General features: G+C 39.8%; 1 long non-coding RNA gene across 1 annotated transcript; it reads right to left on the reverse strand.

Annotated features, from left to right (window-relative positions):
* Positions 1 to 1,803: 1,803 nt before the first annotated feature.
* LOC131406053 (uncharacterized) lies at positions 1,804 to 33,056 on the reverse strand. Its single transcript, XR_009220050.1, has 3 exons — positions 32,964 to 33,056; positions 24,365 to 24,644; positions 1,804 to 4,111 (listed from the first exon to the last, which is right to left on the reverse strand). It is a non-coding gene; the product is annotated as an uncharacterized LOC131406053 (long non-coding RNA).
* Positions 33,057 to 72,089: the final 39,033 nt, after the last annotated feature.

Consider the following 72,089-nt stretch of genomic DNA (forward strand, 5'->3'; position numbering starts at 1 on the left):
TGATTAAATTGTATTTAAGTACAATCAATGCATGATGGTTCTCCAAGAAGCAACATAACCAACTACCAGGACAAAATGAGTGATGGGAAAATGATGGGGCTGCAGAGGTTGAACAGGTAAAGAGCAGTGCTGAGCTCTTCTAAGTAGTGTTCAAACCTGCATCAATCTCAGACATGATTCAAATGGCTTTCAACTGAGGCTCCCAATCAGGCCAACAAGGGACATTGACCCAAAATCCAGATAGCAGAGTGCTAGGGAGACAGATAATCATCCTACAAAGCTCTCTCTGGGAAGTAGTATCCCAGCCGCTGGGCTGGGGTCAGGGGTAAAAATTTCCCATCCCACAGAGGAGGAAAGATCATCAAGAGTAGGTCAGAGGGGCTGGCCTGGTGGCATAGCAGTTAAGTTCCTGCACTCTGCTTCGGTGACGCCAGAGTTCACAGATTCAGATCCCGGGCGTGGACCTACGCACCGCTTATCAAAGCCATGCTGTGGTGTGTCCCATATAAAGTAGAGGAAGATGGGCACGGATGTTAGCCCAGGGCCAATCTTCCGTAGCAAAAAAGAGGAGGATTGGCAACAGATGTTAGCTCAGGGCTAATCTTCCTCAAAAAAAAAAAAAGAAAGAAAGAAAAAAAGAGTAGATAAATCCCTGAGTCCAGGGACCTGGAAAAAGCAGGGCTCTAGTCCTAGAAGGGCAGGAGCTGGGCAGGAGGTAAGCTGTATCTTGGAGGGATCTGACTGCTGGCATTGCTCCAGGGGCACCAGTCAGTCTGGATCTGATCAGTGGATAAAGAACAATGTTGAGACCTGCAGGTGTGGCTGGGCCATTGACCCCAGGGCTGTAATGGTGATGTGACTGTAAATCAGTGTGCAAGGCCTGGTGGAGAAAGAAGGTATGGCTGTGGACATACTTTCAGTCTCCCTCAGGATTGGCAAAGAACACAACCAAGAGGGGAGACTACAAGTGGGGGGAAATCAGTGGTCCAGCTGTGAGAAAATGGGAATCCAGAGACAGAGGAAACAAGATGGAGGCAGCACTGCCAGCCCATGTCTACCCGACCTCTAGTCTCCAGTCGGACACCTGTGACTCTGTGAGGCCTGTGTGTTGTGGTCCCCTGGACAAGAATGACCTCTCTATTCTTCTCCACTAAGAACCGCACTTGCTTTGAAGGCCAACCTGAGACTTCACACACATCATGCGCTGACCTTCCTTGCTTCTCCTCCTCTTTGAGGGAGCGCTACTGAGTACCTGGCAGTGACTTAGAAAGGATGCAGGTGAGGGAACAGCTGGTGGCTCCACAGCAGATGCCAAACACTCTTGAGTTTATTGATCATCCTGGAACCTCCCTTTCTTTATTCCGCCATAAAACCCAGAGCAACATCTTCAATAATGTGAGTCAGTCCTCCTCCATCTTCACATTCTTTGCAATCTGTAGGTTGTCTTTATGCTACTTTTTGTACATTTCAAGCTAGAAGTTAATTTTAGCCTAATAGTACCTGTGTAAAAATATTGGGGAGAGGAGGGTGCAATTGGAAGAACACATAATGTCATTTGCCTTGGACTTGAATCTCGGAAACGGCCTTAGCTAGATCTTTGTACATCAGGCACATGGTAGGAACTCCAAAATCCTTGTTATTGAGTAGATGGATAAAAGAATTCTTGTTAATATTCTGAGTTTGTAGTGGGCTGTCTAATGTCTAAGGGCTCTGTTGAACATGAGAAGAATCAGTGTATTGGGATAATACATTTACATAATGAGATTTAAAAAATGCTTAGTACATCTTCAAGCAAAAATCATCTTTTTCTTGGATGCTGTGTCATTGTCCCCATGCTTCAACATAAAGGAAGAAGCAGAAGGGAAAAGATTCAAGGCTCTGACCTGGAATGGAATCAGGAGAATGGGAGCCCTTAGGTGAGGCACATTGGAAGCATCAAAATGTATATTTTTAATTTCCCAAATCCTTAGACAGTTTGCCACATGTATCATGCCAGCTTATATAAAGCTCATGTCCCGTACCACAAAGGGCAGATGATGCTGAGCACATCCGCTAACTTCACAGTGACAAAAATGAAAAGTGACGGCAGCTTCCTGAGAGCTTTGTGAACTGACACATTAAAACCTGTCTATTGGCAACAACTGAAGGGGTGGTGGCGGTAAGCAATCTGAGTGTGATGTTTTGCGAGCAGCAGTTTTAGCAGCCTGCTTCTCAAAAGCAGAATGTGCTAAAAATGCCCATGCCTGAGGTTTACCTCAAAGAGTCAAACCTGAGGTCATGAAGAAAAACTTTCAAAAAAGTTAGATAACTTCTGCAATATCAGCAATTTAACCTTCTAGCCTTAGAACTATCAATGAACACTTGGGGTTCAATAAAGTGATGACATAAAGAAAAACACATCTATTGTTTTTAATGAACTATGGTCAGCCTGGGGTGGATATCTGTCAGTCAACAGGTCAGAAATGATATTGGCTCCTGCTCTCCAAGGGAAAGATTTGAGAATTTTATGAGATACAGAGATGCTGTTTGATGTATAATGAATTCAGATGGGAATTAAACCAGGGTATGAGTTGAAATCTGTTGTTTAAGCCTAGCTGAACTCTCTTTTGCTGATTCTCATAATTATGGTCCTAATGGTTTCTGTTTTCTTTTCACCTCCTAAAGTACAGATTTATTGGCATGTTCCATTACTGTCAGAGGTGAGGGCTTTGAGTTAACCAATATTGTTGCCTTCTACACATGCTGTGAGATTTGGGGAGTTACATAGAAATGAACTAGTCATGATTTCCCCCTAAGTCTTTTTATGTATGTGCTCTAATTTAGTGTGGTTTTCCAGAAATAATAGTTTAGAATCATTTTTGTGTTCCAGAAGGGTAATGATGTACCCTAATGAAAGACTCCAATGTCTCCCATGAAATTACTAAATCATTGACAATGGAGATATTTGTGCCTGAGAATACATAATATGTTAATTAATCTAGTCAATAAATATCTAGTCATTAAGACAGGCATAATGAAATCTCCATGTTTTAAATCCCTAGACACATCTGTGCAAAACCAGAATATATAAACATCATCTTAAATGCTCATCAGCAAACACCAAACACCCACATATGTGAAGGCAAGGTGAATCAAGTTCCATTAGTGAGCAAAGACGTCAACAACAAAAAGTCTACAAAAAGTGTTTGTGGAAGGAGAGTAGTTAAGCCAAAGAATAGCCTAATTTCCCTGATCCAGGCAATTCCAGGTGGATTCATCTTGACCTTCGCTGAGGAAATTCCAGCTAATACCAGCAGTCACATTTTCATCATCTTTTTTTGCAGCAGCCATTGGTCATGCCTATTAATCAATGACATTGGGCTTGGCCAGAGCTGCTGGCGTGGAAATCCCTCTCTTATGTGAGACACAGTAAGCACTCACAAGACTTGCAACATGATTTGAAGAAGATCATTGGTCTTCCACTCTCTTGTTACCCTTCAATCTCACAGCTTCTTGCTTCTCTCTCGAAAATATTCCGAATGAATCAGGATAGTCCTATATGCAAGTGTACACAAAGGCATAGAGCATCACAATCTCCTGGTAGTGTTGTAAAAAAGAAACAGATCCAAGTAAATTTCCAGGCTAATAGTACTTTGACCCTTGTCTTCTGCAAGCAGTCCACATCTGGATCACTTGTAGCTGGACCTGGGCAGCCAGCTGTGAATGGAAGAGGCTTAGAAATTCACTCTAAATCTGCCTTCTTGAGGGGGTGTATTAATGTAATCTCTTATCTTAGCCATGGGATCCTTTCATTGCACAAAACAGAACTCCACTCAAAATAGGTTATGCCAAGCAGGCAATTTCATTGACAGCAGCCTCTCCCAGGGACTGAGAGGTGAAGGTCTAGAACTGAGGCTGCTTGTCTGTCTCTAAATGGATCCCATGGACTTTGACTTCTCCACTCTTCTCTTTGTAGACTGAGAAGCTTCTCTGCTTCTCCAAACCTTCAGCTTGCAGGAGATTTTGCTTGGCCCCAAGTCCACATGATTTCAGTCCATATTTCCTCCATTACATAACTCTGAGCTCCTCTAGTTGTGTCCACACACCAGTCTGTGAAAAGATTTTTACCACTCTGTAAAAGAAGAAGTACAGAAATTGAGAGTAAATGTTTAGAAACTTTCATAGCAATTTGATCTAGCCCCACCATCCAAGTGGGCCGTGATGAGTGGACCTGTCTTTTTGAATAGAATAGAGACCAGTGTGGTTGTTACTAAATTCAGGTGGTGAGTTGCATGAGACACACATCATATACAGCAAGGCTGTGGTACAATATGTGATAGTTTAAGGTTATTTTGTCAACTGTCACCCCAAAATGTATAAAATCCAGAATTTATTTCATTCACCAAAAGAAAATTTAAATTTCTTTGTAACTTTATAGGTTAAAGTTTTGGGAACCAGCTATTGAATCAAATTGATGATAAATTTTGGATATACATTACCACCTACTCCACTTTGGATAAAAGTTAATATCCTGAGCTCGTGGAAATTGCCTTAAAATATCTTCTTCCATTTCCATCAATCTACTTCTGTAAGGTTAGTTTCTCTACTGTAAGTGATTTTAAAAGAAAACACAGAAGCAGTTTAGACACTTGTTATCCTCCTTAAATAGTCATCATCAGTACAACATAGATTAGTCAACAAGCAAGAAGTAAGCTCTTTGCTGCATTAAAAACTTTAAATGTTGATATACATCATGTTCATTCAAAACAGGTATGCACTAGGGAGAATTACTATTACAACCGTAACTTTTTGTTTGGCTATGATTATGGAACAACTAGAAGTTACAAGTGTAATAGTGATTCTGTATATTAATTACCTATACATATACTTCCTTTTTTTTTTTTTTTTGAGGAAGATCAGCCCTGAGCTAACATTCATGGTAATCCTCCTCTTTTTGCTGAGGAAGACCGGCTCTGAGCTAACATCTATTGCCAATCCTCCTCCTTTTTTTCCCGCAAAGCCCCAGTAGATAGTTGTATGTCATAGTTGCACATCCTTCTAGTTGCTGTATGTGGGACGCGGCCTCAGCATGGCCGGACAAGCGGTGTGTCGGTGCGCGCCCGGGATGCGAACCTGGGCCGCCAGTAGCGGAGCGCGTGCACTTAACCGCTAAGCCACGGGGCCGGCCCTACATATACTTCCAATGAACAATGTGCACAGTTTTTATGATTCTTTTCTTTTTTCCCATAGGTCCTGTTATGTTTAAATTTATTGAAAAGTAATTTTGTCTGCTAAATCTAATAATACAGATTTAGATCTTATAGTTTGTATATCCTTTCATCAATTCAATTTTTTGAGAATTCATTTTTTACTGTATTTTACAGCAATATTGGTCCATGGAGCTTTGGAAATTAAGGAAAATGATGTGATCCTTCCCCATAAACGGCCTGAAAGGCACTGCTCTAACTCAGTTTCTCAGGGCACCAATTCAAGATCCTTGGGAGTGGACCTTAATTCACCTTGGACAAAGTGTTCCCCATGAGCTCGAAATGCTGTGGTAAGGAGCGGGAGGCAGTGGCCATCGAGTTGACACAGGGCTACGCTTTCCAGAGGCTGGTGTCAACTTGATGGGCAAGTCCATAGCAATATTCTTGATCTATTTTTATTAACTTCACTCTCTCATTATTCTTATTTAACATGATGAAACAAAATTATCAATAGGCTGATCACCAATTTCAAAACCGTGGTCCCTGTAGCTTGGCTTCCCTTGGCCTGATTACTGGGAAGGATATCTTCAGCTCTACAGAAAAGTGCAAACGCAAGCACGTGTAGAATGGATGGAAGAAATGGTGTAAGTGATCTCTGAAGATGTCTAGAGAGCTTAAAAAGTGTATATACATTATCCCCCCTGCCATACATAGAGAATGTGAGGGTAGGTCTCAATAAGAAGGGACAGTGCTCAAAAAGCAAGTTAATCACTTAGGAAACATGTATTTAATACCTATTATGTACCATGCTTGGTGCTATGTTCTGTGTGTTTTTAAAAAAAAAATGGAAAAAGAAAAAATAATGGTTTTGCTCTCTTGAAGGAGCTCAAAATCTACTTAGAGAGAAAATAACGTGGCATGATGAATGCCTAAGGTAGACACGCAGATGCATCACCTAGTTCCCCTTCAAGCAAAGACTTGTTGCCCGGCTGCAATGGGGTCGGCCTCAGCTGCAAAGACCTGCCTTGCCCAAAGTTACACCCTTCCAGAGGCACCCACATCTGGTGGTTGAGTCCGCCTTATAAAATCCCAGCCATTTGGGCCCAATACTGGACACTCTGATGGGCAATACCCTCTCCAGAGTTCCCCACTGAGTTGGCCAAGGCTTTATCAGATCTGCATCACACAGCTTGATTTCTTCCTCTACCCAATCCAACTTCCTCCATCTTCCAGTCACAAATGTTAACCCTGAATAAATATGTTGTGCCCCAAACTCTGCGTCAGCGTCTGCTTCCCGAGAATCGAACATGCACAGAACCATTTTAGCCTGACACATAGGGTGTGTAACCAAACGCAAACCAGGGCTTCTCAGAAAAGACTCTCCAGGAAGGAATGACATTTCAGTTGAATCTGGGAGAATGAAGACAAAATTGAGGGAGGGAGCAGAGTAAGGTGACCACATTCCTCCAGGTGCAGGAAATGGACTGTACAAAACCAAGGAGACATATTCTCAGCATAGTGGGCTCTTGTCATTTGAGTCTAAGCTCAACCATCACCTCCACCAGAAGACTTCTCTGACCTTCTAATTTAGAGTAGCCATTGTTATCCCTTCTAATTTAGAGAGTCACTTTCACATCCTTTGGAAATGTTAAGTAGTGCATCTGGAATTGTAGACAGGGAGTAGACCAGAAAGGGCTGAGTAAGTCAGGACTTAATTCTGAGGACCACAGGAAAGCCTTTGGGAGATTGGAATTGCACTTCCTGTACCATCTGAGTTGTGCCTTAGAAATGCATTTGGCAGTTGCATGAAGACATAAATAAAGCGACATGAGGATCAGTTCAGACTCTTTTGCAATGATATAGATTTAAAATGTAGAGCCCAAAGGAAGGTGTGACAGACCATGTAAAGCAATGGTTCTCAAATATTAAAGTGCATTTGAATCACCTGGGGATCTTGTTAAAATGCACATTGTGATACAGGAGGTCTGGGGTGGGATTCAAGACTCTACATTTCCAATAAGGCTCCTAATGATGATAACGCTGCTGGTCTACAGGGACGTTAAGAATCTCTTTGGAAGCTATTAGCCAGTAGGTGATGTGTACTGACCTAACATGGAGAGGCCTACAGACGTTCATAATTTTGTAAGGCATAGCCACCCTCTCTGATACCAAGTGACCGGGATAGATACCCATAATTCTTTGATGCATAGGTAGCTGGAGACTTACCAGTCAAAGGGATGGATGTTTTATCGCAAATGACTGTAGACCTCTCCAAGTCTGGTATTCGGGTATGTGGTTCATTTAACTGTGGCTTCATGTTGCCTGCTATTGACCAGGAATTAGATTATTTAACTACAAATAGATTGAGTCAGCTTTTGGCTTCTATTAGAGCCCTAGATTCATCACAATTTCAGCTGTTGTTAGTTCATGCAAAATGTAGTTTTCACAGGAAAAACCACAACTAGCTAAATTCTTCTCTTGGTTACTATTATGCAACATTATTATTAAAGCCAATTATCAAATAGACCTTCAACTGGCAATTTTGGATGAGTGCATCTGAGCACTTAACGATCCCATTGAAGTCAGCTATAAAACGCACTTTTATTACGGTCACACATGAGTACCTGGACACCAGCCTTATGCAGCATTGCCCAATCTTAGACTAGATGGTTGGTGTCTTTTCCTCTCCCCCTCCTTCACCTTGCCTCACCTCCCTCTGCCCCCATATCCATTAGATATTTGTCACACAGCAGAGTACGGAATTCCTGGCACCTAACATTGAACCTCAATTATTTTGAAATTGAGTTTTTTTCTTCTGTGTTTTTAAATCTAGTTAGAGAAAACTTGGAAAAGCTTCAAATTGTTAATAAATTTTAATCTGGTATAATTTCTTCCTGCATATTTATATATTGCTGCCAAATAAAATGGACATTACCTTTCATACTGATCATCTATAAAATTGCATGGTGCGTTAAAAATTCTTCATTCTATACACACATGCGTGTGTTCACATGTACAGATATGGCTACAATAGAATTTTGATTCACACACAGCAAAATATTTTAACTTTAAAAATAAGATTTTTTAAACTGGGGATTTTGGGGGGAGGATCAATATATTTATATGCAATTATGCAGTTATCATTTAGATTTAATTTTTTGATTGTTTCTTTGGAAAAAATGAAAAGTACTGTCTTGCTGTTCTCAGTTCACATATGGTTACACACAATCTGTAAAGAATAAATACTTACAAATACTGTGATGTGCCACTGGGACTGTCAATTTCACACAGGGAGCAGGAAGGACAAGAAATATTAATTATAAGGTTGTGATTCAATTTGGAAGACTCTAAGGGTATTGTCTAAATTTAGAATGAATGTGCCATAGAGGGTTAGTAATCTGCCCCTCACTGCTAGTCATTTCCGCTTGTATCCTGAACTTGGTTTAATTAAGATTGAAACCTGTGAACTGAACAACACGTAACATTGTTAAAAGAGCAAATTGGAAGGATCACAGGGTTTTAGAATGAAATTAGAAATTCTATATAAGGCTGATAGGTATTTCTGAGGCAGAAATAATAGTACAAATGGATAAATGTGTACGAAACTGCCTTGAAAAGTATAAAGTACTATAAATGTAGGGGATTATAACTACTATTATTTAAAAGAATGCTGTGAGAGGGAGAGAGACCTCTTGGTGGGAGAATTATAAATCTCCAGGCTGGGAAAATAAAATAAGTGCATAGCTCTGGCAGAGGAAACAATACAAATGTGGAAGGCAAACAGCAGCCAAGTAAAACTCGCTCGCATATCCGTTGCTGGGGTGTTTTCGTGTACACCAGTTGGATGTTATAGGCCTCTGGAGCTAAGCCATGCTGTGGTTATCACCAGGGGATTTTTCATTCTCACAAAGTATTTCCAGAAGACCCACGAACAAGGGCCCAGAGTGCTCTAATAACATTATTGCAATCAGCTGGGAGTTGCATACTGTAACTAGTGGTGGACTTAGTATGGGGTTAATAAAGCTGAAGTTTCAAGTCTCCTCACTTGCATGGGCCCCCATGAATGCTGGGAGTTGTGGGAGCTATAGAATGTTCTAGGCGGCAAGTGGAAGGCAGGTGGCATTCAGGAACCACTTCTGGGTAAGCATTTCTGGTAAATTGCCTGAAGAGATCACGGAAGAAAGGGTCCTGAACTGCCAGAGCTCCAGGCGTTTGTTGTGATTTCTTTTCTCGCTCTAAACAGATACGTGCATCCATACTTATTTTCATATTTGAAACAAAGATGAGGCATCTGACTTGACTTCTTTCCTTTGATTCATATATTTCCACATAACATGAAATTTAGCAAAAGCTGACCTGTTTCAGCTTTTCAACAGAAACACTAAAATGCCCACAAGTGTAATTTATCAATCAGTCAACAAATCCTTATAGAGTAAATTCAATAGTCAATAGACCATTTAGGATGGTCTAGACGTTTAGCTCACAGACATGGTACAATATCCTAGGCAGCACATCACTCTGATGTCACTGCAGGGCTTGCCTTGTTTGCCACATGCTCAGTGAAGGTGTGCTCATTTCTCTCCATTTCTCTTCACATATTAAACATCTACCTATTTTCAAAGCCATGCTATCAGTGTGTTGTAGATATTATTTTACGACAACCGTAAAAGATAGGTATTAATACCGCCCTCATTTTAGAGAATTCAAAGGAAGCCACACAAGTGGTAAGTGGTTTGGTCTAGATTCAAGACAGGAGGTCTGCCTCCAGAGCCAGAACACTTAACCACTGGTTGCACTGCCTCAGTGAATCAAAACCCTCATCACCTCCTGCTGGCTTCCTTTCTCCAGTGCATCTGCTTCAATCCGTCTGTTAAATCAGTGGTTCTCAACTAGGGGCAATTTTTTACTCCACCAGACATTTAGCAATGTTGGAGACATTTTTGATAGTCACGGTTGGGGTGATGACACTGCATCTAGAGGGTAGAGGCCAGGGATGCTGCTAACCATCCTACAATGCACAAGACAAGCCCCCATGAGGAAGAATTATCCAGCCCCAAATATCAATAGTAGCAGTGCTGAGAAACCCTGTGTTAAATCAATACCAAATAATCCACCTCAAACACATCATCTCTCTTTAGTGACTCATTCCTTTCAAGATCAAATTCATAAGTTCTGGACTTGAATTCTCTGCCTTCCATAAGATGTCTTTTTTTATTTTTCCACTTTTATATTTTTAATTCTACTACCACCATCTCCACCCCAACATAGCCTGTAGTAGTTACACTGAACTGAGAGACCGAAAATGTGGGCTTTGCTCCTGGTTCTATTATGAATCGGCTCTGTAACCACTGGCACATCATATAGCCTCTCTAGGCCTCAGTCTCCTCATCTGTGAAATGACAGGATTGGGCTATCTGATCCCTTGGACCCCTTCCAACAGAGCCGCTTGCTCTGCTTTCCCTCAACAGGAAGAGGCATTCCAAGCAGGAAGGCCCATCTCTGCCTAGTGCCTGATTGATAACTAGGCTTGTTACTAGGGCAACTGGAAACAGAAGTACACCAGAGGCAGAGACTAAGGCTGCAGGCAGGACAGGAGGCAAGGGATCGAGAGCCACAGGGATGAGGAGAATGTGAACTAAAGCAAGACAAAAAATTTCACAGTGTAGGTCATGAGCAAAGAAGGAATGAGTAAAATAGGAACAATGGAGGCTCATTGTCATCAGGTGTTAGACACCTGCACTGCCTGACATGTGTCAGGATGGTAAGTGGACTCCGTGGGGTCTGCGCTGCACCTGGAACTGTCCAAGTTGACAAGGATGGGGGAGCCAGTTCTCAGATGTACTGGGATGTGATGAGTAACAATGACAGGAAGTTGGTTTAGTGATCAAAACACTCACTGACACCTCCATCAGAGGCCGACTCAGTGGACCTACGCAGCTGTAAACCCTGGCCCCACTCACTGTCCAGATCTATGTTGTCTTATCCTGTCAGAGACTCCCTTATGAGCCCCCATGAATGGGAGCCTCCACGTTGGCTTCTGGCCACTTCCCTTCTACTACTCAAGGATGAAGAAATTCTTCTCTTTTCTTCTTTGAGCAACTAGATTGTAATACTCTGAACAACTAGGGTTTTTTTTGTCTGCTTTTCTGTGTGAGTGAAACAATGCCAAATGTATAGAAAGATTGCAAGAACAGTACAAGAACGTTTTTTCTGAACCATTGAAGAGTAACTTGTTAACATGATGCCCCATCACTCCTAAATGCTTTGGTGTATAATTCCTACAAATAAGGACTTTCTCCTGTATAACTCAATACAACCATCAAAACTGGGAAAGTACCATTGATACGGTGTTACCGTCTAATTCTCAGATCCATTCAAGTCTCACCTGCTGTCACAATGATGTCCTTTATAGCAAAATAAACCAGTCTGAAATCACAAGTTGCATTTCATTATCATGTCTCTTTAGTGTGCTTTAATTTGAAAGAACTTTACAGTCTTTCATGACCTAGAAATTTTTTAATTACAGACCAGTTATTTTGTAGACTGTCCCTCAGTTTGGGGTTGTCAGATGATTCTGCATGATTAGGTTCTGATTATGCATCTTTGGCAGAAATGCCACTGAAGTAATGCTGTGTTCTTTTCACTGCATCCTATTACGTGGCACATGAGTTCAATTTGTCCCATCACTGGTGATGTTAACTTTGATCAGTTAAGGTGGTGCCTGCCAGCTTCTCCACTGTAAAATTATCCTTTTTTCCTTTGTAAATGATAGGTGTTTTTTTTGTGTGTGTGAGGAAGATCAGCCCTATGCTAACATCCATGCTAATCCTCCTCATTTTGCTGAGGAAGACCGGCTCTGAGCTAACATCTATTGCCAATCCTGCTCCTTTTTTTTTCCCCCAAAGCCCCAGTAGATAGTTGTATGTCATAGTTGCACATCCTTCTAGCTGCTGCATGTGGGACATGGCCTCAGCATGGCTGGAGAAGCGGTGTGTGGGTGCGTGCCCGGGATCCGAACCTGGGCCGCCAGTAGCAGAGCGCGGGCACTTAACTGCTAAGCCACGGGGCCGGCCCTAATAGGTGTTTTGTAGGGAGGTACTTTGAGACTTGATAAATAGTCCATTCCTTATCAGACTTTCAATCTATTCATTTGCTTATTAACATCAGCATGGACTCATAGGTACCTATTCTATTCAATGGCTTCCAATCCATTACAATCATTATTTATTTTGATGCTCACATTGTCCCAGATTTGGTCATTGGGAGCCCTTCAGACTAGTTTCTGTGACTTTGACATGTCCCATCATGCATTGGGCACGTCATTACTTTCTGGCACAATGCAATGTTCCAGGGTTACTTGTATTTCCTCTGCCCCATCTCTGGGGCTTCTCCAGGGATCCTTCTGAATGGAGAATGGCATTTAGTTACCAAGATCTAGACATGTGATGTGTTTATTGCTATTGGGGTGTCACTGCTCCCAGACTTTCTCCATGGATAGAGCTGGAGAATATATGCATGTCACACAGACATTTACATCCATATTTGTTTATCCGTCTATCTTTTCTCCCTACCTACCTATCAAAAACTATGACTTCACATCAATATCTCCAATTCCAATCTAATGCCATAGAGTTCATTCTAGTTTTCTCCCTTTTCATATTTGTAAATCCCTTCCCTGACAATGAGAAATCTTGCTCCCATTATTTTAAAAAATTTACTTATTTGCTCGATACCCCTGTATGTATCCAATATCCTGTTGCTGCTGGGTTTATTCTCCCCTGCTGCATGGGTACCCTCTTTATCCCATTCAGGGTCTGACACTACACACTAGGCTGCCCACCTTCTCCCTGCACAGACACCTACACTCAGACAGATGTCTTCCTCATCTATCTCAGGCTCCAACAACCCCACATCAGGCCACTGCCATCACCGCTGCCCTGCATGGATGCTCTTCTCACTCTGTTTGGGCTCCAACACCCTGCACTGCCTCCTCCTGTCCCAGCCCCACACACACAGGGACAACGTCCTCACCCGCCTCAGGCTCTGATATCCTCTGCCACACAACTCCCATCTGTATGCCTTCCTCACCACACTGAGGCTCTGATACCCTGGGCAGGCATCTCCCTAGACCGACACACTCTTTATCGTGCTGTGGCTTTGATGGCTTGCACCAGACTAGTGCTGCCGCTACCCTCCCATTAGATGCCCTCTTCATCCCATGGGGCTCTAATGCCACACGAGGGGCCCTCATATCCTGTGGATGCTTATCTTGCTCTGCCCACATAATGGCTTTTGGACTGAATTGTTTGGGAAGGGAAGGGATGTGCAGGGAAAAGGCAGAGAGAAAAAAGGAAGGGAGGCAAAAAGGAAGTGAATCACTGCTCCTTTTATTAGCTATAAAAAGGGTTTCTATATGCACTCCTGGGTCAGTCACTGTTCAGGGTAAAAAGCAAACCACTCCAAGAATTTTCAGCAGTAGGCATTTACTTTAGGTCAGTGGAAGCTTACATGTTCACTGGAGGAAGAAGCAGCAGGTTCTAGGCTGAATCTTTGGGAATGACTTCTGGAAAAATGCAGGACTAAGGCTGCTGGTAGAACCATGCTGGTTGGAGCCCAGAACTGCAGCCCCTTCCACAGCAGCCTCTGGACATCTTAAAACCAAGAAAGGACACCTAAATGTGTTACCCCCGTATCAGGGAGTCCAAGTGAGAGAGCTGCTGCTGCCACTATTGTTTCTCTACGTCCAGGAAGCTGGAGAATAAATTCCAGAAATTGCCGCAGAAAAACTACAATCTTCATAACCAGTGGCAACAACCTGAAGCTGATCCCGTGTTTCTCACTTCTGTTTTCTAAGTCGCACAAGTGCATCTCATTGGAGGAAACTGATTCATCCAGGGCTCTAGCTTCAAAAGGTTCTAGTAGATGTTTTTGGTTCTTGTGGATGTGTTTTGTTTTTTCCTTAGAGTTTGTTTTTTAGAATTCCAGTCTCTGCAGATAGAAGGCGGGTGAAATGGAGATCGAGTGGTCAACTCCAGGAGCTCCCCTCGCCCTGGCCTTCCTTCCTGTGGTTATATCGGGTCATTTATCATGTTAGGGGATCTAGGTTATGCAGTAAACCTAATGAAATATTAGCATTTTAATACACAAATTATTCAAATCTTTTCATGGATGTTCCCAATATACACATTATTTAATTTCTTAAGTCAATATCTATATTTTCTTTTAAAGTCAAACAGAAAATATTACCTGTGAGAAACTCCAAACCCAGACGTGGCCACCATGGTATAGCCTGTGCCCATTCCAGTTCTCCATACCTGGAACTCCTAGGCACCCAGCCTCCTAATACATCTCCTGACCAGTGGCCTTCAGTTCCCACTTCTTTTCTTATCATCAGGTTTTCCTTTTCTTTTTTTCTTTCCACCCTCTTAAACTCTTCTTCCATTGATTTTCTTTTATATTTTCAAAGTACACACCCACAGATATGAATGAGATTTTACTTTATTGCTTCTTCTCCACCTTTTATGACTCACTGTTGTTATGAAAGCATGGGTCCATTTACATTTAACAAGCTGAGATTGACTTTGCTGAAGGCAGTCAAGTGAGTTGTTATCCACAACAACATTTAGTCTCAGCAGGCCTGGGGTGGAAGATGCTGTCAGTGCTCCCCCCTGATATCATCAGATCCCTCTACCATTATGTGCCTTCCAGTGTGTTTTTACTTCCAGTAGCCAACACCTGCATCTTTTTGTCAGACGCCTGCCCTTAGGCTGCAGAAACCCACTTTGCCTGTAGGCGTGGCTGGTGGAGAGTCAGCAGTGCCTGGAAAAGTGCCTGAGCACCTTAAATAATGACTGAGGATGTGGAGGAGTAAATAAGTACTCCAGTTCCCTAGACCCCTGATGGGGTGACTTCAAGGTATGATTCCAGAGCAATCCTGCAAGTCTATGCCATAGTTACCTTCCATTTGACTTTGCTTGATACCTCACACTTGTTTTGTCTCTTTCCCATCCCAGGCCCACTTTCCTGCTGTTCTGGTGTATTTTTTTTTCCTGAGGAAGAATCACCCTGAGCTAACATTCTCTGCCAATCTTCGCCTTTTTTTTTTTTCACTGAGGAAGATTGGCTCTTGGCTAACATCTGTGCCCACCTTCTTCCATTTTATATGGGATGCCGCCACAACACGGTTTGATGAGCAATGTGTAGCTCCACACCCAGGATCTGAACCCATGAACCCCTGGCCACCGAAGCAGAGCACGTGAACCCAACCAGTACACCACCTGGCTGGCCCCCCCAATCTTCCTCTTTTTGTATGTGAGCCACCACCACAGCATGGCCACTGACAGATGAGTGGTGTAGGTCTGTGCCCAGAAACCAAACCCAGGCCTCCAAAGCAGAGCGTACCTAACTTAACCACTAGGCCACCAGGGCTGGCCTTCTGCTGTCTTTTTTTGGAAACACTTCCTAATAAATCACTTCCTCATGAATCCTCAGGGGCTGATTCTGGAGAACCCAACCCAAGACACATGGAGAGATTGAATCCAGTCTTTTGGGTCCCTTCTAAAAAGGGCATAAAGCATAAATACTTCTGCTAATGCCTCTATTCCTATCAGCATAGGCTTATTTAAGTTACTATTTCTATTTGGAGGACCTTTTTATCATCCATTGAAACTATTATCAACACTTGAAAAGTGATAAGAGAGGCTAACAAGATTCTCAATTTGCACATGATTTTCTAAAAGAAAAAAAAATCTTAGTTTCTAACTAGCTGATAAAGATGAAAAACCTTCAGTTTCTCTAGAAATAAAACAAGACAAGCCATTTCTTACTTATCCAATTAGGAAAGATTTTTAAAACTATCTTATTCAGTCCTGGCAAAAGTGAGGTAAGATATATTCATATGCTGCTGGTGGGTGTGTAAATTGGTACCACCCTCTGGAAAAGCAATTTGTCAAAATATGTCAAGAGTCTTACAAATGTTCCAGCCCTTTGGCTCAGTTCACACACCCTCAGGAATCCATCCTAAGGAAAATAATTCGAAATTTTAGATAAAGATTTATGCACAAAGATGCTTATCATCCTGTGGTGGAAATAAGTTAAGTGTTCCAGAAAGTGCCGTGATTGAATAAAGGAATGAATAGTTATTTGATGGAAGAATTCTATGCAGCTGTTAAAAGTTATGAGGAACTTTTAATAATATGATAGATTTTAACAATACCACCGCCCCCAGGGAGCGGCTCTAGCTCGGTCCCAGAGGGGAGGTCTCACCCACCAAATACAATGGCTGGTGCAACCTAGGAGCAGATGGTGGCTGAGCTCCAAGTCTGGGCAAACCAAATGAGCTCCCAGCTGCTGTGAATGCCCATAGTACTGCTGCAGCCACAAAGGGGGGAGCACAACTCTGAGGGACTGTGGGAGCAGGCAGCAGCAGCCCTGAGCCCCCCATGTGACTGCTTCCCCATTTGATGGGAGACCCCACAGGGCCACTGCGATCCCAAGGAGTGGCCCAGGCTTGGACAGACACAGCTGACAGGGATCGCAGCAGCAGGCTCAGAATATACAGCTCCTGCCTCACCTCCCCCCAAGTGGTGGCAGGTGGAACCTGTGTCCAGATACTGTCACTATGCACTGGCACAAATCCACTCCATCAAATGGTATAAAGAAATATATTAATACTCCAGACCAGAAAGAAAATGACAAATGCCCAGAAATCAATCCTGAAGGCATGGAAATCTACAACCTAAATGACAGAGAATTCAAGACAGCCATCATATGAAAACTCAACAAGTTACAAGAGAATTCTGAAGATAGTTCAATGAAATCAGGAACCAAATTACTGAATAGAGGGAATTCTTCACAAAAGAGATAGAAACTATAAAGAAGAACCAATCAGAACTGTTGGAGATGAAAAACACAATGGATGAGATAAAGAAAAATCTAGAGTCTTTAAATAACAGAGCTGACAATATGGAGGATAGAATTAGCAATCTAGAGGGTAGGAATACAGAATTGCTTCAGATGGAAGAGAGAGAACTTAAACTAAAAAGAAATGAAGAAATTCTACTAGAAATATCTGACTCAATTAGAAAATGCAAAATAAGGATTATAGATATTCCAGAGGGAGAACAGAGGGAAAAAGGAGCAGAGAACTTGTTCAAAGAAATAATAACAGAACTTCTGAAACATAGAGAAGGAGCTGGAATTACATGTAAAAGAAGCCAACATCAATGTAAAAACGCTTTCTCCAAGGCATATATTAGTAAAGCTGGCAAAAGTCAATGACAAAGAAAAAATATCAAGGGCAGCAAGACACAAGAAAATAACCTACAAAGAAACTGCAATCAGGCTTTCAGTGGATTTCTCAGCAGAAAGCTTACAGGCTAGGAGAGAGTGAAATGATATATTCAAAACTTTTAAAGACAAAAACTTTCAGCCAAGAATAACATATCCAGTGAAAATATCCTTCAGATATGATAGAGAAATAAAAACTTTCCAAGATAAATAAAAGCTGAAGGAGTTCATTGCCACAAGACCCCCTCCTACGAGATTTGATCAAGAAGGCCCTCATACCTGGAAAAAAAGAAGAAAGCATTTACAAAGCCTTGAGCAAGGAGATAAACAGGCAGACAAAATCAGAAAATTGCAACTCTCTATCAGAACAGATTAGCAAACACTTAATTATAATTCTAAATATAAAGGGAAGGAAAACATTGAAAATAAATATCATCACTTCATTTTGACCACAAATTCACAACACATAACAGAATAAGCTGTGATAACAACGTCTTAGAAGGGGAAGAGGAAAGAGATGAAACCTGCTTAGACTAGGAGAACAAGAGGCTATCAAGGAGTGGACTATCTCATTTATGAGATCTTTTATACATACCTCACGGTAACCACTAAACAAAAGATCAAAACAAAGACACAAATGATAAATAAAGAGACAACTGATAAAACCATCATAGAGAGCCACCAAACTGAATTGGCAGTCCAAAATATATGGGACAAGAAACAAGAGAAATAAATAACAACGGAAAAACAAGTGAAAAAATGGCAGCATTAAGCCCTCATATATCAATAATCACTCTAAATGTAAATGGATTGAATTGTCCAATCAAAAGACACAGAGTGGCTGGATGGATTAAAAAACAAGACCCAACAATTTGCTGCCTCTAGGAAATACATCTCAACTTTAAAGACAAACACAGGCTTGGAGTGAAGGGATGGAAGATGATACTCCAAGTTAATGGCAAACAAAAGAAAGCAAGTGTTGTCATACTTATGTCAGACAAAGTATACTTCAAGTTAAAAAATCAATGAGAGACATAGAGGGGCAGTATATAATGATAAAAGGGACACTCCACCAAGAGGACATAACACTTATAAATATATATGCACCTAACACAAGAGCACCAAAGTACATAAAGCAACTATTAATTGACCTAAAAGGAGACATTAACAGCAACACAATAATAGTAGGAGACCTTAACACCCCACTGTCATCAATAGATAGATCAACCAGACAGAAAGTCAACAAGGAAATAGTGGAACTAAGTGAAAAACTAGACCAAATGGACTTAATAGATATATGTAGAACCACTCCATCCAAAATCAACAGAATACACATTCTTCTCAAGTGCACGTGGAACATTCTCAAAGATAGACCATATGTTGGGAAACAAGGCAAGCCTCAATAAATTTAAGAAGACTGAAATCATAACAAACATCTTTTCTGAACATAATGCTATGAAACTAGAAATCAACTACAAGAAAAAAGCTGGGAAAGTGACAAACACTTGGAAACTAAACAACATGCTACTGAACAACCAATGGATCATTGAAGAAATTAAAGGAGAAATCAAAGAATATCTGGAGACAAATGAAAACGAAAATACACCATACCATCTCATATAGGATGCAGCAAAAGAGGTCCTAAGAGGGCAATTCATAGCAATACAGGCTGACAAATGTTAACAAACAAGAAAAATCTCAAATAAGCAATCTTAAACTACACTTAACAGAACTAGAAAAAGAAGAACAAACAAAGCCCAAAGTCCACAGAATGAGGGAAATAATAAAAATTAGAGCAGAAATAAATGAAATTGAAATCAAACAGTAGAAAAGATCAATGAAACTAAGAGTTGGTTCTTTGAGAAGATAAAAAAACCTGACAAACCCTTAGCCAGACTCACTAAGAAAAAAAGAGAGAAGGCTCAAATAAAATTAGAAATGAAAGAGAAGAAATTACAATGGATACCATAGAAATACAAAAGATTATAAGAGAATGCTATGAAATACTATTTGCCAACAAATTGGACAATCCAGAAGAAATGGATAAATTCTTAGACTCATACAACCTCTCAAAACTGAACCAAGAAGAAAGAGATTCTGAATAGACCAATCACAAGTAAAGAGATTGAAACAGTAATCAAAAACCTTCCCCAAAATGAAAGTTCAGGACCAGATGGCTTCTCTGGAGAATTCTACCAAACATTCAAAGATTTAGTACCTACCCTCCTCAAACTATTCAGAAAAATTGAAGAAGACGGAACACTTCTTAACACATTTTACAAGGCCAACATCACCCTGATCCCAAAACCAGACAAGGACAACACAAAGTAGGAAAACTACAGGTCAATATCACTGATGAACATAGATGCAAAAATCCTCAACAAAATATTGGCAAACCAAATACAGCAATACATCAAAAGGATCATATACCACGATCAAGTGGGATTTATATCAGGGACACAGGGACGGTTCAACATCCACAAATCAATCAACATGATACACCACATTAACAAAATGAAGAATAAAAACCACGTAATCATCTCAATAGATGCTGAGAAAGCATTTGACAAGATCCAGCATCCATTTATGATAAAAACTCTCAATAAAATGGGTATAGAAGGAAAGTATCTCAACACAATAAAGGCCATATATGACAAACCCACAGCCAACATCATACTCAACAGGGAAAAACTAAAAGCAATCCCTCTGAGAACAGGAACAAGACAAGGGCGCCCACTTTCACCACTCTTATTCAACATAGTACTGGAGGTTTGGGCCAGAGAAATTAGGAAAGAAAAAGAAATAAAAGGTATCCAAATAGGCAAGGAAGAAGTGAAATTCTCACTGTTTGCAGATGATATGATTTTATGTATAACAAACCCTAAAGAATCCATTTGAAAACTATTAGAAATAGTCAATAGTTACAGCAAAGTTGCAGGGTACAAAATCAACTTACAAAAATCAATTGCATTTCTATACTCGAACAATGAACTAAAAGAAAGAGAACTCAAGAATACAGTTCCATTTACAATCGCAACAAAAAGAATAAAATATCTAGGAATAAATTTAACCAAGGAGGTGAAAGACCTATTCAATGAAAACTATAAGAAATTATTGAAAGAAATTGATGATGACATAAAGAAATGGAAAGATATTCCATGCACATGGATTGGAAGAATAAACATACTTAAAGCGTCCATACTACCTAGAGCAATCTACAGATTCAATGCAATCCCAATCAGACTCTCAGTGACATTCTCCACAAAAATAGAACAAGGAATCCTAAAATTCATACGGGGCAACAAAAGACCCTGAATAGCTAAAGCAATCTTGAGAAAAAAGAACAAAGCTGGAGGCATCACAATCCCTGACTTCAAAATATACTACAAAGCTATAGTAATCATAACAGATGGTACTGGCACAAAAACAGACACACCGATCAATGGAATAGAATTGAAAGCCCAGAAATAAAACCATACATCTACAGACAGCTAATCTTCAACAAAGGAGCCACAAACATACAATGGAGAAAGGAAATTCTCTTCAATAAATGGTGTTGGGAAAACTGGACAGCCACAAGCAAAAGATTGAAAGTAGACCATTATCTTTCACCATACACAAAAATTAACTCAAAATGGATCAAAGACTTGAAGGTAAGATGTGAAACCATAAAACTCCTAGAAGAAAATATAGGTAGTACACTCTTTGACATCAGTCTTAGAAGGATTTTTTCGAATGCCGTATCCACTTGGGCAAGGGAAACAAAAGAAAAACTAAACAAATGGGACTTAATTAGACTAGAGAGCTTCTGCAAGGCAAAAAAAACTATGAACAAAATGAAAAGACAACCCACCAACTGGGAGAAAATACTTGAAAATCATATATCCTACAAGGGGTTAATCTCCAAAATATGTAAAGAACTCATACAACTCAACAAAAAAACAAATGACCCAATCAAAAAATGGGCAGAGATATGAACAGACATTTTTTCAATGAAGATATACAGATGGACAACAGGCACATGAAAAGGTGTTCAACATCACTAATCATCAGGGAAATGCAAACCAAAACTACAATGAGATATCACCTTACACCTATTAAAATGGCTCTAATTACCAGGACAAAAAACAACAAATGTTGGAGAGGATGTGGAGAAAAAGGAACCCTCATACACTGCTGGTGGGAATGCAAACTAGTGCAGCCACTATGGAAAAGAATATGGAGATTTCTCAAAAAACTAAAAGTCAAAATACCATATGACCCCGCTTTCCACTACTGGGTATTTATCCAAAGAACTTGAAATCAACAATTCAAAGAGACTTACACACCCCTATGTTCATTGCAGCATTATTGACATTGGAAGCAACCCAAGTGCCCATCGACTGATAAATGGATAAAGAAGTTGTGGTATATATATACGATGGAATACTACTCAGCCATAAAAAAAGACAAAATCACCCCATTCATAACAACATGGACGGAACTTGAGGGTATTATGTTAAGTGAGATAAGCCAGTCAGAGAAAGACAAATGCCGTATGATTTCATTCATATGTGGAAGATTAAAAAATACATGGACAAAGAGAACAGATTAGTGGTTACCAGAGGAGTAGCGGGTTGGGGGGTGGCCATAAGGGGTAAAGGGGCACATATATACAGTGACTGACAAATAATAGTGTACAACTGAAATTTCACAATGTTATAAACTATTACGACACCAATAAAAATAAATAAATAAAAAGTTAAAAGAAAAGAAAAAATAATACAATAAGTTTTAAAAAACAGGTTAATAAGTTACATATACCATCTAGAAACAGTACTTCAACTATGCAAAAATTCACCCTTAGGAAGGAGATATAGCAAAATCCAAAATGAAAACAGCACATATTTCTGTCTGCTTCTAGGGAAGTGCAGATTCTGGATGATTATTTTATTTCTTTTTTCTGTAGTCTTAACATTTTCTGCAATAGGCATATATGTGTTTTCTAATGAAAAAGATTTAAATTATCACAAGTTTTTCACCCTCCAGATGTCTCCAGGACACATACTTTTGAACCATGCTTGGTTTCATATTTTTTTCTTCATCCTCAAAAGACCACTTTTAAGGTCTACTTTAAGAGGAAGCTTTCTTGTAAACAATTCATTGAAAGGCAGGTGATATTCTATATTAAGCTGTAAAGAAATAACTTAGATGTGACTCTGGGTACACAGCCCTCTTTGTATATGAGTCTCTCTTGCTCTTCCTTCATTGTACATTTATGTGGAAAAAAAGTTTGCGGAATTTTAAAAGTATTCCTTCATTCTTAGTGCCTATCCTGTCACAAAAACCATAGGAGATATTATATAAGTCACGCAATCCACTGATTATGGCCTCTCAACCTTCATATCTGCCAGGAAGGAAATTAGGGGGGCAAGACAATGAACCAAAAAACACAAACCTTAAGTGAAAAACAAAGTAATGAAACAATAAATATGGACAATATAATATATGCAAAATAAAATCAGAATCCTATTCCATTATGGAGTCCATCAAATTTTCTTGTGGAGTATGAACACTGTAAGGAAATCTGTGGTTTGTTCCCATTTAACGTTACTAATCATCAATTAAATTGTATCTGTCTATAAGGGAAAACAGACTTTTTTGTATTATAATTTCAAGGCTTCTAATCTAAATAAGTCCCCTGTTCTCACGCCCACCCAAGCCACCTCAGAAAAGAAGCAAATAGTACAATACAGACCGAAAAAACAGAAAAAGATTATAATGAAAATTGTCATCTTCTCTAATTCTTTATTCGTTGGAAATATACTCTGGTTCTCTTGGTAGACAGAAACAGTTGACTTTAAAGGCTTTAGACATGATAATAGATGTAATGTGTCATCAGTGATTGAGGCAAGAGGACAATGAGCGAGGAAACAGCAACCGGATCCACTGGGGTAATGAGTCCCTGAAGGGGGAGAGATGCCTAAAAGAAAGAGGATCGGGAAAAGAATGAGATAAACGCAGGAAAACGAGCTGCAGTGGGTGGCCAGGAAGTCAGCAGCTGGCGTTTAAGAGTGGCCAAGAGAGCAAAGAGAAGAGAAAGGACTGAAGAGAGACGTGAGAGGCTGAGGGGGCCTAGCAAGAGAAGTGTGTTCAAAAGGCTCTGGGAAGTAATCCAAGGAACAAAACTCCAGCTTCACAAGGCCCAGTGGTTGCTAAGAGCACGGATTTGGCCCGGAGTTGAGGGTTGGGCTTGGAACCCTATAGAAAAGAACGAGTATTCCCAATAAAGGCCAGTGTAAGACTCAGTTGTCTGACCCAAAGGAGAGAGAGAAAAGAACGCGTGAGAGAGGGATGGTTCCTTGTGAGTCTAATGTGAATCAGGCTGGGTCCATGTGGTTTGCCTTTTCTCTAGGTGCCTTTGATGGTCAATATTTCTTTGTCCTCCTTTGGTTTGGGGGAATCTTCGAACAATAGGTGATGCACGAGGAGAAGTAGAAGTGATTGTGAAGTTTTCTGGAACTCTGAAGCCCAACATGAGAGAGAGTGATGGGCTTTCTTGTGCAACATCCTGGGAAGGTGGCCAGCAGCTGTATAAATTACCGCTTTCAGCCTGCGGTGTTAGGAGGCAGGAAGGGGCCTTGAGGAACCGCGTGTGTGATGATGCTCAGTGCTGCCTCAGCTGCCTTTCCCAGGCCACTCAAGGGGCCTTGTCTATAAGCTGGAAACAATTTTATCCTGATGGGAACATCGAAGCCAAGACTTTTTATTCTTCTGGATATAATGAGAAAAGAAGAAAATGCTCTATGCCCTTGAGTAATTCCTGTTTGAGAGTGCCTTACCTTTCACAGAGTCCTACACCCCAGGAGGAGGGAAGCAGAACTTAGAGCTGTGAGCAGAGATGGACCCACCTTCAGCTCGAACCTGGCTTCATTGTCAGCATACTTAGATGAGAATTGATAGCTGGTCCTCTATCTCCTTGATCAGATCACTCAATAGTCTTCCTGCTCTTTCCATCAATCAAAGGGAATTAAGAACGTTTGCCCTAGGGACAGGGCATGGGCAGAAATTCATTCCAGCCTTTGCAACTAAAGTGTGACTCCATGGAGCTTGATGCTGGTACCTAGCCGTGGTGTGCCAAATGGAGGTGTCAGGCTGTGCAGAGATGAAAAGATATAGGCCCTGGGAGAACTGTGAAGAGAGTGAGAAAACACTGAAGTTGAGATTCTTCTATTTTTACCTGGTAGTCAGGCGAGGCATCCTGGGGCAAGCTCCTAGGCAGGCAGAGGCTGAGGCAGCTCCTCAGGAATCCGGTTTGCAGCTTCCTAGTATCATTATCTATTTGCAGATGGTGAGGGTGCCTTGCTGAAAGGCCGGCTCCGGGATGAACTTTGTATGGGAGTCAAGAAAGGGAGAGGGCTGCATTGACATCTTCTCTCTGAATCTAGGCCTAGCTTCTTCCACAAATTTCAAGGCTAAATTGTGTAGTAAAGCAAATTTGCCATCGGAATTTTCCTATTTCTCCTTTTTGTCTCCTTATCCTGCACCGTCCACATCGCCCAGAACTCCCAAGCTGGCTCGGCTGCCCAGGAATTCTTTCTGCACCTAATATAACCCAAGCATTTTGGCCAATCACTAGTTATATGGAGCTGAATAAGAAGCAACCCATGCCATTTGGGAACTCAGAGTCTTGTACAGAGATAAACGTAGAGATAAATAAGTGTGCTGAGCTATACATCCTAGAATAAAAGTATAGACACATTATGGGACCACGAGGAAGGGGAGCCAAAGTTTGCATGCCTGAGAGACGAGGAGTAAAGAGTCCAGGTGAGTCTTTTCAAAGGAGATGACATTTCCGTCAGGGAAGGAACAGAGCCAGGGAACAGCATGAGCAAAGGTCTAGAGTGAGGACCGTGTACAGGGTGCTCTGGGAAGACAGAGGCAGCCAGGGAGGGGAAAGGTCAGGGATAAATGAGGCTGGGAGAAGGGGCAGAGTCGCCAGGAGGAAGCCTAACTGGGAGGTTTGAGTGTTTTGAAGGCCATATTAAGTTTGAGCTTTCTAGACAGTGGTGGGTCCCTGAATACTTTAAAGCAAGAGAATGGTATTTTCTTAGAAAGAGCATTGTGATAGCAGGATGGAAGATGAATAGTAGGAGGAGAAATCTGGTTAGAAGACTAAGTAGATAGATGACATGGAGCGATGAGAATATTAAATGGGGAAGTGGCAGTGAAGAGAAGAGAGAAGAGGGGCTGTTTGCAGAGAGAGTTCGGAAAGAATTAACAAGATTGGTTCATCATGAAATATGAGTATTGAAAGAGATTGGAATGCAAGATAACTGAAGTTTCTGACTTGGGCAGCGGCTACAGTGGTATGTCCATGGACTGAGACTGGGGTTTGATGGAAATGCACACAGGAACTGATGAGCTCAGACGGGACCTGCTGAGTTGCAGGTGCCTATAAGATGGCCAGATGAGTTGAGGTCTAAGCTCAAGGGAGGGCCAGGGCTGTAGACATCAGTTAGAGAATCATGAATCCATGGTTGAGGTACATGAAAGGAATAGAGAAAATCAACCAGGGAGGGCCTTTTAGTCTTACTTTTGGCAGTGTCTTATGTTTCAAAATTACTTATATCTTCCGTGAATTAAAACTTTCAATCCTTCCGTGCAAATCTCAAAACACTCGCAAGAGAAAAGTGGATGTCTATGTTATTTCTATCTAAAGGGTAAATGATTGATTGCTAGCTTGTTGAGGAGAACTTGGCTTTGAGGTCAGATCTAAAATCCCATGTATAAGGGTAAAGAGAGGTGCAGAAAGAAGAATAATATAATGTGCGTACTACTTGAACTGATAGCACCACCATGTAATTCTATAAAACTCATGAGACTCAGCTGGAACTGATATTATTAGTTTTATTACATAGATGAGCAATCTAAGGTTTAGAGTAATTTTATGACAATCTAAGTTTAGAATAATTTAATGCCTTGTCTGAGTTTACATACGACAGAGGTGAGATTTGGACTCTGTTTTCCTGAATCCTAGTCCAGTGGTTTCTCCCTTACACTAGTCTGCTTTCCAAAAACAATAGGGAGAAAAGTCAGTCTTCTTGAATGCTGTTGGGAATTCAGAAGCACTTTTCTTCCTTATCATGAAGGGGAAGAGGGAGGTCGGTGGAAAGTTTATAGTGGCAAAAATGCCCAGGAAGCCACGCTTTGGGAGTATTTCTCCAGATTTGCTTTCTCATAGGATTTCAAAGGTAGATGCGTGCTTGCCCAAATGCATGCATTTCTACTGTTGGGTTGTGACAATGATGGGGCTCCTCAGGTCACAACACCCAGGTGCCCACTCTGTAGCTTTCCCTCTAAGATCTGCCCTTTCAATTCTCAAATGAGCTACAATATATTTATGCATATTTTCAACCAAAATCACCCAAATATCAATGCTAAAATGAAAGACTAGCACTTTTAGAGATATGTGTGTTATCAAGATTCCTTAGTTTTCAATCCCAGAATAAGGAGCATAATCTTAATAGTTTTTCATTTTAATGCCCTCTTGTTTACCCAACCTGATTGGAAAAAGAAAGAGAAAGACTGTGACCTTTGCCGTTTTTTTTAAGTGTACTTTATAGTCTGCATAATAAGGCAGTGGTTGTTTCAGCTATATTTTGTTCTGTAATCGATATTAGAGATGGCTTGACCAAAGACTCGCAATGGAATTTTTATTTGATTTACATTTTTTACATTTATAATAAAATTTTCTCTGGCATGTTATTTTTCTTGTAAGTTGCACTAAAACATGATGTAAATAAGTAGATTACATTGCTAAATAAAGAACATAAAAAATATTAAAAATAAACTAGAATCAAAGAATTAAATTTTTTTAAAGACTGAGTCAGTATACACATTTGATTATGTTTAGAAACTGGAAAAGTTAAAAAGATATAAAATACTAATAATTCTGAAATGGCTTTATAAACTGGTAAGACATAACAGTGGAAAATGTAATTTGAGGATGTACATCAGTTTCACCATAACTTCATTGGCCTTTGTGAATTCAACACATACTTATTAAAAATTTTGTAAGTTACAATCACATGACTGGGTGCTCAAGATAAAGTAGTCAATCACACAGAAACAGTTTTATCCCTCATGGACCTTTTATAACCTAGCAGAAGAGACAGAGAGTGAGAGCCTGTGTATGTAAATACGAACATATATACATGTATATACATAGTTACACATGTATTCTACTAACAGACTAATTTATCGGGGAGATTACATCATTGCAATTTTAGCTGACATTTGATTTCTAGTGAGTTTGAATATTCTTTCATGATTTTTGCTAGTTATATTTCTTCCAAAAAATTGGCTATTCATATCTGTTACTTACTTTTGGCTTAGTGATTTTCTTATCAATTTGAATGATATATAATCAGGCCGTATTTGCTGAAAATGTTTCCCAGCTTCATATGCATATCTATGAAATTTCAGTCTATATGAACATAGAGAAGTTATTATATAATCAATCCTATCAATCTTTTCCTTTCTGATCTGTGTTCTTATTTTCAAACTTAGAAAGTCTCATCCATAATCCCTACTTTCCCTCTTTCCACCAACTTGAGTCCAATAAAGGAGAAGGGAAAGAAACGTTTTGAGACTCTGCCTTTACATAAACTGACTTATATGTATGTGCTACTTGCCATGTATTATTTCATAGACAATAAAAATGGGATCATAATATATCTACTATCTTGTAACCTGGGATTTTTACCTTTCTTAAAATAATAGACATTTTCACACATCAATAACTACATAGCTAATCATGTTTGTTGACTATATATATATAATTTATATACCCTCCAATTAATGAATATTTAGATTTGTTTCAAATTAAAATTAAGGTTGAGATGGATATCTTTGCATATTTTTTTTCAGATTCTTTCCTTAAAACATATTTTTATAAATAGAACTTCGGGGTCAAAAATTTTTTAAAATTTCTTTATTTATGTTGACAAAATGCTATCCAAAAAGGTTATGCAACTGGTAAGAGATAAGAATCTATAGAAACTGGGAGACTGTGAGGTCAAGGACTCTAAGGTGGAGCAAGTTGGCAGGTGGTGGCTGAAGCTGAGTCAGGTGACAGATATTGGAGTTCAAGAGACCCAGGCAAAGCAGGGAATGGGCCAGCTAGATATATGTAGAATTCACTGAGGAGGATTCAATCATTCACTTATTTATTTGTTTGTTCAATAAATATAAGAGGGCTTACCATGAGCTAGGCACTGTTTTAAAGAAACAAAACAGACAAAAATTACTGTCTTCATGGTGCTTATTTATATTCTAATGGAGGAAACAGAAAATAAGCAAATATATAAGATAAAATATGTACCGTGTCAGATGGAAGTAGAGCTTTGAAAAAAATAAAACATGGAAAAGATATAAGGAATGCTAAGTTGGAAGGCTTATAATTTAAAAAAGGATGTCAGGGAAGACCACATTGAGAAGATGGAAGTTAAATGAGAGCCATATGGAAATCTGGAGGGAGAGTGATTCAGGAAGAAGGACTAGCATAAGCAAAGGCCCTGAGGCAGTTTGCCTGGTGCCTTGGAAAAGTGGCAAGAAGATCAGTCACCAGTGAAGGAAGGTGAGAGACCTGGAGGATGATAGAGAATAATAATGAGAGTGGTGAGGCCAGAAGGAGTGAGTTTCAAAGGAGAAGGATATTTTATATATGAATGGGAAAGCCATAGTTTGAAAGCAACAATGACAAAGTGAAAGAATGCTAGTTATTCCCTCTCTATCATGAAGTACACAGAATGTGAAAAAGAGCTAGAATAGAGTGGTATCTTCAGAGGAAAGCCAGATTTCAGCTAGCAGTGAAAGAAAAAGGAACCTTGTGTGACATTGAGAATGAAGAGAAGATTCTAAAACATAAAAAAAAGACAAAGGTCATTAGTGAAGCCACAGAGTATCTATGTAGCTTGCTTGCTGATGGTGGAAAAAATGGGGTGGTGGAGGGTTAAGAACTATAAAGGAATAGTAGTTTGAAAGTTATTATGTGATGGTGGGAGAGGGAAAATGAAGAATGAAAAGGACTGGCCAGTGAGCTAGCCAGTTAAGTAGGATAAACACTTACCTCAGTGGTTTCCAAGAAGCAAAGTTTGGTTTCAGGAAGCCATGAGAGCGAAAAAAAGCATTTTAAGAAGCACGGAGTAATCAACTGTGGCAAATGAGGTTGAGAGGTTGAGTAATTCAAGTGCTGAGAACTGACCATTGGATTTGGCAAGATGTAAGCTGCTAGTGGTCTTGACACGATAGTTTTAGTGGTATGTTGGGACTGAAAATCTGAACAGGTAAGAGGAGATAAGGATGAATTGACATGGAGTTAGAGCAAATTTCTTGAGGCGTTTGGCTTTAACGGAGGGCATTTCTAACTATAGGGTGAGAGATGGAGAATGACAAATTCTAGGGAATATTTTTTGAGATAGGAGATTTTGGGGTTTCAGAGAACCCAAGAAAAAATATCCCCTTTATATCTGTCCAAATTTAAATCTACTGAGAGATAGGAAACAAGCAGTTGAAGGCCAAAATATTACTTTCATTACTGACAAAACTGTTAGGGTAGGTGGATTTAAGTCAATTAGCCAAATGCAATTGATAATATTTTGCAGAGAATTAGGCTGACTTGCCTGCCCAGTTCATGGAAGCATTGAATAATTGTAGACCTTCTTTATTGGGATCTGCCCTTGTGAAACTTATAATTTTAAGAAAAAGAATAGAATATGAGCTTTATTCAGGTGGAGCCCAGAGAGGAAAAAGAGAGGAAGAAGGAGTTGAGCCGAGCTCCTCTATTCACCAATTAGGTAATTTACTCCTCCTTCCCTGGAGGATGAATGAGGAGTTCTCCCCTAACAAGAGATAGCCCACCATGTCTGTTTGTTAATGGAAATGACCCAGTAGAAAGGGGGAAACATGATTCAGGAGAGAAGGGGAAGACCAGAGTCCTTGAGTAGGCTACAGAAGATGAGATCTAGCATTTGAAATGAACTAGGAAAGTTTATCCCATTTACCAGGAGAGAAGGCAGGAGAGAGGGGGACATAGCTAGATTGACAAATTTGGTGTTGGAAGATACATTTTTCTTTTCTGATTGTTCTTATTTCTCAGAGAAATAGGAAGTGAGATCATCAGTTATGAGTGAGAAGGGGAGGACAGGTTCAAAGGGACAGAAGGTGTGAAATAATATTCTCGAAGAGTGGGAAAGGAAATTGACTGGATAGATGAAGAAGGTTGGCTGAGCAGTGCTGAGGGTCCACTCAGGCTTTGTGGTTGTAAATTTAGAGTGAGTCCATGCAGCATGGTAATAGATGTCACTCTCCTGGCCATATGCTGCTCAGATGCAGGAAAAGAGGAGGCAGAGATTTTCATTTAACCAGGGTTGTGGTTTTACCAGGTGACCCTTATAGAGAGAGAAAGGGGACAGGATATTTAGTTTGTATGCAAGGAAGCGATAGAGCATGGAACTTAGTTTAGTTAAAGAGGATAGAAATGAGAAGAGAGGTATGATATAAAGGAAAAAGAATCATGGGCAAGGAACTGAAGTTCCCAATGGGGTCAGAGAGACGTTGTGGTTACAGTACTGGGATAAAGATGTCGGAAAGTGAAGAGTGATTGTCAAAGAATGAAATGCTTGACATAGAGATTTGGAGTTGTTAAAGGTAATGATGAGGTCTAAAGTTTAACTGAGAGTAAGTGACTGGGATGGATTGGTTGAAGACACCATCGTAAATAAAGGGGTCAAGGCTCTGAGAGGACAAATTGATGAATGGATGGACCACCTACATAATTGTTGAAGTCACTAAGAATGATGACAGGAAGAGTGACAGAGATAGACCGTGAGCCAAGTGCTAGAAGCTTCAGTGAGTTATAAGACTGAGGGATCAGGAAATGATTGCAAGAAGGAAGAGTGGAGAGTAGTTTTGCCTAAAGGCATGTGCTTCAAAACAGTTGGAGTTTTTGAGAGAAGATTAAAGAGAAAATATCTGGGAAAACAATGAGAAATAAAGAGGGCACCAATCATCATCTCTTAGGTCCACCATATGGGCACTGTGTGAGAAAAAGCAGATACCACTGGAGAGGGTTTCCAACTACTTTCCTTGACCTTTTTAGATAAATCATAAGATGAAAAGGAGAATCGGGTTTCAGACAGATCATAAGATAAATGGATGAATGTCAGAGGAGAGACTGGGGATGTGGAAGATTATGCCAAAGAGAGAACATAAGTGAACAGGGAGCAGAGTGAAAAGATTTCAATCACTAGGGAATGCAGGCCCCTATATATGGAGATATTTCTGTGTGTTCTTTGATGACTCGGGTTCTTGGATTGCTGGAAGAGATTGAGGTATATTTGGCACAATGGCATTAGCCCTGATGGTGTCTTAGGGGAAGGTGGGTCATCGATTCCATTTACAGCCTGCTTGGTTATAATAAAGAAGGGGGCAGTGTGTGATGGTGAGAGTGGTGGTCTCACCACGGACCTATAGAAATCTGGAAAGTTCCTTAAATCCAGCTGATGATAGTATTACAGTATATTGAACTATCCACTTTACTCATTTCTTTCCATAGTTTTCCTTAATATGTTCATCTGTTTATTCTATTGTATGTAATGTAATATTATGTTGCAAATTTCCCCCCTAAAAATTCCCTCTGGACTTTTGATGTTGATTAATTCTTAAGAGTGATTTGGAGCTTAGTAGAAAAATATCAGAATCCTCCTCTTCCTTCTACTCAAAAATAAATTCTCTCCCTTCTCTGAATTTCCCATAACCCTTCACCTGAATCTTGTAACATTTTATCATAATTATTTTTGTGCATGTTTTATGTATATGATTTATACAACTTTCTATTACACTACAGTGCCCAACACTGTACATTACACATAGTGGGTCTTAAATAAATATATGTGGAATGTATAAATAAAAAAAGCACTGAGAATGAAAGGCTGAGGGGAGAAGTCAAGATGGCGGCATAGGCAGACTCTGAACTCACCTCCTCCTGCGGACACAGCCAATTTACAACTACTCGTGGAAAAATTACCCCTGAGACAGAACTGAAAACTGGATAAGAGGAACTCCTGCAACAAAGGACAATCCTAATTGAGGTGTGAGGCAGAAACTGCCTTCTGGAGAGAAAAAACGCCGCCTTCAAAGCCGCAGCGCCTCACGGCCAGCGGGGAGCAGCCCAAAGGTCCATAGCCCTCCCTGGAGGTGTGGGGCCCTGAGCTGGGGAGGGCCCCCGCTGTGGGCATTTTGTGGACCTAGCACAATCGAGACGAGTGGCATAATATCTGACTTTGCCTGCTACTAAAACATTGGGGAGTACCCCCAGAAAAGCTAGTTCACAAAGAAATTAAAACCGGCTCTTAAAGGGCCCACGCACAAACTCACCTGTTTCAGAAAGCAACCTAAAATCACCAGAAAGAAAGGTACACAGTGCTTTGGTGAAAAGAGACTCACCTGATAGGCTCTGAGTGCATCTCGGTGAGGGGTGAGACCTCTCCAGGGACTGAGACATTGGCGGCGGCCATTGTTGTGGCCTGGTGTGGGTGTGCTGACACAGACGCCATTGGAGTTCTCCCTGGGGCCTGTTAGCCCAGGTCTGCCCCACCGACTAGAGCACCCAGTTAATCCAGCTCAGCCTGGGCAGGCAGCCCACCCTAGAGACTGGCCCCACCCAACAACAAGCCCTCGGGCACCTTGTGGCCCTGCATAGATTGGTGACTGGATTCTTGGCAGCCTGGCAACTGAGCCCACATCAGTGGGGCAGGGCGTGCACAAGGAGTGGGTGGAGAGTGTGGGGTGGTGGTGGAGTGTGTGTGGCTCCCGCCGTGGGGAGACTGGGTCCACTTCAGGAGGTCAGAGCACACACACGGGGCAGGACTGTGTTGACTGTGTGTGGACCTGTGGGTGGTGGGGCTTGTTAGCTGCAGAAGACTTGTGCTTCTCAAAGACCCACATAGGGGGTTTGCCCCACCTTCCAAAGCCTGAAACAATTGGGTGATCCCGTGCCTGAGGCCAGCCCCATCCAGCTGCAATCCTCAGAGAGCTGACAAGAGACCTAAAGGCTGGAGGCTTATAGCAATTGTAAGCTCCTGAGCCTAACAACCTGCCATGCTGGGGGCCTACTCACTTAAAAGAAATAATGCAACACAAATGTGGTATTAGAACTTGCAGCCAACAGTGTTGGGGCTCCCCACGCCTGATAAAGAGACTGAAGGGCCCACAACAACTTCAAGCAGCTGATCATTACAAGAGCTGGCCAGGAGAATAACTCGGCTTCCCTGGGCACCTACAGGGAGAGAAAATAGGCCACAACAGAAGGACACACGTAGCCCACATAGGGGTCACCCCTGGAACACTGAGAACTGAGGGAAGCACACTGCAGACCTCCTAAGGCATCACTCATATAAGGTCACCTATCCAAGAGCAGGAGACGTAGCTGACCTACCTAATACGTAGACACAAGCACAGGGAAAGAGGCAAAATGAGGAGGCAAAGAATACATTCCAAGTAAGAGAACAGGACAAAACCCCAGAAAAGGAACTAAGTGAAAGAGAAATGAGCAACCTACCTGACAGAGAGTTCAAACAAAGAGTGTTAAGGATGTTCACTGATCTGGGGAGAAGAATGGATGAACTCAGTGAGAATGTCAACAAAGAAATGGAAGATATAAAAAAGAACGAATCAGAAATGAAGAATACAATACTGGAAATGAAAAATTCACTAGAGGGACTCAAAAGCAGAGAAGAGGATACAGAAGAATGAATCTGTGAGCTGGACGAAAGACTAGAAGAAATTACCCAAGCTGAACAGGTAAAAGATAAAAGAATTAAAAAGAGTGAGGACAGTCTAAGGGACCTCTGGGACAACACCAAGCGCACTAACATCCATGTTATAGGTGTCCCAGAAGGACAAGAGTGAAACAAAGGGGCAGAGAATCTATTTCAAGAAATAATAGATGAAAACTTCCCTAACCTAAGGAAGGAAACAGACATCCAGGTACAGTAAGCACAGAGAGCCCCAAACAAGATAAACCCAAAGAGGCCCACACCAAGACACATCGTAATCAAAATGTCCAGAATTAAAGATAAAGAGAGACTCCTAAAAGCCTCAAGAGAAAGACAAGTTGCATACAAAGGAAACCCCATAAGGCTATCAGCTGACTTCTCAGCAGAAACCTTACAGGCTAGAAGAGAGTGGCACGATATATTTAAAGTGCTAAAAGGAAAAAACTTACAGCCAAGAATACTCTACCCAGCAAGGTTATCATTCAAAATGGAAGGAGAGATCAAACATTTCCCAGACAAGCAAAAATTAAAGGAGTTTGTCACCAAGAAACCAGTGCTACAAGAAATGTTAAAGGGACTGATTTAAGGGGAAAAGAGAAGACCACAAATAGGAAAAATTATCTATTTCCATGATAAGAGGGTAATGGATATTAATGCACAAAAAAGAGGTTAGATATGATATCAAAAACATAAAATGAGGGAGGAGGGGAGTTAAAGAGTAGAGATTTCAGCAGAGGTCAAACTAAAGAGACCATCAATTCTGTATAGAAGGAGAAAGGAACAGAGAAGGACTACTAAAACACTGAGAAAAAGAAAAGTTAAAAAATGACAGTAGTACATACTTATCAATAGCTACTTTAAACGTCAATGGACTAAATGCTCCAATTAAAAGGCATAGGGTGGTTGATTGGATAAAACAACAAGACCCATATATATGCTGCATACAAGAGACACACTTCAGACCTAAAGACACTCACAAACTGAAATTGAAGGGATGGAAAAAGATACTCCATGCAAATGGCAATGAAAAGAAAGCTGGGGTAGCAGTACTCATATTAGACAAAATAGACTTTAAAACAAAAACTGTAAAAAGAGACAAAGAAGGGCATTACATAATGATCAAGGGAACAATCCAACAAGAGGATATAACACTTGTAAATATCTACACACCCAATGTAGGTGCACCTAAATATATAAAGCAATTATTAACAGACGTAAAAAGAGAAATAGACGGTAACACAATAACAGTGGGGGACTTTAACACTCCGCTTACATCAACAGGTAGATAATCCACACAGAAGATCAATAAGGAAATATTGGCCTTAAATGACACACTAGAACAGATGGACCTAGTAGATATATACAGAGCATTCCATCCAAAAGCCGAAGAATACACGTTCTTTTCAAATGCACATGGAACATACTCCAGGATTGATCACATATTAGGCCACAAAACAAGTCTCCATAGATTTAAGAAGATTGAAATAATACCAAGCATCTTTTCTGACCACAACCATATGAAACTAGAAATCAACTATAGGAAGAAAATCAGAAAAGCCACAAATACGTGGAGATTAAACAAAATGCTACTGAACTATGACTGGGTCAATGAAGAAATCAAAGAAGAAATCAAAAAACACTTGGAGACAAACGAAAATGAAAATACGACATGCCAGAATTTATGGGATACAGCAAAAGTGGTTCTAAAAGGGAAATTTATAGCAATACAGACCTATCACAACAAACAAGAAAAATCTCAAATAAACAATCTAACAATGCACCTAAAGGAACTGGAAAAACAAGAACAAACAAAGCCCAAAATCAGTAAAAGAAGGGAAATAATAAAAATCAGAGCAGAAATAAATGAAATAGAGACTAAAGAAAAACAGAAAAAATTAATAAAACCAAGAGCTGGTTGTTTGAAAAGATAAGCAAAATTGACAAACCTTTAGCTAGACTCACCAAGAAAAGAAGAGAGAAGGCACAAATAAGTAAAATCAGAAATGAAAGAGGAGAAATTACAACAGACACCTCAGAAATACAAAAGATTATAAGAGAATACTATGAAAAGCTATATGCCAACCAATTCGACAATCTGGAAGAAATGGATAATTTCTTAGAATCATACAACCTTCCAAAACTAGATCAAGAAGAAGTAGAGAATTTGAATAGACCAATCGCCAGTAAGGAGATCGAAACAGTAATCAAAAACCTCCCCCAAAATAAAAGTCCAGAACCAGACAGCTTTCCTGGTGAATTCTACCAAACATTCAAAGAAGACTTAATACCTATCCTTCTCAAACTCTTCCAAAAAATTGAGGAAGGGGGGAAGCCCCCTAACTCATTCTACAAAGCCGACATTACCCTGATACCAAAACCAGACAAGGACAACACACAAAAAAAGAAAATTACAGGCCAATATCACTGAAGAACATCGATGCAAAAATCCTCAACAAAATACTAGCAAATCTCATACAACAATATATTACAAAGATTATACACCACGATCAAGTGGGATTTATTCCAGGTATGCAGGGATGGTTCAACATTCGCAAATCAATCAATGTAATACACCACATTAACAAAATGAAGAATAAAAATCACATGATCATCTCAATAGATGCAGAGAAATAATTTCACAAGATACAGCATCTATTTATGATAAAAACTCTGAATAAAATGGGGATAGAAGGAAAGTACCTCAACATAACAAAGGCCATATATGACAAACCCACAGCTAATATCATCCTCAATGGTGAAAGACTGAAAGCTATCCCTCCAAGAACAGGAACCAGACAAGGATGCCCACTGTCACCACTCCTATTTAACATAGTACTGGAAGTCCTAGCCAGAGCAATCAGGCAAGAAAAAGAAATAAAAGGGATCCAAATTGGAAAGGAAGAAGTGAAACTCTCACTATTTGCAGATGACATGATTTTATATACAGAAATCCCTAAAGAAATCACCAGAAAACTTTTAGAAGTAATAAACGAATATGGTAAAGTTGCAGGATGCAAAATCAACATACAAAAATCAGTTGCATTTCTATACACTAACAACGAAGTAGCAGAAATAGAAATTAAGAGTACAATCCCATTTACAATTGCAACAAAAAGAATAAAATACCTAGGAATAAACTTAACCAAAGAGGTGAAAGATCTGTACACGGAAAACTATAAAACATTGCTGAAAGAAATCAAAGAAGACACAAAGAAATGGAAAGATAGTCCATGCTCTTGGATTGGAAGAATTAACATAGTTAAGATGTTCATACTTCCTAAAGCCATCTATAGATTCAATGCAATCCTTATCAAAGTTCCAACAACATTTTTCACAGAAATAGAACAAAGAATCCTAAAATTTATATGGAACAGCAAAAGACCCTGAATAGCTAAAGGAATCCTGAGAAAAAAGAACAAAGCTGGAGGTGTCACACTCCCTGATTTCAAAATATACTACAAAACTATAGTAACCAAAACAGCATGGTACTGGCACAAAAACAGACACACAGATCAATGGAATAGAATCGAAAGCCCAGAAATAAACCCACACATCTATGGACAGCTAATCTTTGACATTGAAGCCAAGAACATACAATGGAGAAAAGAAAGTCTCTTCAACAAATGGTGTTGGGAAAACTGGATAGCCACATGCAAAAAAATGAAAGTAGACCCTTACCTTACACCATACACAAAAATTAACTCAAAATGGATTAAAGACTTGAATGTAAGACCTGAAACTATGAAACTTCTAGAAGAAAACATAGGCAATACACTCTTCGACATCGGTCTTAGCAACATATTTTCAAGCACCATGTCTGACGGGACAAGAGAAACAATAGAAAAAATAAACAAATGGGACTACATCAAACTAAAAAGCTTCTGCACAGCAAAGGAAACCACCAACAAAACAAAAAGACAACCTAACAACTAGGAGAAGATATTTGCAAACCATACATCTGATAAGGGCTTAATCTCCAAAATATATAAAGAACACATGCATCTCAACAACAAAAAAACTAACAACCCAATTAAAAAATGGGCAAAAGACCTGAACAGACATTTCTCCAAAGAAGATATACTAATGGCCAACAGACACATGAAAAGATGTTCAAAATCGTTAACTATCAGGGAAACGCAAATCAAAACTACAAAGAGATATCACCTCACGCCCGTCAGAATGGCTATAATTAACAAGACAGGAAACAACATGTGTTGGAGAGGATGTGGAGAGAAGGGAACTCTCATACACTGCTGGTGGGAGTGCAAACTGGTGCAGCCACTATGGAAAACAGTATGGAGATTCCTCAAAAAATCAAGGATAGAACTACCATATGATCCAGCTATTCCACTGCTGAGTGTTTATCCAAAGAACTTGAAAATACCAATGCGTAAAGGTGAATGCACCCGTGTTCATTGCAGCGTTATTCACAATAGCCAAGACTTGGAAGCAACCTAAGTGCCCATCAAGGGACGAATGAATAAAGAAGATGTGGTATATATACACAATGGAATACTACTCAGCCATAAGAAACGATGAAATCCAGCCATTTGTGACAACATGGATGGACATTGAGGGTATTATGCAAAGTGAAATAAGTCAGAGGGAGAAGGTCAAATACCGTATGATCTCCCTCATTAAGTAGTAGATAATAACAACAATAAACAAACACATAGAGACAGAGATTGGATTTGTGGTTACCAGAGGGAAGAGGGGAGGGAGGAGGGTGAAAGGGATAATTCGGCACATGTGTGTGGTGATGGGTTGTTATTAGTATTTGGGTGGTGAACATGATGTAATCTATGCAGAAATAGAACTATAATGATGTACACCTGAAATTTATACAATGTTACTGCAATAAACAAAAAATTAAAAAAAAAAAAGCGCTGAACAAGCTGGGAGTCAGAAAATCTGCGGTAGAGAATCATTCTGCCTCTCACTATGTACGTAACCTTGAGCAGGTTATTTAACTTCTCATGTTTGCATCTCTAGGGTGGGAATAATAATGGTCCTGTCTACCTGACAGGTCGCTGAAGCTATAAGAAGTGTGAAAACTAGACACAGCGTTTGAAAATACTTTGAAAATTGATTCCAAGCAAGCTTTTTCAAAGCTGACATTCAAAAAAATATTATCATTTATTACAAGACAATTCGATACTTTGTAGAAAGAAATCCATTATATGTTTGACAATTAGTTTTGGCTCAAACATATCTGGAAATAAAAAGCCTGGATAGGACTCAGATGATAATTAGACTCTCATTCTGCCATCTTTAGCAGAGAAGTACTGCTGAGGCTAGCAGCCATGAACTGACGGTAGCTTTCAACTCCAAAGTCAACAAAAATTTTTTATGGCTTCATACTATACCTGAAATCCCAACATTACTAATTTATTCCCTGGAGTTAAACATTGTCTTTATTATTTGAGTTCTATTTCAAAGAAAATAGAGTAATAGCACGGTACATGTGGCTTGGATTTGAATTCCAGTTTTGCGATTTAGTGGCTCTATGACTTTCACAGATTTTCCTAATTTGTAAAACAGATGTAACGATAGTATCTTCTTCCTAAAGTTATCATGAGGACAAAATAAGATAATGTATAAGATATGTATGTAAGCATTTCAGTATGGTACCCGGCCAATGCCAATCTCTCAATAAATGTTAGATATTTTTTAAGTCATTATAAAATCCCTAATAACATAGTGAGGAGGATAGATGAAATAGAAAACAAAGATATAATACAGAGAATCAACAATTCCAAAAGACTGTTCTTGGAAAAAGATTAATAAAATAACCAAACCTATGGGGAAATCAATCAAGAAAAAATAGAGGAAGAACACACAAGAAATGCTAGAAATAAAAGAGGGATATAACAGCAGATACAGCATAGATTAAAATTTAATAAGAAAATATTATTAATACTTAATGCCAATAAGTTTGAAAACTTAGAAAAAATAGATACATATCCAGAGAAAAGTTATAAGTTGCCAATCCTGGGAGGAAGAAGAAAGTTAGACTATTCCTATAATCATTAAAAAAAACTGAATCAGTAATTTCAAATCTTCTCATAACAGGTTCAGATAATTTTATAAATGAGTTATACCAAAGTTTCAGGGAACACATAATACCCATCCTTTTCGACCTAGAGAATAGAGAAAGAGGTAATACTCCCCCAACACATTTTGATATCAGAACCAGCAAGAGGAATATGAGAAAATAAAATTGCAGGTTAAGCTCACTAATAAACATAGATTAACTAATCCTTCCTAAACCAAAATTTGGAAAACCAAGTCCATCAAAATAAAAACATACAATATATAGGAATATGTATAAAATATATGTTTATCCAAGAAATAAAAGGTTGAAACATTTTCAATCTATTGATGTAATTTAATAAATTAAAGAAGACAAATCAGACGGTCATCTCAAAAGATGCAGATAAAGCAGTTGATAAAATTTGACAACTTTAGCAAAATAGGAATTGAAGATATTTTCCTTAACTTGATAAAGCATGTCTACTAAAAATCATGGTAATGGTGAAAAATTAGAAGCATTCCATTTAACTTCAGGAATAAAGTGAGGATATCTACTGTTACTACTTTTACTCAACAATGTACGAGTGATCTTAGCTGGAAGAGTAAGGCAAGATAAAAGAAGATGGAAATATACGGAAGGAAGTGTATTAGTCTGCTCGGGCTGCTATAACAAAATATCATAAACTGGGTGGTATAAACAACAGACATTTATTTCTCACAGTTCTGGAGGCTGAGAAGTCCAAGATCAAGGTGCTAGCCAATTCGGTTCCTGGTGAGGACTCGTTTCCTGGACTGCAAATGGCCATCTGTGTCCTCCCACGGTAGAAAGAGAGAGAGCAAGCTCTCTAGTCTCTTCTCATAAGAGTACTAATCCCATATGAGGACCCCCCTTAATAACCTCATCTAAACCAAATTGCCTCCCAAAGACCCCATCCCCAAATACCATCACATTGGGAGTTAGAGCTTCAACATACATGTTTGGAGGGGGAGGGGGACACAGCACAGTCGATAGCAAGAAGATATCAAAACATCTGCAAATGGTAGATTTTCTACATAGAAAACCAAAATGGATCTACAGACAAATACTGTTGACAACTGTGATTAGCAAAATGGCAGGTACATTTTATTCCACCAGAAACAAAATGACAATAAATATTTTGAAATATGGAATTTGCAATAGCAAAATAGAATAAATCTTAGAAAGTATGTGTAAGAATTCATAAATAAAATTAGAAAACTTTATTAAATAACATTAAGGAAGGTCTACATAAATAGAGAAAAGACAAATGGACCAACTGCACAGAATAGGGAGCCCAGAAACAGACCCACGTGTATAAGAGAACATTACATATATGACAAAGTGGCATCATAAATCAATGGGGAGAGAATATATTACTTAGTAGATGGTGCTGGGAAAACTAATTTAGTGTAGGAAAGAAAATAAATGTGGATCCCTATATAACACTACTTACTATAGATGGATTAGAACTATAGGTAAACTATAGATGGATTAAAAATCTAACTGTGAAAGTTACACTATAAAATTCTTAAAAAGAAACACAGAAAAATGAATTTGTGACTTAGTAGTTTAGTTTTCTATTGATGCTGTAACAAATTTAGTGGCTTACACAACACAAATTTATAGTCAGAAGTCTTAAAAAAGGTGCCGGCAGGGCTGTGTTCCTTCTGGAGCCTCAATGAAAGGGTAGAATCCCTTTCCTTGCCTTTTCCAGCTTCTAGAGGCCACCTGCATTCCTTGGCTTGTGGTGCCTTCTTCCAACATCAAAGACAACAGCATAGCATCCTTCAAATCTCGCTCTCTCTCAGCTCTGCTTCTGTCATTACATCTCCTTCCTTGACTCTCACTCTCCTGCTTCCTTCTTTCCTTATAAAGACCCTTGTGATTACATTGTGCTAAGCCAGATAATTGAGGATAATCTCCCCATCTCAAGATCCTTAACTTAATCACATCTGAAAAGTTGTTTGCCATGTGAGGTAACATATTCATATGTTCTGGGAATTAGGATATAGACATCTTTGGGGACCATTATTCTATCTACCACACTTAGGAACAGGAAAGGGCTTCCTAGACCATATTTCAAAAGTCAAATCATAAGGAAAAAAGAGGATTGATTTGATTACATCAAAATAAAGAACTTCTGAAAGAAGTTGAAGAAGACACAAATAAATGGAAAGATATTCCATGATCATGGATTGGAAGAATTAACATTGTTAAAATGTCCACCCTACTCAAAACAATCTACAGATTCAATGCAATCTCTATCAAAATTCCAATCACATTTTTCAAAGAAATAGAGAAAACAATCCCAAACTTTGTATAGAACCACAAAAGACCCTGAAGAGCCAGAGCAATCTTGAGAAAGAAGAATAAAGCTGGAGACATCATACTTCCTGATTTCAAACTGTGTTACAAAGCTCTAGTAATCAAAACAGTATGGTATTGGCATAAAAACAGACACATAGACCAATAGAATAGAATAGAGAGCCCAGAAATAAGCCCATGTATATATGGTCAATTAATTAATAACAAAGGAGCCAAGAATATACAATAGGAAAATGATAGTCTCTTCAGCAAATTGTGTTGGGAACACTGGACAGCCACATGCAAAAGAATTAAACTAGACCCCTATCTTACACCATACACTAAAAACAACTCAAAACAGATTAAAGACTTGAATGTAAGATCAGAAACCATAAAACTCCTACAAGAAAACGTAGGGGGTAATCTTCTTGACATAGTCTTGGCGATGATTTTTTGGATTTGACCACAAAAGCAAAAATAAACAAGCAGGACTACATCAAACTATAAAGCTCTGCACAGCAAAGGAAACCATCGACGAAATTACAAGGCAACCTACTGAATAGGAGAAAATATTTGCAAGTCAAATATCTGATAAGGGGTTAATATCCAATATATACAAGGAACCCATAGAACTCACTTAAAAAAACAATTTGATTAAAAAATAGGCAAAGGAACTGAATAGACAATTTCCAATGAAGACATGCAAATGGCTAACAGGTACATGAGAACATGCTCAACATCACTAATCCCCAGGGAAATGCAAATCAAAATCATGATGAGGTATCACCAGACACCTGATAGAATGGCTACCATCAAAAAGCCAAGAGATAACTGTTGGCAAGGATGTGGAGAAAAAGGAAACCTTGTGCACTGTTGGTGGACATGTAAATTGGTACAACCACTATGGAACAGTATAGAGGTTCCTCAAAAAATTCAAAATAGAACTACGATATGATCCAGCAATTCCACTTCTGGGTATATATCTGAAGGAAACAAAATCACTCTCTCGAAGAGATATTTGCACCCCCATGTTCATTACAGCATTATTTACAATAACCAAGACATGGAAACAACTTAAGTGTCCACTTACAGATGAATGGACAAATAAAATGTGGTGGATATATACAATGGAATATTATTCAGTCATAAAAAAGAGCAAAATCCTGCCATTTGCAACATGGATGACTCTTTAGGGCATGATACTAAATACAATAAGTCAGATAGGGAAAGACAAATACTGTATGATCTCACTTATATATGGAATCAAAAAAACTGAACTCATAGAAACAGAAAACAGATTGGTGCTTGCCAGAGCTGGGGGGTGATGGTTGGGGGAAATGAGTGAAGAGGGTTAAAAGGTACAAACTTCTAGTTATAAGATAAATAAGTTCTAAAGATGTAATGTACAGCATGGTGACTATAGTTATAATACTGTATTGTATATTTGAAAGTTGCTAAGAGAGAAGATCTTACTTCTCATCACAAGAAAAAATATTGTAACTATGTGAGGTGATGGATTTTAACTAAACTTACTGTGGTGAGCATTTCACAATATGTACATATATCAAAAGGATTATGTTGTACACCTAAAACTAATACAAAGTTATATGTCAATTATATCTCAATAAGACTGGAAAGTAAATAAAGAACTTTTGTTCAGCAAAGGACACTGTGGAGAAAGTTGGTAGACATAAGATAGAAAAGAAGACATTTGGAGTGTTTAAAACTGACAAGGGATTAATATCTAGAATATATAAGAATGTCTTATAAATCAATAAGAAAAAAACAGCACCCTAAGGGGAAAATGTTTACCACATTGGAGCAGGAAATTGACACAAAAGAAAACCCAAAAGGCAAATAAGTATGTCTAGAGACTCGTAAAGCATTAGTGATCAGGAAAAGCATATTAAATAAAGTAATATCCTCTTATACCTATAGGATTGGAAAGTTAGTTAATGCAACAGAATGATACGGATTGGAAACTCATGCACTGCAGCCATTCTGGAGAAAAATCTGTCAGAATGCAGTCATGTTAAGCATATGCATATTCTATGACATGGCATTTCTGCCGCTGAGTGAATGGCCCCCAAAGAAATTCACCTACACACACTTGTACGAGATTGTTTATGGAACCATTGTTTGTGTGTGTGTAAGGGAGGTGGAGTGAGTTGAAGGTAATCTGGGTACTCATAACTAGAGGAGTGAATAGGTAAAATAAGGTGGCTTCACATGTTGGAGTTCTATGCAGCAGTTAGCAAGAACTGACTAGAGGGGACGGCCCAGTGGTGCAAGCGGTTAAGTGCGTGCACTCTGCTGCAGCAGCCCAGGGTTCGAAGGTTTGGATCCCGGGCACGCACTGTTGCACTGCTTGGCCATGCTGTGGCGGCATCCCATATAAAGCAGAGGAAGATGGGCATAGATGTTAGCCCAGGGCCAGTCTTCCTCAGCAAAAAAAAGAGGCGGATTGGCAGATGTTAGCACAGGGCTGATCTTCCTCACACACACACAAAAAGAACTGACTAGACATGTATATAAGCACTTAAAAGTATCTGAAAAACAGGACTGAGAAGAAAAGAGTATGAAATGATATTATACAATAACATTTACAAAAATTACAATACATGCAAAGTATATGTTACAAAAACACATATGGACCAAAAGATTCACATCAACCAAATTAGAATGTTTGTCTATGAGGGGGGAATGAGGGAGGAGGGGAGGGAAGAAGGGACGAGGGAAGGAAAGAATAAAGGAAAGAAGGAGGGAAGGAAGGAAGGAAGGAAGGAAGGAAGGAAGGAAGGAAGGAAGGAAGGAAGGAAGGAAAAGAGAGAGAGGGAGAGGGATAGAGGAATGAAGGAAGCATGTTCAAGGATCCAAACACTCAATATTGTAAATACGTCCATTCTCTCCAAATTGATTTACGGAGTCGATAAAATTCTAATAGAAATTCTTATAGGGTTCTTAGTGACTCGACAAATTGATCCTAAAATTTATGTAGAAGAACAAAAGGTTAAGAATAGTCACTATACTCCTAGGAAGAATAACAAGGCAAGGAGACTACAAAAGTCATGACTTATTGCAAAGCTTTAATAGTTCAGAACGTCATCTTGGCACGTGTAGCAAACAGACCCATGGAATATAATGTAGAACCCAGAGTGGAATATAACATATCACGCCACATATATGGAAACCTGATATACGACGGGAGTGTGGGGCAGTCTACGCAATAGACAGTAAAGAAGGAAGGCACTTGATTATCCATTTGAAAAAAATATGGATTCCTTCCTGTGCCACATATAAAAACCAATTATAGGTGTATTAAAGACTTAAGTGTGAAAACAAAACTTGAAAAATTTTATGAGACAAAATAGAATATTTTGATGATCTTGATGTTGGGCATGATTCCTTAAATAAGATGAAAAAGGTAACTATAATAAAAAAAATTGGTAATTTTGATTGCATTAAAATTTAAAACTTCTGTTTATCAAAGGGCTTCATAAAGAAAATAAAAAGACATTTATCACAGGTAAAAACAACAAAGTGTTAGTATCCAGAATATAGTTTAAAGGAAAAAAAAAGATCTTATATCAATGAGTAGAAGACAAAAATTCCAGAGGAAGACTAGCCAAAAGGCGTGAATTCAAAAAAGGAAATATGAATGGCCAATAAACATATGAAAAGGTGTTCAGGCTCATTAGTACCCAGAGAAGCACAAATTAAAATCCTAACGATGTACTATTTCATGCACATCAGATTGGCACACGTTCTAAAGTCTGGCAACACCAAATGTTGGCGAGCATGTAGGACAGCCTGATCTTTCATATATTTGTGATGGGAATGTACATTCGTACAACCACCTTGGAAAGCAATTTGGCATTAGGCAGTAAAATCGATGGTGGGCTTACCCCATGACCCTACCCTTTCACACATATTTTGTGCCCTAGAGAAATTTTTGCATGTGTACGCCAAGAGTCAGGTAGGAGAAATGCTCTCAGAACCACAGCTCATGCTAGCAGAGAAACCAGAAAGGGTTCAGTGTCCGTAAACAGTAGAATGGGTAATAAGCTGGGACGCAGCCATTGCACAAAAGGCTCTACAGTCACACTACGTTCAAATGCATTCATAATGTATACTACATAGATTAGCACGGAAGAATCTTAAAATCATATTGAGTGGAAAAAGCAAGATGCAGACAATCACAGTACTATTTTATTTACGTAAATTGTAAAAACATAGATGTAACAATGTTTGTTCAGAGATACTTACATATGTAACAAAGTGTACAACAAAATAAAAGACAATTAGACACATCAGAAAGAAGGGAGAATAATTCAACTGGGGATGTGGAAAAGATATGGAGAGCCTTCTATTTTTTTTTCTATTTTATTTCTTAAGCTGCATGCTATGTAGATGGATGTGCATTTATTTTTCTTTATGCTGTATATAATAAACATATATACACATATACACACACATAAGAATGCATATATAAATATATGTTATGTTCATTCACATATTATATTCATTACATTCATTCTTTTGTATATATGTAATATTTCATAGTAAAACTAAAAGAAAGAAAAAAGGGAAGCTTCCAGTTACCACATGAAAGGTTTCCAATATGAGCTATGACAGTTGATGCTCCAACCCTTTATTTCTTCCCCAAGACTAGAATTCACCCTATTCTGTGGCTTTATGCAAAAATAATTCCAAAAGGGCTGTGGTTGGGAATACACACATTTACACAGTTTCACAAAGACACACACAAACACAAACACACACAGCTTGCAACCACAGTGGTCACCCTACTTTCCCTTTCTCTATCTCCACTGCTGAGACTTGCAAATGAGCAGGCCTCCATCATTGATGGAGTGGGGACCGTGGGGAACAAAGCCAGCCAAAATGCTAAGCCATTTCAATCTCCTTCTAGTCTTGGAGGAGGAGAGGGCTCAGGCACTGCCAGGGGAAACTTGGCAGAGCTTGTGGGGTTTTCATGCAGGAAGGAGCTGTTTGAAGATCCCTAGGGAATGCTGGTCTGTGGAGAAGGCATGTGTGGAGCTGACCTTCTGAGAGTGGTATCAGGCATGTCAAATGCACTCACTGTTCTGAGATTCCTTCTTCCCTCTGACGTTGCTAAAAATGGAATCAGCTGAAAACAGTACGTGATCCTGTACGGTAATTTGCATAAAGCTTGTCAAGTGTAACATTTAGCCAGAAACATGGTATGGGCTGGGATCAAAATATTATTTTTAAGATGAAATGGAGGAGCATTTTGGCAAGCCAGTACAACCTCAGAAGACTATCTAACCCTTTTAAAACTTTGCTTTCTGCCAAGATACCTCTCCAAGCCCTCGCAGTGGCTCAGCAGATCTTTCCAGTAGCTTACCTGCTGGAGGTGAAAACTCATCACTCACTCAGCTGCAGGCAGTCTCTGGGGACCACCTCCTACTAACAGGACCCTGTCAGTCCTGAAGCAGAGTCCAGTGAAATCCAGGAGTGCCGGGGAGATTTGTAGAGTGATTCCAGCTTATGAAATCACCATGTTCTTTCTACAATCTCTTTTCTTATGAATTGAGACCTCATGGCAATAGAACAAGTTACATTTAGGCCTCTTACTAAAATATAATTTTTGACATGATTTTTCTGCCTTTGGTTCACAGTTAAGTCTACCTCTGCTAACAAATACACTTAACTTTAGATGTTTTGAATTACAGGAACTGGAAAACCTAGGAGTCCCACCCATCAGCTATAATAAATTTGTATTAATTCTAGCAACTGGGAAGCTTTTAAGGAAAGAAGAGTTCTTGGGTTTTCACCTAGTCATACATGTGTGTCACCAGATGTGATAAAATTATACCTCATTGTGTTTTATCTTCTCACCATAAATGCTAACCTTGAGGAACATGCCATGACATGCCTAAGTAATGGAATTAGTTTGAGTAGAGTCTGTGTTTAATGCAAACCTGGTAAGTGGTTATCATGGCTACATCTCAGGCTAGCTTGATGTCCATTCTGTTTGGGCTGCTATAACAAAATACCATAGACTGCGTAGCTTATAAATAGTATAAATTTATTTCTTACAATTTTGAAGACTGGAAGTCCAAGATCAGGGTGCTGACATGGTCGGGTGAGGGCCCTCTTCTGGGTCGCAAACCTCTCATTCGTTGTCTTCTCACATGGTAGAAGAGGGATGAGCCAGCTCTCTGAGGCCTCTTTTATGAGATGAGAACACTAATCCCATTCTTATAACCTAAACCTACTCTTGTGACCTAATCACCTCCCAAGAGGCCCCACCTCCTAATACCATCACGTTGGGCATTAGCTTTTCAACATATGAATTTGGGGGTGACACAAACACTCACCATAGCCCTCAGATTACTCCCCCAACCTCTTAATTGGTCCCCCTAGATGCAGAGCACATATTTGGGAATATTGCAAAAGTAAGGAAAAGGAGAAATTAAAAATGGAACATAAAAAGGAAGGAAAGAGCAAGAAGAGAAGGAAGAAAGATGGAGAGAAAAGAGGAGGAAGATGAAATGAAGAATGGTAAGTATGAAAGAGGAAAAAAGGAGATGAGAGAAGCAGGAGAGGCAAAAACAGGTGAAACACTCATTTAACACCCTGAACTGAGCAAGTTCCCACGAGTCACAAGGAGGCTCCCGGTGACACGGCCTCCTCCCTTTGGTAGAAGCATCGAGTCAAGGGTTTCACTGCAGATTATTTTTACTTTCCTTTTCCCTAAGAGAAAGTACTCTGTTAGATTAACAAGTAATTCGAGCTTGGGCCTGCCTGGACTGGTCTAATTACGACTTACTTCCCAACTAGGTGAAGGGTGCTGTGTATCCTGAGCCCCTGTGCTCCTGCTTGACCCTGTGACTGTCGAGCACCGCTCAGGATGGAACAAAACAGACAGCTCACAACTGAGGTCTGCAGAAACAGAATTCATCTGGAAGGTGTATGATTTTTTTTTTGCCCACTGAGTTTCATTTGTTTAACTTAAACATTGCACATGCACATGTGGGCACACATGCACAGACACACACACACGAAGTGCTTGAATTTAAGGCTTTTCAAGTAATTAGGCAGAGGCATGTTGGAGACCGTTGTGTCTTTCTGAGGCACAGTGACATACCCGTTTTCAGACCAGTGGTGACATCCCCTCAATGGCTCCTGTAACAGCACCATCCCTCCACATAATCACTGGCTGGTTGACTTTGGTGCCCCATCTTTGCTTCGTGTCAGCAGCCCTGAATGACAATGTCACTCTTTCTTATGGTTCTGAGGACACTCAGATGGGGAGCTTGTTCTTTACTTGCTTAACAAAAAGCAGAGCTCATTTCAAAAGCACACAGTGAAGGGGAGTTGGGCCTTACCAACTAAATCCTACTTTTGTATTTGATGAGGTTTCTGGAGGGTTTGTATACTTGGTGAGGAAAACAGACACTCAGTCTGTTCCATGTTGTTATTTCACATCCTATCACTGCCTGTCTTTTGTCCTGTTGTAATACTTGGAATGTTCCTCCAAATTTTTAAAGTTTTGTCATTCCCATAGGGGAACAATATTAGCAATGTCACCAGAATGAAAGTGTGAGAGACAGATGATGTCCTTTGCAAATGACATTAGAAAGGAGAAAAAAAAATCCATGCTTCCATAGCTAAGAATCTAACATTTAATTACTATTAGATTATTTAGCATTGGCTTATGAGAACATTAATAGAGTATTATTTCAGGGAGATAACAAAGGTTACACACAGCGTACAGCACTATGTCTCCCATAATCATATTGTCCATCACTGTACTCCACATCTCTGCACAGGATCTCTTTCAGTCTTCACCACAAACCCGAGAGGCAACTATCATTACACCCATTTCATAGATGAATAACCTGAAGCTTAAAGAAGTGAAGTGACTTACGAAGGTCATTGGCTATGCGGAAGAGCAGGGATTCACACCCTGGCTGAGGAACTCTAAAACAATGACCCTTATCTTTGGCTACCCGAAGTCCTGAGTTAGACTATCTGGGTTCTAATCCCAGCTCAGCTCTGCTGTATGTATGTACTACTGATGTATGACCATGAGCTGGTCACTAAACCTCATTGCACTCGGTTGCTTATCATAAAATGCAAATAGTGATAGGAGCCTCCATCAGAGAGTTATTGAGAGAATTAAATGAAATGATACAAGTTAAGTGCTTAGAACAGTGCACTTAACCATGTGCACAATAAGCTCCCATAAATGTAGCTGTTGTTAAAAATATTTGTAATTAACAGATATAATTGCCTTCCATTGTATGACACTTGTTCCTTTATTCTGGTTCTAACAGACCTATTGTACCTGTGTCTTTTATTGAAAGCCTACTCAAATGTGTTTTGAAAGCAAAAATGAGTATAAGTAACAAATGCTTGAATTAGTTTCATATTTTGCTCCACTGAAATTGCAGAAATGTTTCCCCTGTCCCCTTTGACTGGACCTGAGCAAGAACTGTCCATCTACATGAGGACACCATCTGGTGACATGGAAATAGTGCCCTCACTGCATCTCACCACCAGGGAGACAGGCAACAGATGATTGGTGAAAATAAAATTTTAGCTGGAAACTATTTGCGAATGGTTCTACTTTCACATATGGATGCAGCCCGACTGAAACTGGGGAGATCTTCCGTTTTTGGTTTCTTTTCAAGGTCTTGAGAGGAGATCTAAAAAACATCTCAGGCCATCTGGCCTATTTTTTCATAATTGTGACTCCTAAAAGTAAACGTGGTCAGAGAAGATATTTGGAACAAAAGAAATTAATAAAATTCTTATAATTTCCTGGGGTTGGCCTGAGTCTCAGTCACCTATTTATTCATTTTTTTCTTTTATTCTCCCAATCATCAGTTCTGAAGCATCTATTATGTACAAAGAAGTATGCTGGTGTGGGAAATTCAAAGATGAATATCTTATTAGTGACTGTTTATTGAATCTCTGTTTGTTTAGCACACTACGAGGAACAGAAAACCCTACTCAAACTAATTTAAGCAAAATAAGATATTCATTGGAACATGTAAATAAAACATGCAGGGCTAGACCCAGCCTTAAGCAGGGCTTGATCCAGGGCCTCAAGTGATATCAGCAGTATCGATCTCTCTCTCTGCCTCTCAGCTCTGTTTCCCTCCGTGATGGCTCTGGACTGGGATGGCCTCCGGTTTGCTCGCTCATAGTTTCAAGGCTGTGGTAGAGAGGGTACTCCTCTTGGCCAATTACTTCAGCCAAGTCTCAGGATTCCTTCTAATTTGGTGTGTTTGGCCTAAGATCATACACCCGTCTCTGACTGGCTGGACCTGGAACATTTGTCCTCCCCTGGAGTCTGGAATAAGGTTCACCTGAAGCTCATGGAGTGTAAGATGGACAAGGTTGGCGCCCAGAGGAAGAACAAGGTATTGTAACTGGAAAAAGGGAGATGCAGGAAAAAACAATAGATGTTCATTATGATTGAATGGCAGAGAAAGCTCCCCGAATCCACTCTCCTCTGATTTTTAGTTGGGCTCAAGGCCACATAAAATAAAGAAACAAGCTCCAACTTGCCTTGAAACTGGGTCGGCCATAGGACTAAGTTTTGGTATGTGAGCAGAAGGGTAGGTGGGAGTTTCCAGGCATCTTCCTTGAAAGACAGCAGGTGCTTGCCCTTTGCACCTTTCCTCTTCATCCCTCCTCCTTTATTGTCTGGCTGTGTTCTGAACAAGAGGCAGATGGCCGTACCCTAGGGCCAATTAAAAGAAGCCAAAAAATGCCAAGGCCAGAATTCAAGCAGAGATCGGTTTGACTCTCTAAGTCCAATGTTCTTTTCACGGAGTCATATTATCAAGGACTTGTACACAAAAGTTTACTCGGTAAAAGACATAAGACAAGTGTGCCAAGAGACGTCAGAGTGAAGTCTGAGCAAGGTCACAGCTCAGTATGGACTTCGTGGACTTTGGAGTGAGAAGCCCCCCTACTTACTAAGTGCAATCATGCGCAAGTACATAAACCTTTCTAAGCCTCAATTTCCACATCTGTAAGGTGAATAAAGATATTGCAAAGATTGAATGAAATAATCAACGTAAAGTGCCCACCACAGTCCCTGGTACAAAAATTGTAGCCATCCACCCCCGTCTCTTCCTTCTCCAAGTAAGAACGTGATAAGTACCAGAAGAAAAGCACTAAATGTTTTAAATAGAGAAGTTAGTGTGAGCTGAGTCCTAAGAATAATGGCATTTCGGTTTTTTAGGTAATCGAGTCTCATCCTTAGAAATTCTAGGGCTAGGGCTAGAAATATGCATTTTTTTCTTTTTTGTAAGGAAGATCAGCCCTGAGCTAACATCCATGCCAATCCTCCTCTTTTTGCTGAGGAAGACTGGCCCTGAGCTAACATCTGTGCCCATCTTCCTCCACTTTATGTGGGACGCCGCCACAGCATGGCCTGACAAGGAGTGCGTCCGTGCACCCCTGGGATCCAAACCCGGGCCGCCAGCAGCGGAGTGTGCGCAATTAACCGCTAAGCCACGGGTCAGCCCCAGAAATCTGCATTCGAAATAGTATCTTCATTGATTCTTCTTCAGATGAACCATGCACCACACTTTGAGAAATACTCACTTAGGAGATAACATTGGAGAAACAAGTGGAAGGAAGGACAAAGAAAGAGGAAAAAAATACAGGCTGAAGGTGAATATTGGAAAACTCTAAATACTGAGCTACAAAATTTGAACTCCATAGTTAATGGAGCCATTTCATGTTTTTGAATAGAGTTTTTAATCCAACTTTTAATTTAGAAAAATGATTTTGGTGATCATATGTTGGAAGATTTGAAGGAAGATAACGGAATTAGGCACCTCGTGTATGTGTTGTTGTAAGGCTAGGTAACAGAAAGAACTAATAGAAATTTGAAAGTTTCAAAAAATGTTGTTTGCATGGTAAGCAAACTCATAGTTATGGAGAACAGATTGGTGGTTACCAGAGGGGAGGGGAGAGGGTAAAAGGAGGTAAAGGGGGACCTCTGTACAGTGACAGACGGAAACTAGACTTTTGGGGGTGAACAAAATCTAGTGTATACAGAAGTTGAAATATAATGATGTACACCCAAAATTTATATAATGTTATAAATCAATGTTACCTCAATTAAAAAAATGCTATTTGGGAGGGTAATGATGGTGAAATTGGACTTGAATGTGTTTTATTTAAGATGCCATCAGGATACATAGCAGCCAGCTAAAAGGCAGATCTATAGTTGTTAAAGGAGAGGTCAATAAAATCTGTGTCATTCTCCACGTTTGGAAACATTTTCTTTTAAAAATAATAATAATAATAACAATAACAGCAGTAATGGCAACTATAATAATTTGGGCAAAAAGTGACTATGATTATTTCCACTTAGCTCATTCAACTTCGTTGGGGTCATACGGTTGGTTTGAACTGTCATCACTATCAGTTAGCAAGTAACTGAGCTGCCTTCAAGCAGTTAAAGAGCAGAGCAAAGTGGAATGTATGTAACCCAATCCCACCAGTGGAGCCAACCCACAGAGCGCATACAGTTGCCTATAGCTGAGGACACATGCCCAAGCCTGTAACTCAATAATCTTGTCAAAGTAATTGGCCACAGGTGGTCCACACAGCTGGGTGAACAGCTGAGCCTGTTCACTATTTTTGAGGCTGTCTTAACAAGTTGCTTGAAGTTGGGTGTGTATGATCTCTCTGCTCCAGTGGTTCTCACCCAGGAGTGATTCTGCCCCTGAGAGAACATTTGGCAATATCTGAAGATATTTTTTATTGCCATGACTGGGGGAGGCGTTGCTGCTGGCATCTATATGGTAGAGGCTGGGGTTGCTGCTAAACAACCTATAATGCTCAGGACAGCTCCCATATAACAAATAATTACTCAGCCCAAAATGTCCTTAGAGCCAAAGTGGAGAAACCATGCTCTATTAAGACACAGACATGGGCTCTGTGTCTTCCTCTAATAATTTATTTTGCTTAGAAGAATGCAATGGCTGTGTGATGATCAGGAATCAAAATGAAGAAGACTTATCTCAGGCCTGAACTTGGAAAAGGTATTAACAGGTTCTGAACTTGACAATGGAAAAATGTGTTGAACCTCATCTGTGTGTGTGTGTGTCTGTGTGCATCTGTGTGTATGGGGTAGGAGTTGGAGAGAAGAGAAGGAGTCATAGTGAAAAATAATTTGTGAGCAGAGACAGCAATCCAAATCTGAACAAATAAAATCATTTAATGCTAAGCCCCGACAGCGCATGCATAGCAATGCCAGGATAGTGAATGAGTGGGATGAATCTGACCCAATAACCTCCAATAAAATGCACACGAATTGTGTGCAAAAGGCAGAATCCTCCCTCCTCCCCAACAATGAACAACAAAAAGTAAGTTATGCAAATTCAGTCCTCCACAAAAATTCATTCTGTAATTTGCTGCAGATTGGCAGTGATCACAGGAGTAGCATAACAAGAATATTGAACAGGCAGAGGAGAAATGGCTTTCCCGAAACAATCAGCATTGGCAGCACTTGGCCTCCAAGATGGGCACTGGGAATTTCCTGATGGGTTGTATATTATCTGCTCAGTGGGTGGTCCTGCAGTAGCCAAGTAGGGAGGGCTCAGCAGGACACAAAATGATAATAGGAGCAGTAGTCTGTAGCACAATTCCTGTTCCAGTCTAACCCCCAGGAAATTTGTAGTTATGAAAGCTTTGGAACCATGGTTTGGAAAAAGCAGAAAGATAAGCAAGTTTGGAGGCAACGTGATTGGATTACGTAGGAAAAAAGCATCCTTTTCCACTTTATATTGTTCCCACCCCACCAAACTTACCCCTTAACGCAGTGTCAAGAAAATGACCCTAGCCTCCTTCAAAATTGGTTAGACTATTCCTGAGAAAAGACTGTACAAGGAATCAGCTGTACAATCTGTCACCTTGGGATTGGTGACTCGAGTGAGGAACATGTTCTTAAGAAATTCAGATGGAAGTTGCCAGTGAACTTTCCTTTTCAAAAGAAACCTGGGCTTCTCCTAGGACATTTTCTGCTCTTCTCATTGCTGTGATTTTGGGGTACCTTCCTGTCCCCCTGCCTTGGCATCTGCCGGAACAAATTACGACAAACTTAGTGGCTTGAAATGACACAAATTCATTATCTTACAGTTCTAGAGGTCATAAGTCCAGCATGGGTCTCACTGAGCTAAGATCAAGGTGTCAGCAGGACTACTTTCCTCCCAGAGGATCTATGGGAGAATCCATTTCTTGGCCGTTTCCGGGTTCTAGAGGTCACTTGTATTCTTTGGCTAGTGCCCTCTTCCTTCTTAAGAGCCAGCAAGGCCAGCTGAGTCTTTCTCACACGACATCACTCCCGCACTGACTCTTCCACCTCCCTCTTCCATCCTTTCAGTACACTTGTGATTACATGGAGCCCACGCAGATTATCCATGATGATATTCCTATTTTAAGGTCAGCTGATCAGCAATCTAAATCCCATCTGAAGACCTTAATCTCCCCCTTGCCTTGAAACATAACATATACAGTTTCTGGGGATTAAGACGCAGACGTCTTTGGAGGGGCCATTATTCTATCTACCACAGCTTCCCTGTTTGATCTCCCCTCCACAGTTTCTGGTTAGCAGCTCCCTGAGGGCACAAGTAGAGCCAATAAGTGTTTATAAATAAATATTTGCTGAATGAATGAATGAGTGGGTGAGGCAGTGAAGTGTTAATATCCAGCTTCCTGACTCAATTTTATAAACCCTGAAAATAAGTGTAATTACTAGAGCCTCTGAACTTTCACCCAGACAACTGATAAAAACCCTTCAGAAACCATGTGCTCCATCCTGTGGACAACTTAGCCGTGTTTCCAACTTCGCTTCTGACTCTGGTGACTCTGCCTCTTGGCCTTTTCAGGATTTAGTAGTACAAGACCGGAATGGGCAAGAGCTCCGTCCCATCTTCCCCGCATAATCCAGACACTCAATTATGCAAACCTTGTCCTCTCACAGCTCTACCCTTTATCCGTTTGTGTTGTTTTAATCACCTCCATTCAAGATGTTTCTTTAAAAAAAAAAATCCCATGAATTTATTCCAACTAATTAACCTCTTGCCCATTCACTCTAGGGTTTGGCTCAGGAGTAGTGACCTGAATAAGGTTAGTCAGTCACTGTAGAGTTTTTATTTACTGGACTTCTCTGGAAAGCATTGAGCTATTCTGGACTCAGATTTATTTTCCTATTAGGTTGTGTGAAATTCTGACAGCTGCAAAAATAATGATGATGCTAAAATAGAACATAAATACATGCGTAGAGCAAAATCATTTTATCCTTCTTCAATTAAAAGGAATGATTTGCCCTTTCATACTAGAGGCTATTAAAGACACATTTAACTCTCTGTGTTCTGCAGGAGACAATTTAATCAATGGAGGTTTTGCTAGAAGCGTGCACTCCCATGCTAAATTCCCTCAACCAGCCACCTTTGTCCAAAAACTACCTCATTTAGATAACTGGTTTATGGATGTTAATTTTTAATATTAGCCTAGTCAAAATAGACTCCCAAAATATTATACTTATTTGCCTAATTCTATCATTCAACTCCTTTCCTCTGATATGTTTGTTCTAAAACAGAAGGAATTATGTCAACATCTGGCTACCAGCTGTGACAGTCACTAATCTTAATAAGTTTTGCACCCCCATTCATTAAGGAACAGCATTTGACCCAAAGTTACCCAACAATCAGTGACAAAGTTAATTGGAAGTTACATCTTCTCACAAAGCCCCTTCCTTAGATTGCGACAAATGTGTTTATCAGCATCACCCTACTTCCGGCAGTGACACTGACTGTGGGTGGTAAAGGGTCCCACTGACTGAACGGAGATCAAGCCCTCTGCGAGACCTTGAATATATTTTCACTTAATTCCCTACAATCATAGGAGTTATGTACTATCGTTCCCATTTCATAGATAAGGAGACTAGAGTTTAGACACATTAAGCAATTTGCCCCGTCATACCACTAAAAAGTAGCAGAGCTAGAAACTTAATTTTTTAGAGCTAAATGACCCTAAAACCCTGATTCTTAACCTTTTATCTGACTCTTAAAGACATGTTTACTATGCTAAAATGAAAAGAAGGAAGTGAATAAAAATTATAGTAGGGATTTTTTTCATAGTGGAATGGGAAAATATATCTTTGGGATAAAATTTTTAAACATTATTTTAAAATATCCTTTGTATAATTCCTTGCTTTGTGTTGTCTATAGTCTTTTTGCTGTTAGAACGGCTAGTTAGGACATGCCCCATGCGATTGGCCTTCATCTTGGACTTCCCAACTCGATGCCCTCACATCACAATGTTCTTCTGTGCTGATTAAACCCACACTTTCATTACTGGGGGATGGGGCTCCCCATACATTTTTAGCGGTCCCCATCTATCACTGTGGCAGCGGTCAGTTCTGGCTCTCTGCTCTCTGGCCTGCCCCACACGTACTTCCTGGGTATTCTCTGCTTCTTGCTGACCTGTACCCTCTCTCCAGCCCCCTCTGCTACTCCATTCTCTCTTACATTTCCCTTCCATTCGTCTCCTTGCATCCCATCTTTTGTGGCCAAGTCCCAGCCAGCTGTTACTCTCTACTCTCTTTTGTCTGAATTCAGCATCCATTAAGGGCCTGTTAAGTCTGCAACTCTATGTTCCAGTCTCTCTTCTTGTTCTCCTTTTCTCACTTTTCTGTCACCGCATCATTCTTTTTCTATCACACTCCAATAAATAGCAAGTAGGGGTGACGAGCCAGGTCCATGAGTGTATGTATGTGTGTGTGGAGGGGCGAGCAGGAACTGTGGTTCAGGACTGCCTGGGCATTCACATGGCTTGTGGGTCACTCAAGGGCCCTCTCTATCACTCTGTTCTTTCTCCCTCAAGTCCATAGTATATCTTTCAGAATAAGGTTCTGGATTATTGCCAACAACACTTATCTCCACCCAGGACACCAGCCCACAGTAATGTTCTCACAGACAACATCATCATCATCACTTAGAATCAAAGATGTTAATATGGGCGGGAAATCTAAAGATAATGTAAGGAGTAGGTTTTCTTCTTTCAAACAAAAAAATCCGTAGTATCTCATAAGGTAGAACAAATTTTATATAACTCCACTCAGACCTTTCTTTCACAAATTTCAATAGTACCTCTTCATAACTTGTTCAGGGATTGCGTTATTTTGTAGAAGAATTGAATTTTTTTAAAAAAAAATATTACTCTTTCATAAAAATATGAGAGTTCTAAATGAGATGCTCTATCTATTCATCTATCCAACAGATATTTATTACACCTCTTTTATGTACAAGACAAGGTGTTAGGTGTTACAGATAATACAGGGAATATAGACTACCCTGTCCCTGCCCTAAAAGACTTTACAACAGGGGGGATAGGGAAAGAAATACACAAAACAAAAATATATGTCGCAACCTAGGCATTCTGATGCAAACAAGATCTTGGGTGGGGTCTCCCCACAATGTAGGATTTTTTTAAACTGAGTTCTCTGCAAAAGGCCACAGTCATTTTTAGGGTTCGTCAAAGGGTATGATCAAGTAGAGGTATGTAGGTTGGGTTTTTTGGTCACTTCAGGCCTCACATCAATGTGACATTCGACAAGGCCTTGCCCCTATGGCTATGAACAGCAGTAAACAGAGTTTGGGCACAAGGGCCTTCAGGTCCTTGCTCGTGGCTCTGTAGGAGGTCTTTTCTGCTTCCACCCTACTCGGGTTCATTCTATTATCCAAGTGCTGGGAGCAGTGGCATCCTCTGCTAAGAGCCTAGATGCTGAGGAGGGTATTAAAAAGGAGAAACAAATGTTCCCGGCAGGGCTGCCCAAGTTAGCATGACCAAGAAAGCCATATATTGAGAGGAGGAACACTCTACGTTCTCCTTGTACTTCTGTCAGGGGCAGTAGTTAATTGGGACTTCTTTCTCAGGGGCCCAGAGCTGCCCCTGGCCATTTTGTTGCTCAGACTTGTGGCCAGGCTGATGTTACTGAAGAAAGGAGCCTCATCCTCCCCTTCCCTTTGTAAAATGTTGATTTCTATTAAAATGCAAGTATCCCATGAAGTTAACTCTTGAAGTTGTAATGATAATTTACCAATACATGTGAATCTTTTATGAAAAAATTCTTCTGTGACAGAGACACAAAGCCAAGGGGTGCTTAATTTGTGGGTGGAAGGAAGCCATTTAGTGGCGGGAAAGCCCAGGAATGAAACTCCAGAAACACATGCCACCTATTTCTCTATTTTGCTTCGAAGCAGCTCTGCTTGTAAAACCCACTAAAAGGTAGGTAATCTAAGTGTCTGCCCAATATTACTGTAGATACTCCATTTCTTTCCTGGCTAGTCCTTTCTTCTTCACATTTACCCTTTGGTTCAGAGTAATCTAAGTGGGCAGCTAATACTGGAGGGTGACTCTACTCCCATAAAGTGACTTTCTCCCTAGAGTAGATTCTGGTTTAGGAGAGAGGGGATAGTAATACCTGTTCCTTTTCTTAGGGCCCCAAATTACGGCTCTGTTATTTTTTCCAAGGGTAGTGACTAATACAAAGCTTTCCTGGCTCCTAACAAAACTGGCCCATAAAAGAAATGAGAGATGACTGAGCTTGACTGGGCCCTTGAGGGTGTTCTCCAAGGTAAAAGCAGGCACCATTTCAGAAAAGTCAAAAAGGTGCTAACAATGCAGGAAGAAGACTAAATGAAGGTAGAATAGTATGGAATACAGGTACTCCACAAATCATTTGAAAGCGTTCTTTCTCTGCTGAGTGGCCCACTCAGGGAACACTTGAGCTTATAACAACCACAGAAGGGAAACTACTGACTCCAAGTCGCAGGCGCAGGGCTTCTCTGCTCCCGTGGGCCGAGACTTCTAGGAAAAGATAGGAAGCCCTTCTCCTCAAACCTTCAGCTTCTTCAGTGGCAACCACCATTGCTACAGCAATTCTGAAAGCCAGAAACAGCTCCCTTCTCACCTCAGCTCGAGCACAGCCCCCTGTTCTGACCTCTCCATTCTGCAGCGATCTTTCTTTATCTTGAAACGCTTCAGCACTCGTAACCCACCACTCACTAATAAACAATTAAAAATGGCCTTACTTATCATCTCAAATCCTTTTTGGGAATAAGTCAGGATATTATCTAATGTTTCGTATTGTCCGTTGTTTCACATGTGATAATCTTGTTTCTCCAGATCAGTAACTCTTTGAAGGCAGGACAAATATAAATCTCAAAAGCTGATGGGGATCTTATTTCCCAAACTAAAACTCAGCTCATACAAGTCTACAAGTACAAGACCATGTATGAGAATAATAGGGCAAGATATTCTAAACTCGAAATGTCTCTGAACATCGATATGGTCACTATGCTCATGTTTCCCAGGGTCCTATTCTCACACTAGAGCCAGCACACTGCTGGGGCCTACAATGGCCTGTTGGGAGATGCAAAGCATCTAAAAAAAATCTTCCAAGGAACTTGTGGTTTCACATGTAAGGGGCTTAGAAGTCACCAGTCCATCCTAACAACAAATAACAAACTGAACAAAGTGAAAAATTAACAACCTCTCTTGAATCTGTAAGAGAGAGGAGGACACAGAGCAACCACTGCTCCCAAGATTGGAGTGACAGACAGGTGAATACAGGGAGTCACGGTTTATCAAAGCAGAGACATGAGCGGAAACCCCGCAGGAGCCAGTGCTGGGGTAGGAAAACCTGAACTATAATTGATGAATTGCAGGAGGCTTAGTATGAACAACTCAGAGTTAAAAACTCCAAAGGGACCCAGTCTTTTGTGAGTTTTATCTCCAGAAGCCCAACCAGGTTCTCACAATAAATATTGGAGAAAACCCTCTCCTCTTTCGGAAAGGGTGAGGGGAATATGCCTCACTCTTTTAAATATGCCAGAGCACTCTGTTCTTCTTAACAAGGCCTGCCCTCAGAGAAACTAGTTAACTGGAGCCTAACCTGCTACAATATTATCAGAGCGTAACTGATCTGGGGAAGGGAAATACACAACACCAGTCAGCTAGCTGTGGTCCACTCCAGCCATCCTGTCCCACCTAAAGGAGGAGGAAAAAAACCTGAGAAACACTTAGGAAGTTCACAGTCCAATGGCTTACTAAAAGAATTGGACCTAATCATTGGACAATAGAATGCTTCCTCTCTCCACCCCCACCCACTCCTCAACCTCAACCCTCCCACCCCCTCACCCACCCCTGACTACCCCATTACTAAAGGCCCATGTAAGCAGTTCCTTTTACCCAATATATCATGTCCAGCCATCAAGAAAAAATTACAAGGCATACTAAAAGACAAATAGCACAATTTGAAGAGACAGAGCAAATATCAGACGTGGCAGGGATGTTGGAATTATCAAACAGGGAATTTAAAACAACTATGATTAATGTGCTAAGGGCTCTAATGGATAAAGTAGATCTCATGCAAGAACACATGGGCAATGTAAGCAGAGAGATAGCAATCTTAAGAAAGAACCAACAAGAAATGCTAGAGATCAAAAACACTGTAACAGAAATGAAGAATGCCTTTGACGGACTTATTAGTAGCCTGGACACAGCTGAGGGAAGAATCTCTGATCTGAAGCATATATCAATAGAAACCTCCAAAACTGAAAAGCAAAGAGAACAAAGACTGAAAAAAACATAGAACAGAATATCTAAGGACTGCAGGACAACCACAAAAGATGTAACACATGTAATGGGAATACCAGAAGGAGAAGAAAGAGAGAAAAGGAGAAAAGAAACATTGGAAACAATAATAACTGATAATTTCCCTCAAATTAGTGCCAGATACCAACCACAGATCCAGGAAGCTCAAGGAACACCAAGCAGGATAAATGCCAAAAAAATTACATGTAGGTATATCATTTTCAAACTACAGAAAATGACTTTATCTCAGAAACCTTGCAAGCAAGAATACAGTGGAATAAAATATTTAATGAGTTGAGAGAAAAAAACCACCAACCCAGAATTCTGTGCCCTATAAAATTATTCTCCAAAAGTGAAGAAGAAATAAAGATTTTCTCAGACAAACAAAAATTGAAGAAACTTTTTGCAATTAGACTTGCCTTGCAAGAAATGCTAAAAGAAGTTTAACATTTAAAGAGAAGAAAAATGATATAGGTCAGAAACTTGGATCTACATAAAGAAAGGAAGAACATCAAGAATGAATAAGCAAAGGTAAAACAGAAAGATTTATTTTTCTTATTCTTTTTTTTAATTTAATTTAATTTTTTTTTGTGAGGAAGATCAGCCCTGAGCTAACATCCGATGCCAATCCTCCTCTTTTTGCTGAGGAAGACTGGCCCTGAGCTAACATCTGTGCCCATCTTCCTTCACTTTATACGGGACGCTGCCACTGCCTGGCCTGACAAGCATGTGTCAGTGCGCGCCTGGAATCCGAACCCCAGGCCGCCGCAGCGGACCGCGTGCACTTAACTGCTACACCACCTAGCTGGCCCCTATTTCTCTTATTCTTAATTGATCTGACCTATAACAGTTTGTCAAAATAAGAATAGCAACAACGTATTTGATTATGTATGCTTATATATGTATATACTTATGTATTTTTATATATAGGTGAAAGTAATGACAGCAATGATGTCAGGGATGGCAGGGATTAGGATTACTTTGTTATTGTAAGGTGCTCACACTACACACTAAGTGGCGTAGCGTTATTTGAAAGTGGACTTGGATTAGTTGTAAATGTATATTGCAAGCCCTAGGGCAACCACTAAAAAAGTAATAAAAAGGAGTAGAAGTGATATACTAAGAGAGAAAGTGGAATCATATAAAATGCTCAATTAAAACCACAAAAAGCAGGAAAAAAGTGGAAGGCAAAAATAGGAATACAAAAACAAGGGCAACAAGTAGAACACAGTAAAAAATATGGTAGATATTAATCCAACTATATTAATAATCACTGTGAATGTCAGTGGTCTAACGGCACCAATTAAAAGACAGATTGTAAGAATGGAGCAAAAAGCAAGACCCAGCTGTATGTTGTCTACAAGAAATACACTTGAAATATAAAGACACATATAGATTAAAAGCAAATGGATGGAGAAAAATATATCATGCTAACCACTAATCAAAAGAAAGCAGGAGAAGCTACATTAATTTCAGACAAAATAAACTTCAGAGCAAAGAAAGTTATCAGAGATAAAGAAGGGTGTTACATAGTCATAAAAGGATCAATTCTCCAAGAAGACATAACAAGCTTTAACATGTATGTACCTAACAACAGACAATCAAACTATATGAGACAAAAACTGATAGAAGTGCAAGGAGAAATTAATGAACCTACCATCATAGCTGGAGACTTCAACACCCCTGTATCAGAAATGGATAGATCCAGCAGGCAGAAAATCAGTAAGGACATAGTTGAACTCAACGACATTATCAATCAACTGGATATAATGGACACCTATAGAAGGCTTTACCCAATGATAGCAGAATACATTCTTCTCAAGCTCACGTGGAACATTTACCAAGACTCACATTCTGGGCCATAAAACACACCTTAACAAATTTTTAAAAGAATAGAAATCATATAGTGTCTGCTCTTAGACCACAATGGAATTAAACTATAAATCAATAACAGAAAAATAACTGGAAAATCCCAAAATAGACTGAGATTAAACAATACAGTTCTAAATAATACACAGGTCAAAGAAGAAATCTCAAGAGAAATTTAAAAACATTTTTAACTAAATGCAAATGAAAACACAACTTATCAAAATTTGTAGGATGTAGAGAAAGCAGTGCTTAGAGAGAAATTCATAGCATTGAATGCATATATTATGAAAGAAGAAAGATCTAAAATCAATAATCTAAGTTTCCACCCTAGGAAATTAAAAAAAGAAGAGCAAATTAAATCCAAAGTAAGCAGACAAACAGAATTAATAATAATTAGAGCAGAAATTAATGAAATTGAAAACAGGAAATCAATAGAGAAAATCAACAATACCAAAAGCTGGTTCTTTGAAAAGATTGATAAAATCTATAAGATGCTAGCCAGGCTGTCGTAGTCTATTCAGGCTGCTATAACAAAATGCCACAGTCTGGGTAGCTTATAAACAACAGAAATTTATTTCTCACATTTCTGGAGGCTGGGAAGTTCAAGATCAAGGCACCAACATGGTTGCATTATGGTGAGAACCCTCTTCCTGGTTCATAGCCAGTGCCTTGTCACTGTGTCCACACATGATGGAAAGGGGACGAGATCTCTGTAGGTTTCTTTTATAGGAACACTAATTCCATTCATGAAGGCTCCACTCTCATGATATAAGCACTTCCCAAAAGTCCCACCTCCTAATACCATAACCATAGCACAGGCTAATTAAGAAAAAAAGAAAGAGGACACAAATGACTAATATCAGAAATGAAAGCAGGACATCACTTTAGATCTCATGGACATTAAAAGCATAATAAATGTAGGCTATGAACAACTATATGCCCACAAATTTGATAACCTGGTTGAAATGGACCAATTCCTTGAAAGACAAAATCTGCCAAGATTCACACAAGAAGAAATAGACAATCTGAACAAAGGCCTATATCTATTAAAGAAACTGAATCAATAATTAATAACCTTCCAAAACATACAGCACTAAGCCAAATGGATTCATAGGTGAATTCTACCAAACATTTATAGAATAAATTATACTAATTTTCTACAATCTCTTTCAGAGAATAGAAACAGAGGGAATGCTTCCTAACTCATTCCATGATGACAGCAAGGATGTTCCCTCTCACTATTCTTTTTCACCATTATACTGGAAGTCCTTGCTAATGCAATAAACCAAGAAAAGGAAAGAAAAGTACACAGATTGAGAAGGAAGAAATAAAACTGTCTTTGTTCACAGATTACATGACTATCTATGTAGAAAATTCAAAAGAATTGACAAAAAAAACTCCTGGAAATAATAAGTGATTATGGTAAGGGTATAGGGTTAACATATAAAAGTCAATCATTTTTCTATATACCATAAATGAACAAGTGAAATTTGAAATTCAAAACATAGTACTATTTACATTAGCACCCCAAAATTAAATACTTAGGTATAAATCTAATATGATATGTACAAGATCCATATGAGGAAAACTACAAAACTCTGATGAACAAAATCAAAGAACTAAATAAATGGAGAGATATTCCATGGTCATGGATAGGAGGACTCACTATTATCAAGATGTCAGTTCTTCCCAAATTGATCTATAGATTCAATGCAATTCCAATCAAAATCGCAGCAAGTTATTTTGTGGATATTGACAAATTGATTCTAAAGTTTGTGTGGAGAAGCAAAAAACCCAGAATAACCAACTCAATATTGAAGGAGAAAAACAAAGTTGGGGGACTGACACTACCCAACTTCAAGACTTACTATGAAGCTACAGTAATCAAGACAGTGTGGTATTGGTGAATGAATAGACAGATCAACAGAATTGAATAGAGAGCTCAGAGATAGACTTACACAAATACAGTCAATTGATCTTTGGTAAAGGAGCAAAGGCAACACAATGCAGTAAAGACATTCTTTTTAACAAATGGTGCTGGGACAATTGGACACCCATAAGCAAAAAAATTAATTAACACAGACAAAATTAACTTTTCACAAAAATTAACTCAAAATGGATCAAGACCTAAATGTAAAATGCAAAGCTATGAAACTCCTAGAAGATAATAACATAAGAGAAAACTTAAATGACCTTGCGTATGGCAATGACATGTTAGATATAACACCAAAGGCACAATCCATGAAGGAAATAATTGGTAAGCTGCACTTCATTAAAATTAAAAACTTCTTCTCTGCAAAAGGCACTTTCAAGAAAATGAGAAGACAAGCCACAGAAGGAATGAAAATATTTACAAAATGTATATCTGATAGAGGACTCATCCATAATATACGAAGAACTCTTAAAACTCAACAGTAAGAGAACAAACAACCAGATTGAAAAATGGGCCAAAGACTTTAACAGACACCTCACAAAAGAAGAGCTAAAGATGAAAAGTAAGTATATGAAAAGACGCTCCACATTATATGTGATCAAGGAAATACAAATTAAAACAACAATGAGATACCACTACACACCATAATCCAGAACACTGACAACATCTAATGTTGGAACTCTCATTCATGGCAGGAATGCAAAATACACTTTGGAAGGCAGTTTGGCAATTTCTTACAAAACTAAACATTTTTTACCATATGATGTAGCAATTGCACTCCTTGATATTTACCCAACTGAGTTGAAAACTTATGTCCACACAAAACCTGCACATGGATGTTCATAGCAGCTTTATTCATAATTGCCAAAACTTGGAAGCAACCAAGAGGTCCTTCAGTAGGTGAATGGATAAATAAACTGGGGTACATCAAGACAATGGAATATTATTTAGCACTAAAAAGAAATGAGCTATCAAGCCATGAAAAGACATGGAGAAGACTTAAATGTATATTCCTAAGTGAAAGAAGCCAATCTGAAAAGGCTACACACTGTATGATTCCAACTATATGACATTCTGGAAAAGGGAAAACTATAGAGACAGTGTAAAGATCAGCGGTTGTCAGAGATTAGTGGAGAAGGCAAGGGATGAATAGGGGGAGCATAGAGGATATTTAGGGCAGTGAGATATTCTGTTTGATACTATAATGTTGGATACATATCATTATACATTTGTCCAAGCCCATAGAATAACCAAGAGTGAACTCTAAGGTAAACTATGGACTTAGGGTGATGATGTTATGTCAATATAGATTCATCAATTGTTACAAATGTATCACATTGGTGGAGGATATTGATAATCAGGGAGGTTATGCTTGTGTGGGAAGAGAGTGTATATGGAAAATCTCCTTACCTTCCTCTTAATTTTGCTGTGAACCTGAAAATGCTCTAAAAGAAAAAAAACAAATCTTTTAAATAAATAAATAGAAAAAAATATCTTCCAGGAGCATTGGTTTTATTCCATGGTAAATAATCTAAACATTATTTATACATGAACACAAACAGATATTTTAAAGAGTAGAATGGAAAAATCACTATTTTCTAAGATGAAACTCGATTTGAATGAAATTTTATCTCTGCAGCAGACCTCTCAGGCTACACCCACACCCCTCTCCCAAGCCTGCACCAAGCTCTTCCTGGAGTCAAGTTCACACTTCTGCGCTTTTAGTGATATTGTATTCATGTTTGAGAAACTCTGCTCTTCCACTTTTATGACGTGACAGAAGAGAGTAAACACTTGGTAAATATTTATTGATAAATTGATTCATTGTTTCTTCAAAATTCAGAGTAGCTACATGGAGTCGAAACCAAATCCTTCAGGGGAAAGTGGAAAGGACAAAATGGCGTTGGAGAAGCGTTCTACTAGAGAAGTGTTCTACTTGGCTACCATATGATGGTTTCCTCATCAATGAAATGGTGATAAGAACGAGAACATGGCCCAAGGGAAGAAGAAATCTTGGAGGAGTGGAAGAGGAGGAGACAAGGCATGTATGACAGAAAGGAACAAGGGCAGGGAAAATCAGAGCTCAGAGAGACAAGTGATGTAAGAAGCAAATCCGCTCAAGCAAAGGAACAGGCGAGTCTTGTTTTCCCTCCAAATTTAAATCTCCAAGAAATAAACAGCTGGATTTTGTTTTCTTTGGGCTTTGTTTTTGTTTTGCTTTTGTTCTTCAGAAAGGACTAGAAAAATACAGTGACTCAGGTGAAACCTTTATGTCAGCAGGAAAGACAAAATCCAGATTAACCACCTTGGTAGTTCTCCCCTCAGTGGCTCCCAACCACAGACCAAGCACCCTCTCTTGTTTCGAGAAATCCCAGCCAAAACCAAAATTGCTTAGCCAACTTTGCCAAGTGGAACCTGAGTTAACACAATTTTTTTTAAACCTCATAATTCAATAATTTGCAAGTTACCGCGACTTCCCCCATAAAATTGGGCCCCATGACTAAAAGGTTTCGCTTCAGTTGTAGTATGAAGAGAGACGTGTTGCTGGGCACCTATTTGTGCAACATAAGCCCTGGGCTCCCTACATCGTCTCTAAGTGGGATTATCATGTCTTGGGAAAGGGGTGTAGCCCATCCACGGCTCCATATTGACAGCCAAGGATGCCCAGTGGAGCTGTCTCCTCAGATGTGGCATCCCAGCTGTGTTAATACTTCCAACGGCTGTGGAATTCACCCAAATTGTCAACTTGCCTGGCAGAAATTGGTCCTTCAAGGAACAGTGGTAGAACTCCTCTAAGCTTCCAGGCCTCCGTTTCAGAAATAGGTGGCAGATGGCTGTGAAGAGGGAATGCAGTAGCCCAAGAAGCACCGGGGTGGGATGGGCGTGGGTGGAGTGAGGCAGCAGCCATCCCTGTCTGCGCTCTGCTTGCACACTGGGGCATTTAACAGTCACACCCTGGGAGGATCTTAGGGTCATCTAGTCCCGGACTCTATTATACAGAGGTGCTATCCCTGAGTCTCAAAGAGGTTGAATGACACCCCGAAGGTTAGACAACAAGCTACTTGTGGGGAGCAGGGTACAAAATAGCCTTGCTTTTGCTTTTGAAGAGGAATACTCTCGAAATGCCAGGCTCTTTTCTAGATGCTTTGCATAATCTTTTTAAACTTCACAAACCTATATGGTAGGTAATCTCACCTTTTTATGGCCCTATTTTATAAAGAAGGATACAGGTTCTGAGAGGTAAGTAAAGTGTGAATCCACATCTGTCTGCAAAGCCCATGCTTTTTTCTTTATGCACCTAATGCCCATCCCCAACTCAGCAGAATCCATGATACATTCCCCAGAAACTAACCCAAGGGCAGAAGACTGGGCTCGTGCTGCTGTGTAGAAGGTGGTAAAGGGGGAGGATGGCTGTTCCTAGGGTTGCAAGTTGCTTCTAAGAATATATTCAGGCATAGAAATAATAATGCAAATTGATGTTTAGGTTTGCACTGTGATGACTAGAACCATCATGGGTTAAATAACATTTTCAACTCTGTTTGAGCGTGAAGACATGCTCTTATGTCCTAATTACTGATTTCCTTTTATGTGCCTACTGGAGATGTTATTAAAAGGGAGATTCACATTCAGTAGATCTGAAGTAAGGTCAGAGATTCTGCATTTCTACAAGCTCCCAGGTAACGCTGATACTGCTGGTCCATGGACCATATTTTGAGTAGCAAGACTTAGGACCAAATCCAATTCACGAATACGGGAATCACTCTAAATCAAAAGTTGCTGAAGAGGCTGGAATGTCTTTTTTTTTTTTTAATGGAACTGACCCCTAAGCAAGTTCTAACCACATGTTTGGAAATATTTTCCTTTTCCAGCGTGGTAAGCCACTGCCCACACCTAGTATTCCACCTTCTCCAGGACACATCTAGGCTCTGCAAAATAATTATCTTCAAAACTCAACAAGAAAATACCATTCCTGTGCTATCAGGCACACATGTGCCAGCTGGCAGCAATCCTTCCGTTTTTTTCCAAGAAACAAACCAGAGTTTAACAAATCCATCATCAAAGTCTCAGTGACCAGTGCACCCCCTTCTGGAAACCTCTCCCTTCTCCTCCTACAGGATGAGGGCCTTTCAGCCCCACCTTATCAAGTAACCCTTCAGTTGAAAATTCCACAGCAACCACCCTCCTTTCAACTTGTTTCTGCCTTACACATTTGGCCTATCAGATCCTTTTACTGAGTCATCTTTCTTGTTTGTGTGTCTTGTCTTCTCAACCAAACTCAAAGCTTCCTGAGGGCAGAGGCGCCATCTAATGTCTCTTTGCATCTTCCCACTATGCTTAGTCCAGTGTTTTGCTCAAATTATAGGCTAAATAATTATCTCTTAGTCTCCTGAAAGTTTTTTTATTTCCTATTGTGTAAGAATGTAAATTCCCATTGGGCCTGCAAAGAGTGTCTGTAAAGATCACAGGATGGAATCTTCTGTTATTAATGAGTCAATAAATTAACTTCTTACCTATGGTAGTCATGGGATTGTATAAATTCACGCCAGAATTCACATCAATGGTATGCAAAGGATCACATGCGACAGTGCATGTGAAAGATTTGATAAAGTAGAAAGCCTTCTGCAAACATAAGGTATCATCCTGTTGTTACTATTATTTAGGGCAGATGTTTCTACCAGAAATGAACAACCACAAGGTCACCAGGAAATGGTAGACAGGCTTTAACTAAACCCCAAACCCACTTCGTCTGAGGAGGACTTTTTTTTCATTCATTCATCCTTGAATAATAAGTCAATAAACTAAGACTCTCTCCTGGGCCAGGAAATAGAGGAAAATGTTGGGATGGATCTGCAAACCTAATGCTAGGATCACATGGCAACTCCCATTTCCTGAGGTTCAAGAGTAGCCAGGTACAATTTAATATGATCAGGGGAGCTATTTCATGGGCTGAAAGAGGCAGTAAGAATGAATGTCATTCCCAGCAGGACAGTATAATAGCATCCATGTGTTTGTCTGAATATACACAGGCACTCCATATGCCTGACTCTTTTGCCTTATTGAATATGTCAGGCTACCTCTTGCTTTCCTCCTGCCTTCCCAGACTCTCTTCCACCCCTGCCCCTACTTTCCTCCTCCCTACAGTTTCTTTATTAACAAAGACTTGGAGTGATCCTGGGCCCTGTGTCCTACGCACCCTTCCTCTGGAACCTCACCTTCCCTCCCTTTGAAGACCCATATCCCAGAAGGACTTCCTGTTTGGGTCTATCTGGCTGTTATAATCAACACTCCACCCCGGATTCACCACTGTTCCCTTCAACTCAGCATGCCTTAGACACCATCTTTCCTGCCATGCCTTCTCCCCCACGAGCATTCCTTATCTCAAAGAACGGCACCACCAGCCACCCAGGGAACTGTGAGTGACCAAGACAGACCAACACTGATGGCCCTTCAAAGCAGCACTTGTTAAATGTTTATTTGACATTTTTAGAAGAGTCCTTAAGAGCTGCCTGTGGGAAAAGTGAAGGAGGACAGCTTGTGGCTGTGCTTCCCACTCCCTACCACCCTGAGCAATTTAGCTCTGGCCTCACACCTACAAGCTGCAGTTAAGTCAACCCACTCTCTTAGGGTGACCAACTTATCCCAGTTTACCAGGACTTCCTTGATTTTATCATTGAGAACCCTGTGCCTCAAGAAACACCTCAGTCCAGGGCAAATCTGGATGGTTGGTCACTCTATGTCTCCTTAGAAGGCAGTTTAGAGACCATCTGTGGTTACTTGGTGTGTTAGATTTCTAGGGCTGCTGTAACAAACTGCCACCAACTGGCTTAAACAGAAATCGATTGTCTTACAGTTTTGGAGGCTGGAAGTCCAAAATCAAGACGTTGGTGGGTTTTTTCCTTCTGGGGACTGAGAGAAAGAATCTGTTCCATGTCTCTCCCCTAGCTTCTGGTGGTTTG

The sequence above is a fragment of the Diceros bicornis genome, chromosome 5, assembly GCF_020826845.1.
Source record: "Diceros bicornis minor isolate mBicDic1 chromosome 5, mDicBic1.mat.cur, whole genome shotgun sequence".
Lineage (NCBI taxonomy): Eukaryota > Metazoa > Chordata > Mammalia > Perissodactyla > Rhinocerotidae > Diceros > Diceros bicornis.